General features: G+C 39.3%; 1 protein-coding gene across 1 annotated transcript; it reads left to right on the forward strand.

Annotated features, from left to right (window-relative positions):
* The first annotated feature begins 27,775 nt into the window (after window positions 1–27,775).
* Window positions 27,776–48,530, forward strand: BNC1 (basonuclin 1). The gene is made up of 5 exons (XM_005419613.2): window positions 27,776–27,920; window positions 39,762–39,864; window positions 40,026–40,261; window positions 41,478–43,399; window positions 45,441–48,530. The coding sequence occupies exons 1-5, from the start codon at window positions 27,912–27,914 to the stop codon at window positions 46,120–46,122; spliced, it is 2,952 nt and encodes a 983-aa protein (XP_005419670.1). The 5' UTR covers window positions 27,776–27,911; the 3' UTR covers window positions 46,123–48,530.
* Window positions 48,531–52,858: the final 4,328 nt, after the last annotated feature.

The raw sequence follows: 52,858 nt of genomic DNA on the forward strand, positions 1-52,858 counted from the left end.
TTTTTTGGAAGTCATTACACACTTGGGATCTTTCCCAAACATGTTTCTGATTCATAAACTCTGTTGGTGAAGGCATTGAGATGGGCTCTGGAGAGCAGAGCTAGATGTGGCCATCATCTGGATATGGGTTGGCAGAGCTCCTTAGCTGTGACTTTTCCACAGGAGCCCAAACACAAGCAGTGCCCTCAGCAGTGCTGTGGGGTGGGAGGAAAGGTTGTTGAGCTTTCCCCCAGCAAATCCATTCCAGCTGAGGAGTTAACAGCCTGGTGATGAAACAGGGCCACATTCAAAGCACTGTGGTAGGGTCCTGTGGCAGGGCAGGTAAAGAGACTCTCATTTCAACCTTTATGGTTTTCCAGAAGAGAAGAAGGACAAAGTTGGCTGACACTTGATCCTTGTCTTGGAAAGCCTCTTTCATTAAGTAGCTGCTGATAGGAAGTGTCATTCAGCAGTTATGAAGGCTGGCAGTTGCAGATAGGTCTCTGCAAAGGCTGTAGGCCAGAGGGAGCCCAGGAAGGGATGCAGGTGCAGGCGTGCTGAGGCAAAGCCTGACAGGACAGCCCTTGGCAGTCTGACCCGAGTGCCACTTGCCTCTCTTGTCCACTCTGCAGCCAGGCATGTAAAACTGTCTGATCTTCAGAAATGCTGCAGTAACTTGCATTTATGGCAGTCTGTCCATGTAGTAGTAATTGCCTTTTTGCCCCCACCAGTTATGGTGCAGGGGATTTTTTTAATGAGTCAGTATTTCTTGCCAGTCAGCTTTTAGCAGCTTACACAAGAATGTAAAGACATACAAGCACCGTGCTTCTTGCATTCATTCAACACTAATTCTGTTTGAGATAATTGTAGTAAGTCATAGAGATACACTCCATTGTGGCAGAGTTGTTCCAACCTGTAATAAAAGAAGTGGAACTCCACTTTTTTCTCTGAAAACAGATAGAGTTGTTTCAGAATTCCTGTTTCCAGTGTTCCTGACCTGGCTTTCTGGGTTTTTTTGGGTCTTACATTCAAACTTGGAATCTCCGTTATACAACAGGGCTTTCCTTCTTTCCTTGTATGCTTTAAGATGGTCAAGGTAAGGTATTTTAAATTAGGAATGTTGGGATATATACAGTTTTTCATATATATTTATGTGTGTAAATTTAGATGTCCAGTACTACATGCTATTAACAATGAATATGCTTCTTTTTCTTAGTCAGTTGCATAGGCTGAGAAATGAGTGTTTGTGAATGTGTAATTGTGAGGTAATGGAGCAAAATGTAACATTCTTGCCTTATTTCTTGGCATTTGTATTTAATTGTAACCATAACAATGAATTGATTAATTTGCTAAGTGCAAGGACTGTGCTAAAACTTACTCCCCCATGTCTCTGAGTGCCTTTGCCACTCGGAAACAGTCTTTTTCCAGTTTGTCTTCTCCTTGTCGGGTAAAAAGGTCTGACAAATAGGTGCTGGGTGTGTGTGTGCATGCATGCACATGTGCATGTGTTTATTTTACTCTCATTTAGAGCCATTAAGAACTTGATCCCATACGGTTCTGAGCATTTTTATTTCCTGCCGGCTTTTCAGGGGGAACACCTTGTAGAAGGCATTTGGCCTTGATGATAGCACTCATTGCAGAAGGAAAAAAGAAGGTGGGGAGGATAAGGGTAGGGGGGGAGATGGGAGAGAGTGAGAGAAGGACCAAAAGCACTCAATCCACCATTTTCTTTCTGCCTGCCTGGTGTGTTTGCTGCCATTAGATTCATGGCAGCCAACCAGCTTGGAGACGGGACTTCACACAGTTTCATAGGTGTGCATGGCTTCTATCTGCCACTGCCCTCTACTGAATAGAATACAAGAGATGATCTTTCATCTATCTGCTTCTGTAATAATTTCAGTCTTGAGGTGTCTGAGCCTTCATTAGAACAGATGGTAGAGGTCACGTACTTCTGGACATCTTTAATTTTTTGCAGGAAGTGATATACAGCCTTCTGTCATGTAATGCAAAGGCGTGGACCTTGGAGAAAACACTCCTACTAATGTTCAAATCACAACATCATTTAAACCCCTTATATCCTGCACAAGTAGAATTAATAGCTCTCAAGTCAATGCATGCCATGTATGCCTAGCTTTAGGAAATGTCACCAGCTCTTGTTACATAAAAAACCAAAACAAAGCGCTAGGCAGCCTGGAAGTAGAACAAAGTTTAATTTTCATGTAATATTCCAGTTTGTAAGAAATTATTTTAATAAATTAAAAAGAGAAAAAGCAGCAGTTGTAGCTTTTAATTTCTTTGCTTTAGAGAGTTCAAGACAAAAAACTGTATTTGTGTTTTTTTAGCATCTGACATGGAACAAAATAGTGACTGGAGCTAATTGTGGTCCAGGCCTCTCTCAATTACTGGGGAAAAACTCTTTTGGGCTGTCTCACTATTTTATCAGCTTTCCCCTTAACTAAAGCAAGGGACAAAGTTTCTTGGTGAAACAACAGAAAGCAGTAAGAGCTTAACAGGGCCCTCCAGGTAACATGAAAGAGTGCCTCAGTCATCCTCTGTCTTGTTACTCTAAACACCAACTGCATTGTCTCGAGTCGTTTTCCCTTGCGGGAACACTTAGCCTTACCAAACACAGCTCAGCCTTACAGGTACATTCCCACCAATTAAAGAGGAGGGGTTCCTCACAAGTGCTGCCAATGCACCCACCTAGCTTGAGTGAGGATTGCCAAGTACAACAAACAGTGCCAAAGCGTGTGGTGGTTTTGGGCTCTGCTCCAACGGGGACCAAGATGAGACACTCAGTCACAACTTAGCCTTTACAGAAAGCCAAATCTTTGTGTATTCCCCTGGATTATACTTGGAGCCATCCTCATAATGTGAGGTATAGCTGGGCGGCTTCTGGCCTCATCTGCTGGCAGAGCTCCAGCCTGGGGTAGACTGGGCAGTGGTGCATGCTTTGAGTTGAGGCTTAGTTTGGGGCTTACCAGTTAGGTTAGCAAGTCTGGTTTGTGGCTATCAAAATTGAGATTCTCTCAAGGTTTTCAGCTGTGAAGCATATGAATTTGGGGCCTTGCAAAACACCAGCCTCTCAGAAGAGAGAAAATAGGTACCTTCCAGTCTTGGATCTAACAAAGAACTGAGGGTGGGGTTTGGATGAAGGTTCAAATCTGTGTTCTCTGTTTAGTTTTCAGCATTGTGGTTTTGGACCATCAGTGGTGGTAACATACAAATGATTTTTCACTCTAAAGAGCACAGTAAAATGCTATTATACTTGTTAATCTTCTTTTTTATATCTTGCCAAGTGAGGACTGCTACACTGCAGCTGGCATAGTGGAGGTGCCTGTGTTTTTGCCACTCTTTGTTCATGGGCGAATGAGGACAGTTTTCTGTACACAGTATTCTGCCTTTCCCTTAAAACATCTGAGTCACACAGCTGTTTCCCAGTTCAATCACAGACTCAATCTCACTGTACATTAAGTTGTGTTATGCAACACAGGCTGGCAAACTTGTCCACTGATACAAACTGCACAGAGGAATCTGAAGATGGACAAAATCCCATTCCTCTCAGGGATTTACTCTTTCTTCTCTGTGTCAGTGACACTTCCCTTATAAGCCCCTACCTTGATTTGCAAGAGGTTTGGTTACAGTACGCTCTGCCAAAGACTGCCTTAAAATCTCCTTAAACCTCTGTAACAGAGCCCGGAGTAAAAGATGTTCCCACGTGCACACCATGACACCTCGGGCTGCCACAGCTGTGAACCTGCCTTGCCAGGCCTCTCCTAGTGCTGCTGCCACTGCATTTAGACCCCCAACAAAGAGGAAGGCAGTGGGTGCTTTCCACTGCTGCTGCCTCTCCCTGCTTTGCTGGCAGAGGCCACGTGTCCTGGTTTACATTGGCAGAAGCCAGCATAGCTCAGGGATGAATTTAGCCCTTGGCACTCCTTAGAGAGCTGACTCAGATGACTGCACTTGAAAACTACAAGCTGGTCTCTTATTTAATTCTCCTGAATGTCCAGATTTTATTATTTTAAATTTTACTTCTTGTAAAGCTGTTTTTGTGTTTAGTGGGACAGCTTTGCTGTTTGACTCCCTGGGCTGTCCTGGAGTTATTACAAGAATAGAGTAGTAATAGTTTTCACCTATACAGCACCTTATCTCAAAGGATATCAAGTTCTTCACAAAAAATGAATCCAACCTGATCAGTGGGCCAGATGATAGGTAATATCTATTATTTTTTATACGAGAAAAGGAAAGTATGGAAATTTTAGGTGGTGTGCTCAAAAGTGCATAGCAGATGAATTTCACAGCTAAGATAGAAGGTAAAATACCACAGTTACTTCCTCTGAAATCCATGGGCAAAAGAATGACCTCTGGATTTCTTTTCTTCTGCCAGCTGCTTCTGTGAATCACATTAAGGTGCAACTAGATCCGTTTGTGCCTTGTACTTATTTTGAAATTGAGTGATTGTCTCTGAATTTCAGCTCATACTCTGAATTGAGTGTCCTTCTGGTCTTTGCTTTGAGGGGGAAAGCTTGAAAATGCATCCTGAGTATAGATTTGGAAGGTGTGGTAGTTTCCATAGCAGCAATTCATAGGCAGTAGCTCTGGAGCATACCTGCACTGCTCAGTGTGCTGCTGGCAGTGTCCAGTGCTACTGAGGGCTTGATCCACAAAATCCAGCAGCGGGAAGAAGTGGTTGGAATTTGGCCAGCCTGAACAGATACCCTGTCTGAACAGATACCCTGTATCTGTTGTGCCTGTGTTAGTCAGGGCTCTCAGAAAGGACAAAGGAGCCCCTGCTGACAAATCTACAGCTAGAAAGGAATCCTCAGTTAAGTATCAAATACCCATAAGGACAAGCTTGGGAAGACTCTGCTGTCCCAACTAGGTGCCAGGGTCATGTTGTATGCGTGTTTTGGGAGGATTACACATTACATGTTAGGAGGTGTCTTTTCAGCAGCCAAATGTTATCTGTGCCTGGGTCTCCACAGAAACAGAGACTCCTTCCACCGTTTCTGCTCACTTGCAGTTTTGCAGCATGCAGCACATTCCTTAGATTTTGAGGCAGAAAAACTGGAGTTTCTTTCATACTGTGTGAATTCTTTGGCTTTTTAAAGAGCTCTAGACAAAGACAGGAGGAAATAGAGATTTGCTTCAGAAATAAAATTCTGCTGTCCTTGTTGCCATTTTCCTCTGAAACTGCCTTCTGCCAACTCTCTGCCTGACGCACAGTTTATATCGGACGCAGAATTGGTTGGGGCAAGTTTGTGACTGTAGCTGGCATTTCTGTCATGCCATGTGCTGAATGCACAGCCTCTCCCTGCATCCCGGGTGTCTGAACACATTAGGAGCACTGAGGGGAGGAGGGCTTTGGCAGTGAGTGCCGGAGAGGGAAAGCTGCAGGCACACAACTGCACAGCCCTAACCAGCGGAGTTCACTGGTGCTCCTCTTGGAGGACACTTGTTAGAGCTGTGGTGGACATGCCTGAGAGACACCATTGGCTAATACAATATATGAGTTAAATCTAGCTACTAATATGAGATTTCTGTGAAGCTATAAAAGTTTTTTTTATCTAAATTGGTCTTGCATGCAACATGTAAGCATACCAACTTCTTAAGAATCTTAACAGAGGAAACAGAAATCGCTGGATTCGTTTGCAGTATAGGGACTCCATTAATTGTTCTAATAACATTTGACTGAAGAATTACCCTGCTATTCAGTAGTGCTTGGCTTTGGTTCTTAATCCAATTGCCTCATGACTGCTCCCTAAGCTTTCCCTTTCCTTTTCTATTCTTAACATGCAATTAAAATGAAACTCTCCTGTATTACTGTAAACAAGATGGAAGAGAACATACTTTAAAAATGTCACTGCTTTGCTCGCTCCTGTTAGCTGAACTGTATTGCTTTGATAATTTAGTTGACTTAATTGAACTTATGACAGCACATGGTTTTTTCCCCTTACTAGTAGAATTAGTAAGTGTTCAGTAATGAATAGATCTAATTTTGATTGTCACTGACATAAAGATGCGGTTTGCTCTTGCTTTAAATAGCCATGCGGGTCTCTTTGCTACATCTACTGAAGAAAACATAAACAGGTATGGGGAAGCTGCTAAGCTACAGAAATCTTTCCTTTCTGGAAGTTTCCAGGTTTCTACCACAACTATTTCTCAGTATTAAATATAATATATAATATAAAAGTTCAAATTAACTGGGGGAAAAAAGGTGCTTTCAAAACAACATTTATATTCAAGCTAAGCGATTCATTCCAACTTGTCAGTAAGGCTGTCTGATGTCATGCTGCTAAAACATTTGGTTTAGACTAAGTTCTGCTAAAACTCTTGCAGTTTAGAAAGTTTTTGTTACTTCTGTGACCTGCTTTAGAAACTTACTGAAAAGTTTCTGTAATTCTAAATTACAGAATTCTATTGCTCATGAAGTTTGAACAAATGACAGTAGCTGGATCGTAGGCAGGCCATGCTGCCAAACTGCATAAATGTCTTCTGAGCCCAATAAGCCGTGACTTGGACCTCCATGGGCTCTGGAGCAGACTCTTTATGTGTCTTAATTCAGGGCAGCAAAGCCTTTGCAAAACTCTGAATGGGGTTCTGTAAAGATGGCTGTACACTATGACGCTGGCCAGATGCTGTGTTTTTTGTGATGAGGGTAAATATCTGGGACGAATTAAGGTGGATTAGTGAAACTACCTTTATACAGTTGCCAAGCTTACAAAAGTGAAAGGCTGCCATTAAGCCACAAGACCCTTACCACAGGCAGCACCATGCTACAGTAACTGTTTTTTAAATGATTGCGGTGGGATGTGTCTCTTAATAACCATAGTAGTACGGAGTTGCTTAATGACTTCACATGCAAATAGATAATTAAACCATTAAACGCTATAGAACTGAGAACCATGTCCCCAGCGAACTTGAAAGTTGTCTGTCTTCTTAATGGACTGTAAAAGCCAAGCCTGGGTCTGAATCACAATGTGAAGTGGAAGGAACCATTGGAAAATATGGATTTAGATTTTAACTTGAGCATTCTCCTGATTAGTCAGGTTTTTGAGTTATCTGCTCTGTAAACATATACCTTTAGATGTTTAGACAAGAACAACTATTTCCATCAAGTATTGCACTATGAGGGGGCTTCTGTGTATATAGCGGTTTTTATCTTTGCTTCCATGGGAGAATAATATAGAGTTTAATGGGAAGAAACTGTGAGAGAGAATTCTAGTGAAGTCCTACTTCTGGACTTAAGGGCCCAAGATTTCTAATACTGTAGAGCTTTTGTAGTTTTTGTTAGCTGCATTTGTATTCTGAGATTAGAGAAAAACTGTGTTCTGAAACTGGCCCACTGAAAGGAGAGGTAGGGGTGTCTCTGTGTGTGACATTGAGAATGGGATGAGGGGGACACTTTAGTAAGTACTTCCTGGAACTTCAGACATATGTAATACTTCATCTTGTAAACATAACACAAATAGCAACTAGAATGGCAAATGGCATAAATCTCAGATTACAAGATTTTCAGTAGTAGGGATTTTGTAAGAAAACAAGAAGCCACACATTTGGTCATGTCATTGGAACACATTTAACGGACGCTTCTGTTCTAGTATATGCATGCATCTTTTTTTGCAGGCTAAAATTGAGCATTTTGATACAGAGCTTTAGCAGACCACAGTGTTTGTAAGATTAAAGACAAGGTCATCAGGCCACAGGGCATCTTCAGTTTGATCCTCTGAAAATAGGCGAACATAGAAGAAGTTGTAGGAGAGTTTTTATAAGTCAGTAAATTTTACTTGTGTAACAAGACTTTCATTTCTTGTCACTTGCTTTTATTAGATATTTCAGTTTTCAAATAACATTAAAAAAAAAATAACCTGTGAAAAGGACCCTTGCCTGTAGCAGGAAGCATAATCTCCCCGTTTCTCTCCTTCTCTCTCTTTCTCTCATTATATGCTGGCATGAACACTCTGACATTGCTAATTGCCTCCACATTACACTGGCTGAATTCCAACAGTAGTGGCATAAAAATTAATGAACAAGACCGAGCTCACACATAAGGAACATATGGTGCAATAGCGGTCAATTGCATTCGAGTTTAAAATAATGTCTTGAGAGAATCATGATCAAAGCAGTTTCACAAAATGAAAAGGGCCAGATTCCACTTGTGCTATGTATCTATGCTACCTCACTGTCCTCACTGAGAGTGTGAATGTGAACAAGGAGATTACCCAAACTGTAAATAGAGAATGCCAAAAAGTCGTTTCATTTGAAAGTGTAGTAGGAATTTCCCCCACTACTCTTACTGTGAAAAATAGCGTGAGTTAATTTTCTGCTGGGGAGCAAAGGTAGGGAAAAAATGTTCTTTGAAATGGAGAGAATTCTTCAAAGATGTTATCACTGTCTCTGCTAACAGTGCCTTCACAGTGCAAGCTATGCAGTTTATAGAAAGGTGACACAGTTATTTCCCATTATCCTAAAATGTGCAATTTAAAGTTAACACAAGTCAGTTTTATCTGTGTATATGCTTCTCGCAAAATCCAGATTTCAAGGCAATTAAGATAGTGTTAATACAAGGTACTCTCAAGATTCTTTCAAGTTGAAAGCTTCCTTAAGATTAATGTTAAAATTCAGGTTTTATTCTCTTGCCAAAGTACATGCTAGGTAACCTCTTGTTAACATTAATGGGAGTTAAATATTTGCACTCAGAGGAAAATAGACCCCAGATATGATACAAACTGCTTATATTACATAATGTAAATAAGCACTGCTTGTTTAATAGCTTTTACTGCCTTATTGTGGAAAAAACTGTTACAGTAGTATTGCAAGGTCCTACAATATAAATTATTGATTTTTATTACGCCAGTGATTTCCTACCATGTTCTTTGTCTCATGAGATTTGAGCACTAACTTTAACTTATATGGGACAAGTCCTACAAGAGTTTAATGAATGACCCAAATAAATCACTCTATCAGTGCAGAGTTCATATACATGGAAAGGAGCTGTGTATCCTTTCAGTGCTGGTTTCCTCAGCCAGATGAGGTACTTCAGCCCATTCCCCAGGTTAGAGCAGCCTGGGTGTTGCCCAAACTGAAATGTGGCTGCAGATGGCCCCGCTGGGTCATTACAGCCACTGGAGAGAGCTGGAATGCAGAAATGCTCAAGCCAGTCCCCAGTATGCCTCCTGCTACTCTGCAGGAATTTCCTTGGGGCTAACTCACACTGGCTCATAGCCATTTCTACTTTAACTCCTAGCAGGATAAAGAAGAGTTAGAACAGCTTATTGGGGCACTGGGAATGACTGGTAGACAGCTCTTTACCTGTCTGGATATAGAGTCTTACCTGTACTTGAATTTTTCTCTGCTACTTAAAGAAAGTGTTTTTCAAAGAATTACTTAACTATCCTTGTGGTAGTCTAATACTGAAGCAGCAATTTCTTCTCATCTGGATTCTCAGAAGATGATATAATGTTGATTTCATTTACTTATTTTACAGTTAAATAAAACAGTTGATTTTAAATTTTGAGCATAGTTTTGGGTTTTGCTTAAGACACCTTACAAACGATATTTTAAAGGACAAATCATGCAATAGTTGAGAGCTGAGTTCAGTGCAGTATAGTGGCTTCAGCATAACTATTTGCATTTACAATGCAATTAGGTGCTATATTCTCCCACAATTAATGGGCCAAATGACACTCCCACTTACTATAATAAACTTCCCGATATGAATCGGAGATAACTGAGATTGATACTGAGACTTGTGGAAATGCCCTGTTCTGCAGAGATGCAGCAGGGAGAGAGCAGCATCTGCTGAGTTGCTGTTTCTGCTGCTCTTACCACAAGCTGGTTTTGGCCCACTGTGTCTTGGTCTATACATGAGGAAGCAGCCTTTCTCTCTTCTCTCCCTTTTCATAAAAAGAAGGCAAAGGGTACCAGATGGCATGTGTTACAGAGCTTTTCCTTCTAGCACAGAATTTATTTCCAAGATGTAGAATTGTGAGGATTCCTTTAGTCATCCCCCCAGAGTCACAGGTTTGGTATCTCGCCAATGGCATGTAATACACTTCCTGGCATGCTGTAGGAGAAGTAAAATTAGTTCAGAACTTCACTTTACTGTTGCGGCTTTTTTTTTTTTTCTGTGCTATTTGAACATGCCTGGAGAAGGATCAGTGTTTAAGATTTATTAACCATTTCGTTTCTGAGTGGGCCATAGCCTCTCAGCCTGGTTGTAAACTTGGACAGTTGTCAAAATCTGTGAACACTGAGTCTTGTTGCTTAATGCCACGTGCAAATATCTCTCCTGCTCTGTTCTGTTTCCTTGGTATGGACTAAAACATTGAGAGATAACTGAGAGTGACCTTAAAAAGATCCTTCTTTTATGCAGTTTTTCTTACAAAAATATTACTGGTAAAATTTATTTTACAGGAGTTGGGACTTCCAGATGTGGTTTCAGGGTTGCTTTTGTAGACAAAAGAAAAAGAGAACAAACCAGAAAGTTCAAGTCATTATTGTAGGTCCTTTCCCTTAACAAAGTGAAGTGTAGTTAAAGCTACATGAAAAAAATCCTTGTGAAATAGTTATTGCAAGTCATTGATTATTATATACTAATAGATATTTCTCTGGTTTGCTAATTTAGTTGCAACTTAACAAGTTGAGTGTCGAAAAGTTTATTTCAAGGGACTTAAGCAAAAAATTTCATTTAGGTATTGGGACATCACAAATAAATTCTTTAGCAATTTGCTTGTTTTCTTTTCTTTAGACAAAATTTTTTAATTATTTAATCGGTATGCGTATTTGTTTAATATTATGAGGAAAACGATTTATGAATTTTTTTTTTTTTTGCTATCCCTCTTACCCATTCTGTTGTCATTTTATGGTGTGCTGCACTGTTATCTCAAGAACAGCACACATCACGTTGTATGCATGTAGTTGAGGGCATGTTTATATGAAAAAGGAGATTGTTTCTGTCTTGCTATAATCCATGTTTGTACAATTCTTTCAATGTCTTTTAATTGTTTTGAACTCTAAAATGAAATGACTTCTAGATAAAATGAGCTTTCAGCTCTCTCCTTTTGTGACAGATTCCAGAGCATCTCTACCTCAAGGCACGTTTGGTCACCATTTTGCCTTTGTGACCCTTTCTAACCTGTACCACTCAGCAGGCTAGCACTAATGTCAGTACTGTTTACTTGGGCAAGACTGATAGCATCCAGGTGGAGTTTCCAGTCCTCTTTTTTTTTCCTTTCCATTTTTTCCCCTTTTCTTTATACAGCCGTGAAATACATACCCTAACCAAAGAGTCAAGCAGCAGAGCATTTTGCAGATCTGCCAGGTTTTTACTTTACAAATTAGTTGACATTGTCATTTTCTTTTGCACAAATGCAGGACAAAACCCCCACTCAGTGGGAAACAGCATGATTTAGTTAACTTCAGTGGTGTTACACCACTCCGAGGTGTACTAAGGATCTGGCTTTTAAATCTGAATTTTTCCCTTTATTTGACCTTTTCTAAATACATTTTCTTTACACTTTGTGGTCAGCTTGTAATCCTCACTTCTCACTGAAATACTGACACCAGCACACTTCATTGAGTTAATCACTTGTATGCTGGTTTAGTGACACCAGTTACTCAAATGCCTTTTCCCTGCTTTTGTTTCATTATTTCATCTAGATGTTGTTCAAATTAGTATAAATCAGTCCACTTACAGCTTTTGACACTTACAATTTAGGTACTGAATTACTGTCCTTGACAGCTGAAAGTTGCACATTCTCTGAATTTAAGACTGGAATGTAATTCTTGGCAATTAATAATAGATCATTAGAAATACTCTGAAAGTATCCACAACTGAACTGTAAAAGCAGTGTGACTGATCAGAATCCTACTGAGTGCTGCAGCAGCGCCTGTCGGGGAGAGAATATTTAACAGCGAGAGCTTGCCTTCCTCTGCAGCAGCAGCTCCTCCAGCCAGCATAAAAGCAGGGTGGGAAAAGTCCCCGGTCACGTCTTCAGGGACCAACCTCTGCAAAGAGCTGAAATACCATTAGTGTGGCAAACTGTGCCCGGTACTTCTCATAGTCAAGTACAGGAAGTCCAGTCTAACCCCAGTGCTCAGCTGAGGTTACATTTCTTTAATGCACAGAGATCAGGAGCCACTGGAATGCAGCAGGAGGCTCCATCCTTTGGCTCCAGCTGCAGAGCTCGTGATCTTACCTCATTTCCAGATAACAGCTAATGTGGTGGTTGCTTTTCCAATGCTGATACCTGTGTAGGTTCCTGGAGGAGATGAGCAGATGCAGCCCCCACTGAATTTTAGAGAGAAGTTCCTGAATGATTTGCCCATTCAAAAAAACACAGATTTGTCAACAAGTGCAAATCTCTAAAGATGAAGCTTTGTAAACATATTTTACTTCCACCCCTTTGGTCTTGAAAGTGATTTCCTGATTGCAGGAGTGGTGTGCGGCACTCCTCTTGCCTGTGCTCACCTAGTAGCGCTGCAGCATCTTTGTAACTCTGCCACTGAGTGTTTGTGCACTGATGACCTAGGGCTGATATGTTAAACCTAAACAAAGAACCCCAAAAATAATAATTTGCTGTTCTCTAGTTTTAAAGCAAAATGTCTGAATTTACTTGCGATTAGTATTGCAGAGCTGTTTTACACTTAGGTGAGTCTTTCATTGTCTGTTCTACATTAGCGTGGTGGTTGGTTTGTTTAGAAGCTGGAGGTCTTTGCAATAGGAGAAAAAACCTGTTTATTGTGCGTATTTTCTTGTGAAAGTGAGTCACATGTGCTTTTGTTACATTTATGTTACAGTTGATTGAAATGCAGAGCAAGAACTCATTTCTAAGGTTTGTAGCGTTTGTGGACTTGTTATAAAATACCTATCCAAGAATATAGTCAAGATTTAAGTCTCAACCTAAAATTTATTTACCACAAAATAACACTGTCTTATTATTACTGACTGTGTCTTTGTGCAGGTGCACAGTTGCTCTTGCTGCTTTTATTGCTGATAACATACTAGGAGGTAATTTTAAATAATTTTGAAAGGGAATTTAAACTAAGAAAGCTGAAGTGTTATGCTATTGTCTTGATCTGCTAGTGTTTTCTTCAGTATGTCTAGAGGCAAGAGAGAAGGAAGGGAGAAAAGATGATGCTTACTGAAGCTAATCTTCCTAGGCCCCATGTATCAACATTTCTGTAGAGTCCTGTGCAGAACTAGGCAGAATATCTGCTTTAGGCTCCTGCTTTGAAACACCCACAGAAGAAGCCTCTCCCTCTGCCCTGAAGATAGAGGAAGCCTGGACAGAATAAACTTTCAGAATATCCTCTGCTGATGCTTACTAATTGTTAAAGAAGTCGGGAAACTGTTGTTCTAAAAAAAGATTACTCAAGTTGCATTCATTTGAACGTATGCTTTTCAAAACTTAACAAGCAGTTAAGCAATGGCACAACAGCATGAGGCTGGCTGGCTCTGAAACAGCCCTTAGTGCAGCCCAAGGTATTTCTTGCTGCTGCAATAGGGCAGATCCCTGCACAGGCAGTAGGGTGGAGAGAGAGGTATCCCTGCCTATAGTCGCGCAGTTGCCTGGCAGAAGGTTGGGAATATGGTCTAAAGTCAGCATTCAGCCCATTAGGCCAAATTCTTTGGAAAGCTGTCTAATAAATAGATACAAGTCCAAAGGTATTTAAGCTTAAACTTGCATTTAAAATTCTTCCTTTGTTATGTAGAGAAACATTCCAAAATTTTGTAGTTGACTGCTGCTGAGGTGAGTTACATTTTCACATGTAAGATGGATTCAGACAATGTTTCTGCAAGTTAGGTGGTTACTTGCTATGCTAAAATGGACATTTGCTCAAAAGAGGAGACATTGTCTAGTCTCCTTGCTACTTCAGAAACTAAAAAAAAGAAAAAATATAAATTGCACCAATAAAAGGTCTTGCATCATGCCTAAGGTCATTAGCATCTGGCTTTGGGAAGCTGCCAAAGGGAATGAATTTCAAAGACTGAGACTATTAGCTGAGAGCCTGCCAGTCCCAGGAGGTCTTACCTCAGTCTTAGAGCAAGAGCTTCCTGGCAGATCTTAATAGCTGTGACAGTACTTTGAGTGCGGGGATATCACTTAGGAGCGAGCCTAGGACAATGTGGGACTTGGAAGGAACTTTTGTAACACAGTGAGTGGCTCCAGGAAGCCACCCGAGCCCAGCAACCGGGCCATGTGCAGGTGTTGCCTGCTCAGAGGTTCTCTCTGCTCCGGGGGAAAACAGATGCTTTTCTGCACCTGCTCTGCTTTCAGCCCAGCTCAGAGGAATGCACTGCATTAATCTTGTACAGAGGTGACCAAGGCAAGGTGAATCGGCAGGGTCTCTTCCCAGCCATGAACAGGCAGCTCTCTGGATGAGCACTGCTGTATATAAACCCTCAAGCCAAGAAAAGGCAGTGCATATGTAGAGCAGGCACTGCTACTGCTCAGTCCTCCAAATACTTTTCCAGCCAAAAACCCCAATCTCTTCTAGCTAACCTGAAACGAGTCACAGTCAGGCTGTTTCATCAAGTCCCCAGTCTTTGTCAGGCACTGGAAATGGATCTGTGGTTGCACATTATCTGCCTGTTAATGTGACACTGCAGATCAAAATAGGTGCCCATCCCTTCCAGCAGCCTTTAACAGACACAGTAAGGGAGGTCAGAGGAATGCAGGCTCTTCTGGGGCATAAACAGCTGCCCAGGAGTGTGCTTTGGAGCACATGCATCCATTTTAAAAGGGGAGAGAGTGTGTGTGTGTCTGTGTGTGTTTTAGCACATCCATAAAACCAACAAGAGCTTGGGCTGAGCCATCCAGAGAGTGAACTACCAAAAAACCCCCAAGAAATAAACCTCCCAAATAAATGAGGCAAACCTGCAAGCCCAATTCATAATTGGTGTAATTCCTTTCCTTCAGTGCTTTGTGTCCCTTTTCCAGTATGCTTCTCTACTCAGTGTCAGTTATTGTCCCCAGACATTAAAAAGCTGATTTTCTCACCATGCTACTGATGGAAGTGATGGAAGTATTTCACTGATAGTAAAATGAGTGAGCAGAAGCACAAATGTTCATCAAAACCTGCCTTGCTTCACTTTTGAGTTCACCCTCCTGTTGTTCTCACCTATTCTTGATAGATCACTGGCAATCCAGGTGTAATAGAAAGAAGTGCCTAAAATCACTTGAATGGCTATATTAGTGTACAAACATGAGGCAGTTGTTCCAATAGCATATTGGTGTTGCAATACATAAAGATGAAATGCATCTTCTTCAAATAAGAACCATTGTTGTTCCACAGAGAACCTGTGGCTCATCACTCTTCTTCTACATGAGATCATTGCACAGCAGAATGAATTTTGCAAAACATAGTGCAGGTAACTCTAAAATGGGATGGATTACTGCCTTGTTTTAACCTCAGTAATGATGGCTGGTCTCAGTTTAGTTCCCATATGGATTCAGTTTAGTTCTCACATTGCTAAAACTGGCATCTTTTTTCTTGGATTTTTTTTCCCTGATAAATGGAATCATATTCAACAGGATCAGGGAAAGCAAGAATTTGAGTGAGCTGTGAAAAGAAAACATGCTTTTCTACAGTTGATCTCTCCAGGGCTAGATTTGGGTGGTAGATGGGACAGGGTGGGAAAGCACACGCTGATTGCAGGCCCCTCAAGTGTCTGTGTGATGCCTTTCCTCAGTAGCTAAAATAAGACATAATTTTAAATATCTGCTTGTGCTGTCGTAGGCCTGGTGGATTTTGTTGTATGAGTAGCCAGAGAACTTTTTGCAGGAAAATAGAGGAAAACTTTTTCATATGGTTCAGGTTTGTTCAGTTGGGTTTTAATTGCAGGTTCAGTGGCATCCTTCATGCAGTTTTATCTGTAAAGTGAAAAAAGTTCAAAAGTGACACACAAGTCACTTAAGTATTTTAGAAATGTTAGCAATCTGTTTATGCTTAATTTTAACTTCAAAGAAACCATCTGAATCTAAAATAAAATATTTTGACAAAAACTAAGCAGTTTGATCCAAAATAAATTTGTGAAGAGCTGCTCAAATACTTTTTCCAAACTATCCTTGAACAATAACTTGTCCATGTTTTTGCTGTAAATATTAAGTGAAAGTCTAGTTCATTGTTCTTAAAAACACAATTTCTTTTTTTAAATTCTGAAATACTGATAGGCTATCAGTAGGAGAGATCAGGGCTCATGCCACTCCTGCCACAGCTGCTTGGGGCCAGGTACTGGCATTGCTAATTGGGTGTGTTTTTGCCTAAGGCAGCACAGCAGGATGCTGGACCTGGTGTCCCCTCCATGTTCCCTACATGTGGGCTTGAGTGATGCTTGTGCTTCCTGGTACAGAAGTGTTTGATTTCAGAGAGGAGGAGCAAATGCTCTTTAGTGTGGATGTCTTTCTTTGCCCAAGATCACAGTTCCTTTATTGGCTCATTTATTTGTCAATTGTGATTCAAAGTCCAGCTGAGTGTTCAGAGCTTGGTAATTTCCAGTCCTGGTTATGATTGTTAGACACCTGAGATTGCAAACTGCAGCTCTTTGGTAAACACTTGTTTCAAGCTGCATTTATTTAGTAGAGAGATAATAAAAGCAGGTATCTGCTGTACTCCTGGTCACAAATGTTGTTTACATAGGCTCCTTGGGCCAGTTTTTCTGATTATAACTGGCTAGATGTGATGCAACACTTTAATTGGTACATAAAATAAGCAGTGTGTTCCACTGCTAATGGCTGGACTGTATAGAGCAGTTTCTAATTAGGCTAAAGAAGCTCCAAATACTGGCATTGTCACAAACTGGCTTTCCAGCTGCTTATTTACATCACAAAATCTCTGTAATGAAAGTAGCTTGCAAACATGTGTTTCTTATTCTGTGAGGCAGATGCCTCAAAATGAATGTCATCCAGGTAATGTAGTTTGGAGAAAGCATCTTGATAAACAAAATATGAGATTTCGATGGCTAGAAATGAGTTTTTAGAGCTTTCTAAAGAAGCCTATTTTTTTAAATAGACCTGTTGCAAAGGCTCTTCTATTTTTCTTTACTGGCCAGTATAATATGATGTTTCAGCACAAACCCAGCTTTTTCTAAGTGTATTGAGCAAGAGTTTGTAAAGGCAATGGGAGCTATACCTGTACTCTGCTGGCTTAATAAGCAGCAGTTGCCACTCACTTCCTAAAATGGAGCTCAGGAGAAAGTGCTGTTCTTGGGAAGAGGATGAAGCCACAAAACTGACTGAATGACAGGTTGTCTCTGTCCCAGGTTTATTGCATAATTTTTGGGCAAATCGCAAATTTACCAGATTGATCAAGGGAGATAATGCTTTCAGTGAAGGTTGTGATGTTTTATTGGTGGGGTTTTTAATAAAATGTGTTGAAATTACTTGAAAAGAATGGTGTCAGAGGTATATGGAGTTTATTACAGATCTGGTATAAATTGTATTTCTGGGAACTAAACATTTATAGCAATGAGGATTTGAATGTATTCAGAGGATGCCCTTTTAGTAGTCCTTCCTTACTATAGGGAAAAATTAAAGATCACACCAAGTATTTAATTTCTATTTGAAATTGTAACAGTGTTTTAATAGAGGTTGTGCTGACAATACCACAGCTTCATTTTACCATGAGGGATTTCAGAAGAAGATAGCACTAAATGCTCAGGCTGAATTTAGTGTTTCTTCCCTCTTCAGGTTTTTGTCTGTGGAGTTTTAGTGCTCCTTTAATCAGAAGTCACAGAGGCTGGATGCCAGCTGCATCTCCTGTTTGTGGAAGAGACAGTTCAAAAAGAATATTCTCTAAATAATCTGTTGGACAAGGAGCTTGTGTTAGAGCCATATCTGGGTGAAGAGTTTAACACAGAAAAATTTATGACAAGCTGAGGGCTTTGGAGCAAAGCATGTGGCTGGACTAATAAAAACGTCTCACTCCAGTTACTGCTGGAGGGCTTGATCCTGCTTCCCTTCAAGCAAGCGACACAAGTCACGATGGCTGTGCAAAGGCAGGATAAAGTCTTTCAGCTTGTGGACACCCTCAGCAGGAGGGGACACCTGTCCCAGCCATTGAGAAAAGCATCAAAAGTAATCCTGGGCTGCCATTAACCCCCTGCTGCTCCAGTATGGGCTGTTCCAGGGTAGTGGCCTTTACATCTTATAGGGCAGTGACCATTCAGCTTCTCTCTCCAGGAGCCCCAGGCTCCTTCTTACCACCACTGTATGGTTTATTTAAATATTAGGACAACATAAAAGAGAAAAGGAGGTTTGTGAAAAGTCACACAAACAGTGTGTGTGTTTAGTATACCTGAAGGCTCGTTACTTCCTTGTGCTAATCCTGCCAGGCCTCCTCCTTCAATCACTTCAGTGTCGGTCTGGCAGTCAGCTTCCTGCAGATATTTTACCCCAAACCACTGCTCCATAAGAGACTTCTGTTTTACACCTGCCACCCTTCTTATGATTGTATGATTTCGCACCTTGTTCTAGCCCTGGCACTCCTCCAAGCAGTTCCCAAACGTGCACTAAAAAGTGGTTGGTCTTGAAGCACTTTTCTTCTTTTTCACTTTTTATGCTATGCATACTTCCCTATTATTTTAAACCACGGTATTAATGGAGGGAAAGCCCAGGTAACCAGTCCAGGGCTTCAAAGCTATTAACAGGGCAGCTCTGGTTTCACCCTAAAATAGGTTTGTGCTTGCTCAAGTGCATTTCAAGAAGCATCAGTGATAAAATTTAAGGGACTCGGTAGCCAACACAATACTTAATTCCCATCAGCTTTGTGTTTCTTGAATTGCTTCTCTCTGTTGCAACGCTCAAACGTTCCCACAAGTTATTTACTTCCCAAAGTTGCTAGCTGTCTGTGGCATCCCAGCCACTTTAACCAAGTGTCCAGATCACCCAGATAGATACAGCTTGAGCTGACAGTTTAGCTCCAGTCTGAACACATTTAAGCTGATAATTTCTAGTATGCAAGTCTGTTTCTAATGCTGCCTAAATACCAGGTAGGAGAGGTTCTGTTTTTTCTATACAGTCTCCTGTCAGAAAGTTGAGACAAGGATTGGCAAAAGGAAGGGAAGGGGCTGGAAAGCCTGTAAGCAGAGAAGGGCTCTGTGCTGGAAGTCTGCTCTGGGTTCAGAGGAAGGCAAAGTGGTGAGGAGATGAGAGGAGGGGAACTGCGGAGGCTGCCTGGGCAATGGGGCAAGGCAGCGTCGGAAAATAAATGAGAGCTCACGGCAGATGCCAATTCCGCAGCCAGCTATTCTTGGCATTGAATATAAAGCTTAAAGCAAGGAAAAGTTATATTTATTTATATATGTGTGTGCATGTATATGTATATATGTATTTTATTTTTAAAAGGTTTCTCTTATTTCCAGGTTTTAAATTATTTCAGATGCTGCCTCTATTGGAGGTGCCACAATAATTCAAAGCTTCACAGAGACAAATCTATTATAGCTTATATCACAGGAATGTCCAGAGGCCTCTGGTAGGGACAAAGCCCCATTGTGTCAGATGTTATGGAAACATCGTGTATATCTTTGATTTATAGTGGATTTTGAATCATCCTTAATAGTTTAATATTTTTTACCATAGTAAGTTTCAGTTTTCATGCTTTGAAAGGGGCTTTGAAAGGACTTTCCTAGGTTCAGGCAAAAATTTCTGTAGATCACTACAGCCACGTCTGCATACAATTTCTATATACCACCATTTCAAATACCAACAGTAGGCAAAACATTAGATATAAGTGATTCTGAAGATGTATCACAGTGGTAGATTTTAACAGTAACTGTAAAAAGAGTAGGAAAATGAGAATTTTACCTTTTTTGTAAAGTAACCTTAGAATTGAAATGTCACTTTGCTACAGAGTATTTAGACATTCTCTGACCAAAAATGGAGGCAGAAATGTGATGAAAACACTGAAGGATCTTTTGGAAAAACTTGGTGTGATATTTTCAGTTAAGTATTGTCAGTTTTGTTTTTCCCCCAGTAACAGCAGGATTTATCCTAGCTGTTTGTTGGTAAGCTGTTTCTTTGGATATGATAATCTTACAGAATCTAAGTTGGCTGTATGTATGGTATAAAGTTGTTCTATTGAGCATACCAATAGTGGGATAGTTGCTTGCACAATTTAGCAGCAAACTCTGCAAATAATATTTGGAGGCTATTAAGACTGTTAATTTATTTTAACAAGTGCTTCTGTAAAGTTATAGCTTTGACCAGGAATGGTAATTTTATTCAATATGTGAACACAGTAATTTTGAATTTGTTTGGCCTAATTAAGTAGCATCTGCTATGCATGAGTGTTGGAAGACATTTGGACTGTGACTGCATAAAGTGATGGTTTGTTGTAGCCAAAGTTCCAACATTTTTGCTAATGCCACTCACATCATGAAGGTATATCCAAAGCTACCACCAAATAGCCAGGCAGCTTTCACTGCAAGTTTCTCACATATTATCCTCCTGCACTCCACTTCTAAAGTCTTATCTCCCTTGTCCATAGCCAAAAGCTACTAACTTGGAACAAAGTTCAATCAAGACCCAAACATAATGAAGAAGGAGAAATCACAAAAGATGGAGTTAATGGCTGCAGCTACCACTGTGGATCCTTTTGCCACAGGCTCTGAAAGTCTGGAAAATTAATCAAAGTTCAATCAAGGATGTATGATATTGCGGCTGCTGCTGCAGCAGTGTCTGCTGTCACCTGGGAGCTGTCCATTAAAAACAGCTCACTGCAAACCGTCCTGGTATCGACGTCTATCCCGGTCGGAGGGGGTAGTCAGATGCTACTCCAGGACATTGCTATGCCTTCTGCTTTCACTCCTGGGTAAACTTCAGAAGTTTAACACATATTCTAGACATAAAAAGAACAGGCACATGTCTGGAGTAAGTAGAAGAGGCAGCTTTGAAGAAATCTACTAATGGAGGATGGGTAATGCTTTCAGGGAAGTTTTTTGGAATGTCACTGTAAAATAGGAACTGAAATTTTCTCCCAGTCAATTAGAAGAGTATGTAGATGGGAAGAGAACTGATAATTAAGGTTTTGGTTAAAGCATAAAGCTGTAAGAAAAGTCTTCAGCAGAGTGGGAGACCTGGTAAATAAGCCTCTATGACAAGCCTTGATCGTCATAGAAGTGACAGTACTTTAAGTATGGTTGTGAAACTCAACCATTTGGTCAGATATTTGTAGCTGATGAGCTTGCAAAAGAATCTTCAGTAGATAAATTAATAAATTTTTTTGCAATAATTCTTCATCCAAAATTTATTTTTAAAAATACAGACTGTTTGCTTTTTATTTCATTGCCTGGGAAAAGCGTGTCCTGTAACTTGTTTGATGTTTATGATTAAAACTTGGCAAGAGTTGTAGGCAGGGAAAATTCATCTTTCATTTTATCAGTCTGCCACTGAGACATGTCCTAGTCATCTCTCTAATACTCTAACACTCCCATGAAACAAAGCAAAATTGCCACCACTGGTATTACTGCTGTGTTACTCATCAGTTATTATATGCCATGGTTTAAACGGTCAAAAACCACTACCTGGGATTACAGAACAAGAAGGGCAGAAAAAAGAGGAGAAAATAAAAAACAAAGCCATAACCAAAAGGAAGGAAGAGGCTGGAGGCTGTGAAAATAAATACAAAGCTCCACAGAGTAGGTGAAGGATCTCCTGTATTGGTAGGATTCATCGTCTTTGGGGAAAAAAGGAACAAAGAACGTTACTGTTTCAGGTGTTATATTGCCAACTCTCTTTAACCATGTGAATATGAGTGGCTACCAGTTTTATGGCAGGCATTTTATTCTGTCTGTGACACACCTCTGGCCCAATGTCACACCCTTTGGCCCCAGGGCACAGTCGTGGTTCCTGACTGTTCCTCTTATGACAACACCAAGGCTCTGGAATTCTGTCTCAGCCCTTTCAATCAGATAGCATAAACATGTCTGTCTCCCCATTGTATTTCTGCCTGGTTCATCAGAATGGCTTGACTGAAATTACTGGTATTCTTTTGATAAACCATTAGTGTTAGAATGGGGTTTGAATTTTTTTGTCAATTACTAAATCTTGGTGAAAGGCAGAAACTGCCTGTTAAAACTTGCATCGTAATTTGAGGATTAAATGCTGCTCCTCTGAGAAACATCAGTATCAAAACTGATTTGCTTTAAGAGACTTAACGTTGTTAGGAGCTGCATTCTGACAGGGTAGATTCCTTAATAACAGAGTTAGCAATTAAATGTTTTAAACTCCTCACAGGACTTGCAAGATTAGAGGGTAGTTGGTAGACTTGTGCAGAAAGGGACAAGTGTAGCCAATAGAGCATCCACCTTAATCCCTGGCAGTGAAAGACTTCAACTCCCATTATTGTTTGGTTATTAGATAGAATTGGAGAACTGCATTTTGCTTGCTAACACCTTTCTCGTCTTTGGGAAGTTCTCAAAGAACTCAACTTTGCAAATTCTCATTTTTTGCTAGCACTTTCATGCAAACCCACCCCAAACTAGACTGATCATGCAAAGAAAGATGGACAAAGCTGCCAGAAATCTTTGGGGGTGTTCTTGCTGCAGCATTCCCATCTCACTCTTTATAGCCCTATCTCTAGCAGGGTGGGTGTCTCATATATGTATATAACATGTATATGGAAAAATGATGCAGTCTTTTGCCATCCATTTAGACAGAAGCTGCGTGTCATTGTAGGTAAAAATGTTTAGAAAGGTAGAGAACAGAGCCAGTAGTTAGCTAGGTTTCTATCTCAGCCCAGAGTGGGGAGCAGTGGGAAGAAGGAGCAAAGTAGTCTTTTAGTGCATACTCTCCAAAACTATTTAATAAACCTAATTTGGAGATTTTATAAATGCTCTCAGGTTCTAGAATGAAATTGTAAGCATTCAAGAGCAAGCCCCAGTTATGACAGAATTGGGTGAACTCACCACTGTGGCATATGTGAATATGCTTTCATTAGGAGTGATAAAATGCTTTACTTGTTTCTCATCAAGTGTATGCTAAATGTCTTTTATTCAATGCAAAGCAGCTTTGAAATGAAGAAACTAAAAGACTAGAAAATGGAAGAGTGGAGTAGAGTAATACTTCAAGGTTAATGCTATCAACAGGTCAAGTGGGGCAGTTTATAATTCTGGTGATCCTAAGAAACCTCCAAACATATTTACACAAATAATGAAGAATCCAAATTGGAGAATCAAAGTACACAACTACAGAAATCATTTGGAGTGGGGGAAGGCTTTGGCAGGAGGATCATCAGCAGGGATATCTCAAGTAGTGAATAATAATTAGCTATGACATGAACAAATGTACTGATTAGCTCAGAGGAGTCAAACCAAGTCCTTTGGTTTATTATGTTTCATGGTTTAAAGCTATATGCTTTAACACCTGTATACTAAAAAGCTTTTGCTGTGCAATGCGTAATTAAGCCACATTGTATAAATATGCTACTATTAGTGCTGAGAGATTTACCTTTAAAACAGCTGTAACTTAAAAACACCAAACCTTATTAGATGTAAATGTATTACATAATCAAATTTTTGGCAGCAAATACACTGTGACATAAAGCAACCATTAATAAGAGTTAAAAAGAAAATTACTGTTCAGGCCAGTCCTAATTGTTAATTGCAGTTTCTTGATCTTAGTGGCAGTCAGTGGAGAGGCCCCATTTCACAGGGATGGGTCAGTGGTGCTGGTATTGGTGATATGTCTCTGGGTTTGCCATATACGCTATTTTAATCGTTAGCATTTTGTAATGACTTCGCTACTGGTTTGGGCTACAGAAAAGTAATGCAATGAACAGTTAGGTGAAAATTACTGCTGAAGCAGGGGTGCAAATGCAGAGAGTATTCAATAAACTTAGCTTGCTGGGTTGAATTTGTCTAATTACCCTAAAGGGCATGTAAACAGCAAGACAGGGTAAACATTTAAACTCTGCTGAAACTGTTAGCAGCAAACAGTTTTTGACACTATAGTTTGGGCTACCTTACAAAATCAGCCTATGTGGAAATACTGAATGGGAAATTTGAGTTTCTCTGTTTCTCAGTGAGAACTGGAGAGATCTAACTGGCCTTCCACACATCTTAGGAAACCTTATCTAATACTTTATGCCTTTAGCAGGCCTGTTTGTAGTTTGACTAGTGCTCAAAATCTGTGCTAGACTATGCACAGACAGCACACTAAGTTTAAATCTCTTTTCCTCTTCATGTGCTAGATTTTACAAAACATTGAACTTGCAAGTTGTTTGAAACCCACAACTGTCTTTGTCTTGCTGACACATTATCAGTTCTCCTCATTTTCAAAGTCTGTTTCTTCTTTCCCCTCCTACTTCCCCAAAATCTTGTGTCCCTGTAGTTCTGGACAGCAATTCTTACTCTGTTGGCTTTTCTCCCTGAAAGGTGACCTGGGGCCCAGTGGTACAATCACGGGGCTGACCACTGCCTCACATTTCTTCTGAGAAATGTTTAATCTACACATCTCTCCAAGGCAAGTGAGCAAAGCATTAAATTAGTAGGAAGATCTTTGCCAGCACCAATTTAAGTAAGAGGGACATAGTGTATTATGTGATTGGAATTTAGGCCAAGCAGGCAGGACATGGACGTTAATGTCATTGTGCAGCCAACTCTGGGAGGAATGGCATGAGGCAGCAGCATGGGTTTGGGGAATTTACATGCCCATTTGCGTAGAGAACATGGTGGCAGAACAAACCTACTCCCAGTGTTTAGTCAGTGCTTGGTTATTTTCCTGATACTCTTTAGAATGATTTTTTTGAATCAAATACCAAAATTCAGGTCATGATTGAAATTTAAGACTCAGGAAAAATCTTTTATTAGGGATTGTATTGCACTTCGTGCTGTATGACTCAGTTTTTGTTTGTAGTGATTCCCTACAGTTAATACCCATTTTTAACATACCCTAGAGAATAAAATCAGTTAAGAGCAGCAGCTTTTTGTTTATAGTCAGTTCCATGTGTTGGAACTCTTCTCAAAACCATGAATACTCTTGCATTTGCTTAAGAAGTTTTAGCACTTCATAATCTGCCCTACATCCCCCTACATTCATGCTGCTCTGAGCACACAGGCTGGGACATGGAGGAGAAGGAACAGGCTGGGACAGGTGGGAGGAGAAAGCTGCTTTCATTGGGCTGCATTGTTACACTGTGATTTTAGGTATTTGTTATGACATACGTGGAGTTCAGACCTGGGGACCCTTCTCCTTTGCCCTCAGCACTGTCCCTGTCCCTAATGAGGCGCTATAACTTCTTCAAAGAGCTTAAAATTTACATACATTTAAAACCAAAAAAAGTAACTCAGAAGCAAGGAAATATAAATCAATTTAAATCACTTGCCTGAGGTCAAATAGCAATTCAGTGGCAGAGCCCCAAGTGAAGTCCAGGACCTCTCTCTCAAGGCTGGTGCTCTGTCCCAGTGTCTGTTTCTTTTCACAAGAAGTTGGTTTTCCAGGAAGCTGGAAAGAAGCTTTAGGGAAGTCACCCTCTGCTTCCCATTTTTTCTTAAGATACATCTCAGTAACTGCTCTGTACAAGTAAGCTTGACCATGAATCAGCTGAAATTACTAAAAATGCTGTTAATGTACCAATATTCCTTTAGAAGTTGACCTGCGGATACAAATTGTGCCTTGCACATGTCACGTTATGCTAGGGATCATTGGATTCTGTTAAAAGACACACAGGTAGTAAAACACTGAAAAATTGCTAATCAGAAATTGTGAACAATTTTAAAAGAGCATGAATATGCTTCCATTAAATATTCATTGAAAAAGCTTGAATAATGAAAACAATGCTTAAAATAAAAGACTGTTAGTAGATAATTAATTAAGAAAACAGTAAATTGGTCCTAAATTGTTTGCAATGGATAGTTAGCCCATTTAATAAGAATTATCATCTACCAGGCAAATTGCAGATAGCTGGTAAATAGGTTTTTCCTGGGAACTTGCTAGAGGGAAGTGCAGCTCTCCACACATCTAAGTTTTAGTCACTTATCATTTTGAAGTCAATTCAGAGCTTCTGGCAGTTTATGTAATCTTAAGCCACTCTTCTCACCTTTGTTGCAGAATTTTCAATCATGGTGAGTCCTTTTTAACATCACTGCTTGTTTCATTAAGAAGGAAATATAATTTTAGTAACAAGGTGTGCCTTTGGCTTTGAGTTAACATCTTGAGAGAGAAGCTAGGTTTTGTGCCCATCACAGAGTAGATGCTTTTAAAACACTGCTGTTAAGAATCAGTTCAAATAACACCTTTTTGGCCATGACTTCTTGGGCACTTTTTCCCACAGTTTACCAGACCAGTGATAATTCACGTGTCCTGCCTTGTGTCCCCAAGAGAGAAGTGCCTGGGGCATCTTGCAGGGCCCAGAGGTGGCACTGGAGCCTCCATGTGGTGCTCTCTTGGGAATGGACCAAGTCACCACTGGTGGTTGACTCTTGGCACACTTGAGTGCTTTTTGCCAGGAGGATCTGGCAGACCATTCTAGGAAACTCCATCCCCCTCTCTGTTTTCCCATCTGGTTCAAGAGCTTAGCAGGAGAAATAAGGTATAGATGGAGAAACCTAAGGATTTAGGAAAGCGTGTGCTTCTTGTCATGCTCTGTAGGACCAGATTCTGGGATCATGTTGGCCTTATCCTGGTCTGATTCCAATTACTGCCATGCACTTAACATTAACTCTATGCCAGTATTTAGCTAAAAGTAAATTAGGTTCTCCTTAAGCCTTGTGCGTTTATCTAGTGAATAGTAAACAGGATTAGCAGAAGACAACTAATAAACTAACAATAATAATATGTTAGCTGTCTTCTCCCTACAGCCATCTTATTTCCTACTGCCTTTCCTATGGGATTACAGGTACTCATCTGGTCAGATGTTGTCCTGGTATGTTCCTACAGGGATTCCCTCTGAGTTCACTGCAACTTGCTCATGTCTCTGGTCTACTACAGCGTATTCCTGAGTTAGCAGAGTGCAAAGAAATTATCTACAGGAGTTAAAAGGCGAGGAGAGGAGAAGTGTTTTGTCCTGGGGGTTTGTTTTGGTTTTTTTTAAATAGGTGAGAAAGGACTATGACAAAAATCCTGCTCTAGCTCATGAATGCAACCCAACACCTGAATAACTAAAACCAGATTTTGACCCAATTACTAGAAAGTAATTCTTCTCCTGTCTTTATGACCTGTACTGCTGTTAATAGGAAGCTTCAACTTAATAAAAAGGAATAAAATTCAGCCCTAGCTCAAAAGTCAGTTGATAAGGGGAAATGTTTTAACTTTAAAAAATACACACCCCACTCACAGAACCTTTGACCTGCAAATGTTTAAAAAGAAAAAATAAAACCTGCAGCAGCTGCAATTTGAAAAACAACACTGACGCTAAAAATAAGTAATTTTACTCGTAAGTACCTCATAGCTTATTTGCAGATAGTTGTGCACTCTGAGAAGAAGAAAAAAAAATTGTAATAGGCCCTAGGTCAGCTGCATTGATTTAATGCATTACTTAGGCTGCCAGAGCAGAGGTAGAATCTCCTCGCACTGCATTAGGAGCGCCTCAAGCCTCCGTGACTCCTTTTGATCAAATCTCTGTGAAAGATGAGTGTCATGCCCTCTCCAAGCCAGCTGTGAGGGGACTGCCCTGCGACTGAGGAGCGCGCTGGAGCACAGCACTCCGGGGCAGCGAGGTGAGAGCTGGCTGCAGAGGTGAGAGGCAGACACAACTTCGTACTGTAGGTCTGGAGAACACCAAGGGGGAGGATCTTATTTCACTCCCCTGTGCACAGCCTGAGCATACATCAGACCTTGAGGTGCTCAGAGTCAGACAAGAGTAAAGAGGCGTGTGATGGTTCTGCCTTAGTACTTGTACAGGCAGGAGTGTTTCCAGTACTTCTTTGTACAACTCACTGAGGGAATGGGAAACTGTTTTATAGCTCTGGAAACATAAGCACAGTAAGAATGTCTGAGGTAAGGAAAGTTCTTTGCAGTTCTCTATGAATGTATGTTTTTACTGTGCAACTTTTACTTGTGGCTATGCACTGTGGAGATATAAAAAATGTTGCAATGGTGTTGTTTTGGGTAATGAACAATGGGGATGAGAGCTGTAGGGAGCTGTGCTCTCTATTTCTTAATTATGAAAAGATACTGTAAAAGTAGCAAACTAGTTTCTGTAAAAAAATAATCTGTCTTTTCTTTCTGCTGTTCACTGTAAACAACTGTGTGACTTTCCTGTTCTACAGTAAGTAATGCAGAATTGCAGGCTGATTATAAGCAGCAGAGCCATCACTTGTGTAATTGTTTTCCAACTGAAGTAGTAGCATGTAAATCATAAATACTTGACAATGTTTAATTGTACAAGTCCTCAATATGCATTAATAGCAGTAAAATCTGTGATTTGTGACTCAGATGTGTTTTGAGTCAAGTGCTTTAACCAGATACATTATCATTATCATGACGTATAAATGCACTAGAGAGCAGACAACAATGTAATTTCACTACGAAGTTCTTTAGAAATTACCACTAAAGTGGAGTGTAATGTATGCCCTTTATGTACAGTTTATTTTTGACTATTTAGCATCCAGAGAGTAAGGCAAGCAATTATTTTCTTAGGATCAGGCTCTTGTGATGCATTTCATTTATTTATTTGGATTTTTTTCATCACATAGAAAAATAAACATGGTTTAATTGTTAGCTCATACATAATGAGGTTTTGTTAGATGTGTTTAAGATGCAGCATTTTACTTTCTGGTTTATTAATTGGTCAAATATTTCCAGTTGTCTGTGTAACGAATTCTTGGTTTAAAAATGACGAGAGGGCAGATCACGAACCCAGGGGAGGACTACTGATATACACAGGCTGTGGTTTATCCCTCTGTAAAATCCTATGGATAAAAAGCGACACTTTTTTCCTCTTTCCTTTTCTTTTCTTTTTTTTTCCCCCTTTTCATTTTTAGATATTTTTCAGTTTGAATAACCTGGGAGCCAGGCAACATTCTGGTGTTTTGGGGATGTGGGAGAGAGAAAATAAAATAAACTAGTTTTGTTTTAATTTAAAACAAATCATTGTTTGAAAGGCATTTAACAGTTTTCACATCTGATCTGAAGTTGGATTTTATTGTGCTCGTTTAGTTTAGATTGTTGTTCAAGCAATTCCATATAAATTTTTGTAATTCATGTAACTACTTGGCTTCTTGAACCTCAGGAGCTGATTGTTTGTCTTATCTTTTGGTGAGCTAACTCTGCGTTATGTTGCAAAACCTTGGGGCATGTTGTGTTTCTTCGTGTTCCTGCAGTCTGCAAGTGAAGTCAGCTTCATTAGTTTCATGATGGCACATCAGTACATGGCTGGTGTTGCCGCTTCCTTCAAGCTACTCCCGGAGCATGATCTGGGCTGCCTTGGTTTGGATAAGCTTGTAAGGATTTGTCAGCCAGATGTGACAAGATTGTCAAGAGGCAAGTAAAGAAGGAGATCTGATATTAATCAGTGCATAGCTTGGAGCCAAACTTTCTCAAATGCAGTGTAGTAACATGTTCTTCTCATTTACTGCTTCTCTTTGTGGCTATAGAACTGCCACTGTCTGAGTTTGACGGTTAAAAGGGATGCCAGCTAATAGTCTTTAATTGTCAGGATACAATTCTAGGTGGGAAAAGATCATATGCTTCTATTTTTAACATCTTTTTGGAAAATAAGTGCAGTTTGTTGTAAGATATGCAAGCTTTATGTTAGACAAGAGTTTCTGTTTCTGTCCTTTGGTTTTAAAACAGTGAAATTGTGGCTCACCTCTCAGTGCTAGAGGAGTGGGAGGTGGGGGAGTCTCACTCCACTCCAGGTCATGGGGCAAAGTGGGTCCATCATTATTTTAACTGCTAACAACAGTGCGTGTTGGTTTGCTTTGTTCTAGTGATTAGAACAATATACACTGAAGAATACCTTTCTAATTGCTCCTTTTACAGAAAAGGGAAAAATATGGACTTATGAAGAACGTATTAGATATTGAACTAGATTATTTACCATTATATGCTGATAGGGTTTTTTTTAATTATCAGTGTAATTGTGCAATTCTGTTTGAATTAAGCGTTAGAATTTTGAGCCGTTTGCAGCTTTATCAGACTTTTAACAATAAGTGAACACGTAAAAAAAAAACTAATCTTATGGAAAATACATTTTTGTTATACTTAATATATTATATAGACTTTTGCTTGATTGATTTCTTAAAAGTAGTTATCTGTTTATTCTTTGAACTACTGAACCATCTGCCACCTATTCAGAACCCTAAGAATAATGGTATCTGCAAACATATACAAACATTTGGGAGAGCTGAATCTTCACAGAAATAGGAGAAATTATTACAAATATCGGGTCACTTCACGGGTTTTTCTTTGAACTTCTGCCTCCTAAGTCTGAGGTGAGCTTTGGCCTTTTGATACCAAATGTCTTGACTTCCAGCTTCCGTGTCTGTTTGTGATACTGTTAAAAGATCTGTTCCTACATATTGAGCGTGTCATTCCATTTCCAATCCAACAAGCCAGTGAATTATTTGGTTTGCAGTAATAAAGACTTCCTTACAATGATGCTAAATACACCTCTGATAAAAGTAGAAATGTTCTTGTTTTGGTTTAGATTGCAGCTTTTGTTCCAGGTACGTGCTCTAAAAGCATTTTGGGATGATTTGGCATTTAGCAAACATTTTTAATGCAGATTTGAGCTGAAGTTTAGGTATGGATCTAGAATTCATTATTCCATGAAATATCCACCAAAAGTAAGGGATAAAAATTGATTTTGCCCTCTGGGTCATCTCCTGTCCTTTCTGGCTTCAGTGGTGCAGTAACTCTCACAGTTCCTATGTGCTGGAAACGAGCAGGTTTTGTCCTAGCAGATGCTACAGTTGAAGTTTTACAGCAAATGTCATTGCCTGTCTTCTTTTTAGTTTTTATTTCTTATTATTTTTTTCCTGTCATTTAAAAAAATCCTAGAGATTGAAATTTCAGTATTGAGACTCAAAAAAATATTATTGAGGGAATGAGCAAAAGTGGCAGTTTTTAACCGACTTCAGTAATTTTAGTAAAAAGAACAATATTTCATTCCACACTTTAAAATCATTAGAGAATTTAAACAAAGGAGGAAAAAAATGCTATTTTTTAACTTCAAATTTCAAATATAAAAGATGATCAATGAAAAATAGGTATTTTTTCATGTGAGAGAAACTGATGTCTGAAAGCCAGGTGAAAATTTCCTCACCTGTGTTCAATAAAAAGGAATACTGAATTTTAAATTGTGAAATTACCAATGGAGCTACACTGTTGCGTAAAATATTGCATAACTGTAGCACCATAGATAATATCGTGTATGTGTACAAATAGTGTTTGGGTTTAAAATTTATGAAATTGCATTAAATGGAATTGTGTAACACTAAATATTTCAGAGAGCTGTTATTTCACTTTTATTCTTTAATCCCTGTATTCAGTCCGTAACAGGAAAAAGGAAGAGATTTTAAGCATGTATATTTTATGGCTTTGAGACTTAAGCAGCGGTGCGAGGAGCTGAAAAATTTAGGATTGTCTTTAGAACATTAACTCATCCACATTGCACACATGCACCATTTTATAAAACACATGAAGAGTTAAAGACATATTTTAAAGGCCTTGAAATTGATATATTCTAATATTCCTCATTTCTCTGATACTTGTGCATTTGTGTTAATAACACTTCTTGCTAGCACAGGGCTTGGAGTTAAATATTTAATTCATCTGCAGTTCGTGGCTAGATCTGTAGCTTCAGCATTTAGTGTGGCATGCTTAGCATGTCAGTATGGATAAGCAGTATGTACACAACTTACTTGTTAGATTAAGTAGCTTTATTGCATAAAATTTCACACCCTTTCTGTCCAGTGACTCACCTTTACCCCTAAAGTCTGACCAGTTTTTCACATCAATATGCAGCAATCTGTTACTTATCTTTGAAATGCACTAATAAGAACGATTTTTCCCTTAAATTTATTAAAAGGGGACATTACTTTAGTATCTTGTGATAGATACACTGCTTAATACCAGCAAAATGTTTCTGACCTATGCAGGCTAGGGCAGGTATGCTGTGGGAACTGTAGCGTCGCAGTCTGTTTCAGAATCAAAAGTAAATAACTCTAAGATAACGACAGCATGATGGTTTTTCCTTCCTCAATTTGTATTTCTTGTTTTCATTTCCAAACTAAACTGTAAAAGAGGCTCTGCCTATGTCCCTGAGGTGGACCAAGCTGTCTGTCAGCACTTACCTGTTGTTAACAAGTGAGATTAATTGCAGCATAAGCCAGTCTATCTACAGCCATGCTGCTGAATGGCAAAATGAAGTTCTACTGTCCGGTGCTTTTTGTTTAGAGTAGCACTCGAGTGTGTGTGCTCACGCTCACATACACACACACACGAATTCTTCTCTCTTTATAATTATTTTGACAGTGCCATTAACAAGAGTTGCCCTAAGGGGCCCTGTAGGGTAAGTGACATGCATGAGGAGTGATTTTCATCCCACAAGTTATGCTGTGATTAAAGCCTGGCCTTGCAGCGTGGCTGCCTCTCTCAGAAGCAGCTCCTTGTGCTTCCTCGCCTGCCGCAGTGCCCGGGCTGCCCCGAGCTCCTCTCCCTCTGCCATGAGAGCTGCCACGGGGCCCCAGCCGGCCCTGGGTTGTGAGGAGTGTCAGCTCAGTCTCTTGTCTCAGCTCCTCACTCCTAGGACTCTTCTCACATATCAAAAATTTTTAATGAAGTGGTGACATGTGGACTGTCTTTTAAATCCGCAAGAAAGGTTGCTTTGACAGAGTGGTGCCATCCTGTGAAGGTATTGTCTAATTTCACTTCTATCTTACTGAGCTCATTCACTGTCCTCACATTTTTGTCTGTTTTTTGAGGACATTTTAGTCAATTATTAAAAGGACAATTAAACATTCTCAATTTAAAGTGCTCAGTTGCCCCCACAAGAGAGATTTGGTCAAATTCTAGGCCAAAAATTGTTTTGTTCAGTCCCACTGAGGGGGAGGGTAATGGAGTAATGCAATTTGCTGCAGGCTCAGGGTTGTAAATATCCTGATTATGTGTCGTCTTAGGCTGTGGATGTTTAAAAGGAGGTCAGGTTTTGGTATCTGACCCCAAATAAACAGTATGGATATATACATAAGGATCCAGATAATTAATGGGTTGTATTCCATTGTCTTATCTAGAAAATGTATTCAGCTTGTGGCCTTTGTGTACTTCCAGAATAAAAATCATAACATAATTCTTCCACAGAACGGGGTAGTGGGAGTTGAGTGGTAGCTACACCAGCCAAAATTTTCAGTAGAATAGGGTAAGATCAACTTCTAAATCAATGGTTGGCCTCTGAAACAAAAGCTTTTTGTCTGGACATTTCAAATGTTCTTGCACCTCCTAAGCTTGGTAGGAATAAATGGTTGGTGTGAATGAAAACCAGCCAGATTACCAAGGAGCCATTGTCAGATTAGGAACTGAGCTGTGAGTGTAACTTTGTGTTTAGTGGCACTATAAAAAGCAAATTATGGCCCACCTCCACCTTTCCCATCTGTCTCCTAATCGGTCTCTTAAGCAGGAGACAATTTTCCTAAATTATTTTACTTATAAGAAGTTTGTCATATGAATCATCTCAGGCCAGAATTTTTAATGTGTCTGAATGGAGGAGGTTAGAGCTATTTGGGCAGCTCTTTACTCTGTCACATCTATGTAAAACTTTTCTCTACTTAATTAAAAGCTCAAAATACAGAAGATATCTGATATGTTTTCTGGATACAACAGGCTGCAGAGCTGGTTTGCTTTTTAGGAAAGTTATTTTTTGTTACTTATGTTTATTAAATAAGTATTAACAGCAGCTGTTACATTGTAAGAAACAGGTTTTTGATATAAGACTGTGAAAGTAATGTGTGCATTCAGTCCAATATAATTAGAAATCTTATAAGGACATTTTTCTTATTTTAATAATTTTTGTGTAATTATTTATTTTAAATATTTCTAAGCTTTAGTATAGAAATAATAGAGCTTGCATTAAGCAAGTGTAGTGGATTAGGTGGAAATGTACTTGAATGGAAATCCCTTTGTTTTGGGGGCTCAGACTGTGAAAGGCAGGCAGTGTTTCTGTGCTGTGGTGTTGAGGAACTTTCCAGGACTTTAAAGACATGACAGAAGGAGCCACCACAATCCTGAGCTGAACACGTGCAAGTTGTAGCATGGGCCAAGTCTTTGTGCAGAGTAACTCTCAGGTGGGCCTTGCTGTCAGACCTGTGCATATCAGTGTGCTGCAGTGCACTGTTCTTGCCTTTCCCCATTCCCAGTGTGTCATCCCAGCTCCCCTTACAGGCAGCACAGGGCTTCCATATTCTGTCCATCCTCCAGGCATCTTGTTACCTCTTTGAAGTGAGCATGTCAGGAAGAAGAAAATGGCCCAGAGCCTTTCCTTGAAGATGCTGCAGGGGCCCTGCTAATGGTCTCCACAGGCAGATGGGATTCACAGCCTTTCTAAGCTGGCAGTACATTGAAACTTTAAAGGAACAATTAGAGGTACAAGGTGCTTAATCTAACAGATTTAATATCAACATGCATTTCATGCCTAATTGTTGGGCTATGTCTTCAACAAGTGCTTCCACCATCTAGAGCAGCCCAGCACATTTTTTAATTGTATGTGAAACACACTGGCATATATTTTAGTTCCAGTAAACTACGGAGAGCTCAACAGTGTGTTGAAAACTGAAGTCTGTCTGCAGGAAGAACAGACACAAGGACTAAATATGCACTGTAGAGTGGATGGGGGGATACAAATACATGTGGGATGGATAAAACCCCAGATATTAGTCCGATATGGGTAAGCTGGATTGTGATATAGTGAAAGTAAGGTGAACAAAATGTAAATTGAGAACTTGTTTTAAATCATGACAAAACTGACAGACTGTGTTATTTATCAGCAGAATATATCCCAAGGGAAAGTGGCAGAAGTTGCCTGACAAACAATGGACAAAGCAAAGCTTTGCTCATTGTATTGTGTGAAAAAGGATGGCACTGAGAGAGCTGCTTATGATAAGGGATTTTTGATTTGTCTCTGCTTTCAGTGATTGTGCAAAAGATTCAAGCACAAAAGTAATCAAGTGTAACTCAGTGAGGAAAAAGGAACTTATTTAAACTCTGCAAACACAAGAAAGCTGGTGGGTTATAATAAAAACTGGGAAGAAAAAAATATGGACCAGAAGGGCAACTTTGCACTCATTTATAGTTACTGTTCTCTGTGAAAGGTGCACGCTGATTTGGATTTAGCCTTTGAGGTAGCTCTGGCTGTACTTTCAATTTAAGAGATGGAAAGGTCTCTGTCCCTTTACTTCCTTTGCAAATATTTTACAAGGAGCAAGCAAGAAAATACTTCCAAATAACCAGACATATGTCCCATGTTTAATTTTATTTCTTCCCCCACTGTAAATCATGCCTTTCTCCACAAATGTTGTTACTGTGGAGCCACTATGGGTCTATTCTGCATATATGGCATTTGTCCCACTTCTTTCCTATAGGATTAGTGCCCACCAGAGCACATACCATGGTGGCTTACACATATTCAGTGGGATTACCACTGATGATGATGAGATGGCCGTAGGAGATGCAGCTTGTTGCTAGAAACCCTCGAGAGAGGGCAAGGAAAGCAGTATCTGCTATAGCTCATCTAATGAAAGTTTCTCTCGTGTATTTGTTTCATTTAGCTCCTCTTCCTTCTTCAAACTTGCATTTTAAACTGATAAAAATTTCTAAGCCCTGCCTGCAAAATGTATTCCTGTACTCTGGCATCAATGACACCATTTTGTCGGTAATCCTTGTAGCAGAGCAGGGAAGCTCTCAAGCTCTTGATGTGATGGCAGTGGCTTGAAAAAAAGCAGCAGTTTTTAAAGTGGGGAGAAACTTAGTGCAAAAAGACAAGGGTTTTTCTTAAATGCCAGAAAGTGCCAGAAGTGAAGGTGCTATCCTGTGCATTTCTGTGGTTAAATAGCACCAGGGTAATGTGGGACTTGCTCTTCCATGTTACTGGTGTCTGCACTTGCAGCCCTTGCTGCATGCAGACACCCAGAGCAGCTTAGCAGCATGAGCACAGATCTCCAACTCGGTCCTGACAAGGTCTTCAATATTTCCTTGCTTCTTAATTTATTTCCCAAGCCAAAGTGCTGTCAAACCAGAACCCTCTTAACACTGAATGAGATTGGATACACTTATCGTGCCCTTCTTGTCTTGCTGCTTTTTTTTAAACCTGTTGTATGTTGCAAGTAAGCATAGATCCCGGGAGACTTCCTCAAACTTGCTTTGTGAAATGAAGCCTGATTATATACCCAGAATCAGCATGAGTATGTCCCATTAGCCTGGGCTTTTCCTTAGCTCTGAGGGCTGTGAGTGGGTTGCAAAGAAACATTCAGTAACTTTTGAAGCATAATTGAAGCCACATCAATATCTGGCAAAAAAAGGATGTGAGCAGGCGTGACTTTCAGGCAGCACACGTTAAGATGCAGTGATTAGTAGTCAGATGCTTTTCAGTGACCAGTTCAATGGTTAATGTCTGTCTTGTAATGAGGGATCATTTTTATTTAAAGTTCAGCATTCAGATTCCCACGGTCATGCTGGTAAAACCACAGAACATTTTGATCAGTCTTTTCAACTCTATTTTTTAAATGAATTAAGAAAGTAGGTCTGCTAATGGATTAGGAAAGATCCATTTGTGAAGGAGAGAGTGACTGGAAAGCAATACCAAGATCCTTGATGATAGCATAAGATTTAGTTTTTTAGACCATCTGCCTTCTGTTTCTAGAAAATGAAATGAAATAAATAATGATTGGAATGAAAGGGTTGCACTTTAAAAAATTTCCACTGTAATTTCCTTCTACATTTCCAATCCTTTAATTATAATTTTCAAGTTTTGCATCTATGCAATAGACAAAGTTATTTCTTTGTTCTGCAGAATGAAATTGTGTGTACATTCCACTTGTTGGGAAAATAAAGCTTATTAAAAGCCTTGATATAATTACAGTACCTTAGAAGAGGCTATTAAGGACAACAGGATTAACGGGCAAAAGACAAGGGTATTGTTTTCATGAAGTATTGCTAAATTTATTTTCAATAAAATCTGATATGTGTTAATTTGGAAGATAATCAAGGTGCATATTTTACAAATACCTTTTGAAGTTGAACAGTGACAATTAATTGTTATTCACTGATTATTTCAGAAGTTGATTTTGCTTTGTTATATATTCTGTGTCTATATATATGATTATAAATGTTGCTAGAAAAGCTTTAGGAGACATGGACTGTGACAAGCACAAATGGAGTGCAATGCTAAAAACCTGAAAAATCAGTTGTTTCTTTTCAGGGATTCTTTCAAGTAATTTAAGTCAGCACAGATCCCCCATTCAAGGGTGCACCTTTGATATGCACCAGGATGCAAGCTAACTCCTTCTAGTTTCCAGAAGCAATAATGTGACTTGAGAGAGCTTCAGTTCAATATTTGGAATAGAGGGGGAACTCTACTCCCTTTGTAACAGCTGCTTTCATATATGTGAAACAAAATGCCCTCTTTTTACTTGTTCCTGTTTTGGCATGTGCAGTCTTCTACATATACACAGGAAAGCAAAATAAATACGTGTACCATATAGAAGAAGACTCTTACAGAAAGCTATGAAATGCAAAATTTGATGTGGTGTATCTTTCTTGTCCAAGTACACAAATTAAATAGAAAAAGTAGTTTTAAAGGTCAGTGATTTGTGGAACATGTCCAAAGGAAAAGGAATGAAAAAAATTTTGAAAACCTCAATTAACTTATCATCATGACAGCTTTTTTCATTGTGCAGATTTCTGCTACTTCTTGCAGAAAAAGGAAGTACTCTTTTGTAATTTTGTCTGAAGGGAATGTAAAAGATGCGTTTATGGAATGCGCTGCACCTTACTGAACCTAGCAGGGTTGCCTGTGGAAAGGCGTCAGTCCAGGCAAGTCACAGAATATTATGTATGGAGAGAGGCAGAAGACTCAATCTGCATTATTGTTTGATATCTTGTGGTAGAAATGAATCCACAGTCAACTACACCTTTTCTCCCCCCAACCTTTCCATAAGAAATTTATGGCGTTTTATTGTTATATGGAAGTGTTTTAGGATCTAAGAGAAAATACATCCTCCATTAAAATGAAGCAATACTGCATAGGGTATTGATGTGTATTTTATGACTTTATGAGGAGCAAGAGCTTTTCTCAAGAACACAGGATTTTGCAACAGCTCCTTTAAAAGATTAAAGGCAAAGTGATTCAGAGATTTGAAGAGCCCTGTTGCCACTTGTTCCAATTCTTCAAATAGAGGCAAACCTCAGCATCAAGTCACTGCAGTTTGGAGATGTGCATGTAAGGCAACTCCTGGATAAGCCGGATACTGAGATTTTTAAAATCTCACTCCAAGTCCATTACTGTGAAGTACCAGACATCCAAATGTCATGAACATGCTTGTTTATATGTTTTATATGCAGTGTCCTCTTCTGCCCTGAGTCAGCCAGAGGCTGTAAGTATAAAGAAATGCCCATTGCAAATCTCAGTGAAATTAACTTTCTGCCATGTACTTTTGAGTTCAAATGTTTCTTGCATCCATCTTTCATAGCAAGTTTTCAGACAATCAGGCTTCCTTCTCTGTTTCCTGAAGTGCCAGTGCGGGAATGCAACATTTCAGTTTTTCTTCAAATCTTATCTTACTTTCCTATGGGTATTTTGAGGAGTGAAGTCCCCATTTTGCATAAAACCTTAGGAGAGGAAACATTAATTTAAAAGAAGAAAAATGCCAACATTTTACAATTGCATGAACTCTTTTTCTTTATTATTTCAGTGAAGATATTCTGCACATCAATTTCTTTGCTTTCCTTCCCTCAATAAATATTCTGTTTATGCAGGAACTATTCTCAGTGCCAGATTCAAGCAGTGCAGAATTCTGCAAAAGCTTTGCTCTGTAGCAAATCCCTCTGGAGCTTTAACTAGGACCTTCAAGTTGTCTGTTTGCCTTCTCCAGCAGATGGGCACATACAGAAGAAATCATATATTCCAGGAAGCAAGTTTGTATCACCCCATTGATTAGGGACATCTGAATACTAATTTGATTTGCATTATAGATGACCTTGGTGAGACTAAAGTGATGTACAAATTGAACAGTGCAACTGGTGTTCTGTGTGCTCTCTTTTGCTTTCAAAATGTGATTGTTTAGACTTTGAAGAGTTTGGAGACTTTGGAGTACTTTTTGGTGAACTTTGTCACTGAGGAGCATTGATGAACTCCTTTGTCTTTGACAGAATACAAATATTCCATGTGAATTCTGAGTGTGTAGGGCATGGCATCTGTGCAGAGCTCATTAGAATTTGCTATATTGCAGTATGGAGTGCCAGCAAAACTGCGAGAGGGGATCTTTCCTCTGTACAGCTTTGTTTTCAAACCTTCCTGAGAAAGTGATCATACATGAGGATCATAGCTTAGATGAGTACATAATTTATAACAATAATTGTTATGAAGGTGCTTCAGCCTAAGTAAATCCACAGAAGTGTTGCTATGTATACTGTTCAATATTCTGCTTCCATTTTACTGTAGTGTTTCTGCTGGTGACTTGTATAACTCAGGCTTTGCCTGGATTATTTACATTGCACATTGATAGGTCTGTGTTGGTATGTTAATTCTGTCTTCATGTGGATTTTATGGGGGTACTGTGGATGTATAATCTGCACACTCTGAACAGTGCTCATATATTACCTATCATGCTTTCCATTGATCTCTAGGCTATCCGGTGCACTCTCGTGAACTGTAGTTGTCAGTGTTTCAAACCTGGGAAAATAAATCAGCGACAATGTGACCAATGCCGGCATGGATGGGTAGCACATGGTAATATTTGTTTTTACAATCTATAGAAAACCATTTACGATCCTCATAACTGTTACATGCTTTTTGTGTCACTCCTCACCCCCCACCCCAATATTAGTTGCATTTCATTTTCTCTTTCTCGGGACTCAAGCTTATTTACGTTTTGTGATTTTTATTTACAGCCCTGAGCAAACTAAGGATTCCAAACCTCTACCCATCAAGCCAAGTAGAAATAGTTCAATCCAATGTTGTCTTTGATATCAGTAGCCTCATGTTGTACGGAACCCAAGCCATTCCTGTGCGCCTTAAAATTCTGCTCGATCGGCTTTTCAGTGTTCTGAAGCAGGAAGAGGTGATACAGATTCTCCATGCTCTGGATTGGACACTGCAAGATTATATACGTGGATATGTGCTACAGGTATTTAGTGGTGCTTTTAAAATAGAAATATGACAGTTAAGTAGTTTTCTATCTTAGTTTTCTCAGTGGTTCACAGTGTTAACAGCGTGGCACATCTGAAAGGCAGTAATAGACATGTACGAGCTTAATGCCTGAAAAGAAAGGGTGGATTTCTGGTGATTGGTCTCTTTTTTTAGTTGGACTTAATTGAAATCTTTCTACTTGCTCAAATCTAACAACAAAGGTAAGCAAAAATAAAAATCAAAAGTTACTGGTAGTGTATCAAAGTAAAGGCTTTAGAAGTTGTTCCAGTATTATTTAAACAGTGAGTTTGCTTTTATACAGCAGAATAATACATCAAGAAATAAACTTACCATTATTTAAAACACCAGGGACAATATTAATCTCTGGTAGTGCTATCGACCTTACTGGAGCAGCAGCCAGAGTGTATTTGGCCCTATGTGCTTACACTGATGTTAGTCCTTGCTGCTGTGGAAGTTACCTTTTATGTAAAGTAACATTATGATCTTACATTATGACATGAATCAATATTTAATGGTCTTGATAATCTTGCTTTTTAGTGTTAGGATTAAAAATATGGAATCAATTACCTTGAACCTCTATCACATGAAAAATTTATAATGTTACGTTCTTCATCGTCTTAGAAACTCTTACATGCACTGTGAAAAATCTCAGTAGGCCATCAAATACATGTTCTGTGATAAAATATTTATTGTAGTTATTGGGAAAAGTTAGGCATAGCTAGAGTTTGAAAGAACTCCAACACTAGTGTAATTACAGCTGTGCTCTGTGAAAACTGGCAATAGATCAATATAGGTTCATTTGTTCTCTGATCTTAGTTGCTTGGAAGATTATTAAACTTGCAATGAAAGAATACTTGACTTAAATGAGGAGCTAAATTTTGGTCTGATTGCTCCATCTCTCCTGTCTGTACTTACAGGATACTATCTGTTGTTCAAATAACGTGTCTTAATTTTTGTGAAAAAAATAGTATATTGGAAAGTATTACTGTCAGTTCAGGAAGAAGTAATATGACCAATGTGATAAAATTTGCAAGGAATTATCACAGAATTCACATTAATCTCATTAAATTGAATGTTTTTAATTTTTGCTAGAGAATGAATTTTAGTCCCTGAAAAACATTAGAGATTTGAGGGGAAGTATTTTTTGTTTGCCTTAACTAATGTCTAACTCATTTTAATATTTTTGGCTTTAGGATGCTTCAGGAAAGGTGCTGGATCACTGGAGCATAATGACCACTGAAGAAGAACTGGCTACTTTGCAGCAGTTCCTTCGCTTTGGAGAAACGAAGTCCATTGTAGAGTTAATGGCAATTCAAGAGAAAGAAGGGCAGTCGATCATAATACCACCACCAACTGCCAATTTGGATATTAGGGCATTCATTGAGAGCTGCAACCCACACAGTCCTAATTTTTCTGCTTCCTTGGACAAAATGAGTCCCACCAACATTCATCCTTTTGAGAATCTTGTAAATAACATGGCTTTCATGCTGCCGTTTCAGTTTTTCAGCCCAGTGCCTCCACCTTTGATAGGTTCACCACCAGAAAGACATTTGATTGAGCAAGGTCAAGAGCATAGCAACGAAACCAAACAAGATCTTCAGATACCATTTTCTGAAAGCAGTTTCTTAACTTCTAGTTCTGCACCATTTCAAGTGGAAAATGAGAGGAGCATAAATGGTCCAGATATCACTAAAACAGAAGATGATGCCCTTTTAAGTGATTCCAGTTCACACAATACAGCAGCCAAGCTTGAAATGACAGCACTATCTCCAGAAAACAAAATGAAATCTGTTGAAAAAAATGCTGGGCCTAGGAAAGGGCGTGTCTTCTGCACTGCATGTGAAAAAACATTTTATGATAAAGGTACTTTGAAAATACATTACAATGCTGTTCATCTGAAGATAAAGCACAAATGCACCATTGAGGGCTGCAATATGGTGTTCAGCTCTTTGCGTAGTCGAAATCGTCATAGTGCGAATCCTAACCCCAGACTCCATATGCCAATGAACAGAAATAACAGGGATAAGGATCTAAGAAATGGTTTGACCATTGCTGGACCTGGAGATAGTAAAAGGACAGAATTCACAATTTTAACTCCAGATAGCAGAACTATTTCCAGCTATGCCAGCTCTTGTACAGATTCCAAAGGCCAGGCTGGATTTTCCAGTATTGGACATAATGGTGTCCTCTTTCCAAACCTGAAGACAGTACAGCCTGTTCTTCCTTTCTACCGTAGTCCAGTCACACCAGCTGAGCTTGCCAATACTCCAGGTACTCTTCCTTCTCTGCCTCTTGTTTCTTCGTCCATACCAGAGCAGCTTGTTTCCAATGAATTGCCATTTGACATGCTCCCCAAGAAGAAGTCTCGTAAGTCCAGTATGCCCATTAAGATAGAGAAAGAAGCTGTTGAGACACCCAATGAAAGTAGCGATGTTGCCAGCTCTGAAGATGAGTCACGCCTGCAGGGGGTAAGCGATGGAGAGCTTGAGACCTGTGAGCATAAGATAGAGAAGCGGGTGACCGACAGGGTGGAAAAGCACCCCCATTCAGGTAATTCATGGAAATCTCTCTCTGGGGTAGAGGGCCCAAAGTATTTTGAATCTGTCTTTGCACCAAATAACAAATACATCGAGGATATCTCTGAGAATGAATTGCAACACTGTGAGAAAGAGGTTAAACCAGAAGAAAACCAACCATTAAAAATAGTTTCCCATGAGATAATGTATGAAGATCCAAAACACCACCACAGTGATGTTATAAAACCAATGACTGAACCCCCCATGTATATTAAAGAGCAGTCAAAGCACGGGATTCCTAAAAATGACTGCCCTGAATTGCAACACCACTTGCTGACCGGGGGCTTTTTCAGCACTTTGTCAAACAGGGGTGCTGCCATTCCTTGTTTTGAAGACTCTAAAGATATGGATCATGTCAGTCAACATGCACTAGGGATTCAGAAGGAAGAAAGCCGCTTTCATTGTGACATCTGTAAGAAGACTTTTAAAAACCCTTACAGTGTAAAAATGCATTTCAAAAATGTACATCTCAAAGAAATGCATATTTGCACAGTTGAGGGCTGTAATGCTGCTTTCCCTTCTCGTAGAAGTCGAGACAGGTAAGAAAATTATAAACAAAATTGTATTTATTTTACCATCACAATGGAGCCTAATTTGAAATTAAAATGAGTGTTTGAGGAATGGAGCCTACAAATATTTTCTGTGTATCCTCGTATAACAGGTATGATAACTTATCAGAACGTTCTTGAAATGAAAATCCATTGAAAGAAACATTTCCTTTCCACAAGACTACAAGGTATTAAATAAAGCCATGAAAATTTCATAACTGATGAAGACTGCAGTAGCTGAAAGAATACTTTAGTACATAAAGGGAAAGCCATAAGGGTATGAATTCAGCAATTTTCCAGTAGATGCATGTGTGGACTTACATGTTTAATATGTACTTTCACGTATATTTTAATGTATACAATGTTTTTAAAGAAAAAGCAATGAGATCAATTTAGGAATCTTCACATGCCCTTGTCCTTTCTTTACTCAAGGATTTGGAACAGACTGGTGAGAAAAAGCCCATAAGAAAAGCAAGATTAGTCTTTGTCAGTCCAAAATTAACCTTATGCGATGGTAGTCAAACTAACAGAATCTGGTGTTTATCCACATTAGTAGTGCTTTTCTGTGAGATTAAATACTAATTTCTAAACTAAAGCATGAGCTTGATTCAGTTTAATGCTCATTTCAGTACTGTATTGTTGTAATTATTTTATTTCAGCCTATTATGCACATAAACTGAGCAACAAGTGACGAAGCTTTGTTGTTGACCATCAGTAATGTATCTGAAGCAGTCAGTGATAGGTAACTAACCTATTGAAGTGTTACAAGTTTTCCAAGTGTGCAGCGGTGTTAGAGCAGCTTTTGGCTGCAGGAAGCATGCCTGGATAGTAGTTGAGAGTGACACGAGGTTTAGATTGTCTGTAATCTGCTAGGAGTGCTGGAGCCAGCTGATGCAATCCAGAGAGAGGATGAGCTGGTCTCTGAGGACTGGCCTCTGCATCTGAGATGCGCAGATTCATCTGCTGCTGGCAGGGCTTCATACCCTGCTGCCTGCATCTTTCCAGATGTGAATTCCTCTCCACTGGAATTGCGATATGGGCCACAGGAAAGAAGGCCAGCAGTAAGATTTGCATTCACATGCCACAAATTCCTTCCCACACCAATATGTTGAGATAAGTTTTCACATAGGTGCTTTTGGAAGATGGGTTAAAAAAAAAAAGGCAAGCAAGTTCAGAAGTCATTTCACAAGCTTTGTACAAAACAATAGTTATTTGTAACAACTTCACAGAAGTTTCTAGACATTAACATAGAGTAGCATGACTACAAGTGCTAAATATTTCTGTGCCTTTTTGAACAATTCATGGCTCTGTTTAAACCATGATGGCAAGAAGAAAGACAGATGTTTTACCAGTATGACAATAATACCTTCAGCCTTCTAGACAGAGCCTATAAGTTCCCAGTGAGCTGATTAAAAATATTCAGTGAGGAACAGTGATTCTGTATGTTTTAGTGGTTTTAAACTGAACCCAGAGGTGCCCATTTGAAAACTGCAAGTTGCATATATTTCAATTTTCCTTTTTCAAGGAAACTCCTGTCAAGAAAAGGCTCTGTACTGATGTGTACAGCTGCATCCTGGACATGGTTAGAGTACATGGGATCATCAACATTTTTTGCAAACTCAAGTGTCAATGCTTTCCTGCTTTGTCCATTGGGAAAGAATCTTGTTTCTTACCCACCTTGGTCCATTCTCTGATCTCAGTTCAGTTTACAGGTTTTTAGTCTGCCTCCACCTCTTTTAGGCTTAGCACTGGATCTAGCAGAGCAGACAGCTACCCCCAAAGCAAGTGAGAATCTGAAACATTGATTGTTGTAGAGTTCTTACATAGAATCTGATATATGCCAGTGCAAGCAAGTTCAGAAACCCAGTCACATGTGTAAATTGTCCGTGTGTGGTAGTTGGTCAAATCTGAAGTATACAAGTCATGCATGCTACTAAATATTGATTTTCCATGTTTTTGTTTAAAGTCATTGTGAAACAGCTGCTAAGTGAGGTGAAACACTTTCTTGCTAAGCTTGTCTTTGTTCTTCTAGACATAGTTCAAACCTAAATCTTCATCATAAACTTCTGACTAAAGATACACTGGAATTCAACAACCATTTCAATGCAACATACCTCTTGAAAGACATGGCTAAGGAGTTTTGCCAAGATGTCTCTTTAAAACAACACGTTGGACGTACTTCTGTAATCTTCAAAGGAGTGAACAGAACAGGCAGCTACATTTTTCCAATGAGCAAAATTGCAGAACCCTGTTCTGAGAGTTATGGATACGATCCATTAAATGATGGAGCTGTTCTGGATCTAAGCACTACTTCCAGCGTTAAATCTGAGAGCAGTGCTCATTCTTCTTGGGATTCTGACGGAGGAAGTGAGATATGCACCATGCCCTTGGATGATAGTGATGAAAGCTGTGAAGGACCCAGCCTAATGCCCAATGATGAACTCTACCAAGACTGTTCTCTAATTGAGAAAGCTAATCAAAACTTTATAAACTTGCCTTCCAGTTTGCCAATAACTTGTCACATATGTCAGAAAACATACAGTAATAAAGGAACTTTCAGGGCTCATTACAAAACTGTGCATCTCCGCCAGCTCCACAAATGCAAAATCCCAGGTTGCAACACAATGTTTTCATCTGTTCGCAGTCGGAACAGGCACAGTCAAAACCCCAATCTGCACAAAAGTCTGGCTGGGTCACCAACTAGCTTACAGTAAGATCAGACTGATCTAATTTATTTCTGCTAAGAATTAATCATTTCAATTAAGGAATGTGTTAACATTAGTTTTATTTAAGCTCATTTGACTTCTAGCTCACTCAACAACCACAGTCAAATTCTTTTCTCCTGTGTGCTCTCCAGCAGTTTCAGTTAGCAAAGCTTGGTGCTGTAGTTTTTGTGCAATTGTTTGATGTTGAACAGCTAAAACTTCTGTGAGGAAAAGAAGACATCTTAGAAAGGGGGGTAGTAGGGAGACATTAATTTAAGTGTTTCTGATACCTGTGAAGTATTACTTGCCACAATAGGAGCTTCAAATGAGAACCATCATTGCTTGTGTTTACATGTTAAATGGATTGTTGTGTTGTGTAAGAAATGAGTAATGATTGGGATGAGTTTCCTCTGGTTGGATTGAGAATTTTGAGGCTACCATTTAATTCCTGAGACCTTAGTCTGAAGCTGACTTGCAGTGTTAGTGGGACAGAGTATATGTACCTAACTATATCCCAAAATCCAAAGGAGAAAATACAAATTTGGGAAAACTGCATAAAGTCCAAATCTTCTGAAAATCCTGCAGTCCTTACTCTTTAAGTTTGCATTTCACTTCAGTAAATATTACAGTATTTTGGATTTCTTAGAATTTAATACCATTTGCTTTGCAGGAAAAGGGGCTATTTAACTTGTTGGCAGAATAGCCTGAATAAATCTGAGACATTCTGATAAATTGTAGTGGTAGAAAGAATTAATAGGTTAAGCTAAAATTTCTAAACTGTTGCAAATGCATCCATAAAATAAGGGGGAAAGTAAGCCCTTTAATTTAAAATGCACTTTTTGAGTTCTACTTTCAGAAAGAGAAGTTTTGTTAAAAATAGGAGGGGAAAAAAAAAAGGAAAAAATCCCCAACCAAATATCCAAACTTCTTAGGAGTTTGAGGGTGCAGTTCTAAGCCTCTGAGAGAAAGTGATTAAATGGATGCAGTAGATAGATACATCTTTGATGCAGCAGTTATTTTCTCTTACCAGTGGGGGATAACATGTGTTGATCTTTGTAACAATGGAAGAATGCTTATTCTCATTCACACCTCTTTTAATAAGAACTTTGTTCAATATCTGTTAAAATGTTTCATATCTTTGAGGTTGCCCCAGTAATTAACAGTATTCTGCATTACATTCTATGCACTTAAGAAGACTGGCCTTGCATTGTATTTAAAAACACTTTAATATTTAATTTGTAGTCACATCATACAAATGCTGTGTGTGTACTTGTGGTGTGTCCTTTTTCAATCATTTGCAAAGAGGAAAAGAAATAAGAAAGCAAGTCTTTTACAGTCCCTTTTTTACTTTATTCCACCAGTGGAATTCTGTTGATCAATTCTAGTATGCAAGCATGACATTGACAGCACAATCTGTACATATTATACCAAAGTGCTTACAGTATTTGTGGTTTCTAGAACTAGCCTAGTTTTCCAGTATAACTGGATCTTAGTCTTTATTCATTTTTGTGACTGAATAAAAATAGACTGAAATTCAGGATTTGATATGTATGTAGAAAGAATAGTACAATGCTATTGCCATATGTCTTGATGTTTAACTTATTCTAAAAAATACTATGGTATTGTAACCATTTCATATTGTATAAAAGAAACAAATGTGGACTGATTATTTCACCAATTCTTTTGAAAACTGGTTTGTGTGTGAGTATGGGTTATGCAAGGAAAAAAACATGACACAGTTGTAAATGTTTGTGCTCACTAGAAATGGTTTCCATGCGTTCTGTAAAGTAATCTTCTATTTTTTTAATTTACTGTAGGTTTATGTGATATTTAAAATAATCCATTTGTGCTTGAAGCCGTCAGGAAAAAAATATTAGCCTGCGGAACATTGTGCCATTTCTTTGAGGTTTTGTGTTCTGGGGGAATCGGTGTTTTGGTTTTTTTGGGGCGAGTAGAGTGGTGTTTGTTTTGTTGAGGTTTTTCATTGTTGTTTTCTTTGGATTTTTAGTAGAAACTCATATCAGTGGGGGTCATAGTTTGAAAGCTAAGGGCACAATCACAGGAGACACAATTGCTCCCAGCCTTTTGATAGTATAAATCAATTATTTGTTATCCAGCTATTTCAAGCTCTTTTTTTTATACATATATATATACATATATATATAAACCTCTTTGTTTAATCATTAACTGGTTTTTTGAAACAAAATGTGATGTAAACAAATGTAATGCCCATTTATTTAGTTTTCACTGTGTCAAAAAAAAGAAACACATTTGTATACCCTAATAATTTTGTATGTGTTAATAAAATCCAATAATAATGCCTCTGGTTGATTCAGAAAAGTAGGCTTTTTTTGCTTTAAAATACTGCTATTCTTAATTTTTATTAAAAAAAAAAACAATTTCTGAGAACACATTCTGTCTGTAGAGAGCACTGGTTTGACAATGATACTAACTTATTCCATAATAAGGAAGTGTCATTATATTAATGAGCCATTAGATGTAATGCAATAAATGTTGTCAGATATTTTATTGATTTTTTTTTTCTTTGTGCAGTAGGCAAGGGTAGAGGTTCGTTTAAAAGCTGTCAGCTAAACGGAAGGTAAATATCTCATCACTGAGAACTACACTGAAAGATATTTTGTGCTCTCTTTATTCTATATACTTTGGAAGGATTTGGTGGGGGTTTTTTGTTATTTGTCCAAAATCTGGACAGGATGGGAGATTTCTCAGAACAGGCTAACCCTTAGTACTCCTAGAGCAGCATATGTATCTCATGAAGCGTTTGTGTAGCTCCCTCTTCCTAATGACCACAATGTGGCTGGACCAAGCCTTGACATCTCCTGTTAGTTTTAAATACGTGTGATGCTTATAGCAGCCCGTATCACATATTCACCACAGATGTTGAAGGAAGTAACCTCACTTCAGAATAGTAGTACCATTATTTTTGGAGCTTTTCAGAGTCGCTCTGGAGAGCTGAAGCAGCTTCCCCTGGCTGGGGCTCAGTTCCAGAGATGTTCACATCTGCAATCTGTGAGTATGTGCAGTTGGGGGATCAAATCTTTGCCTGAGACTTGAACTGGGCCTGGGCATGCCCACCCTTGCTACTTGAGTATGTTGCTCCTTTTTTATTGTTCTCTTTTTTCTTCTCCCTTAGAAAACAAGAACCTCAAAAACTAGATCCTGTCGTCTTTCTGTGGCTCCAGAGGAGAAGGTACGGGTGCACACTGTGGGGTAGCCACTCCGAGCATCCAGTTTCAGAACACAGGTATTCTGAATAGTTTGTGGTAGCAAATCTATGTCCCTCTGGAACAATGAATGTCCTGGTACTTACAGGAGTATTTGCAGAAATCTATTTTGAATGGAGTGTAAGGAATCTGTTTTTACAGCCCCAGTTTTCTAAGTACTTTAAAAAGAACTGTGGCAAAACCAGAGGCTGTTGTTTCTAGTGAATCTTTACTGAATTTATACACTGCAAAACCCAGCAAAGTGGAGAAACAAGTTCTGAAAATACCTGTCTGATGCCTTGCATTGAATAGGGAAGCCTAAAAAACAGCTAAACTACTTGGACTTAATCCAGGGATTTTTAAGTAGAGTGCCAGGTCCTTCTTGAAAAAGGCTCGAGCAATTTCTGATTAATCAGCAAGCATAGATTTAAGAAAAGCGACTAAACTGAAAACACCTTTAGAGTTTGAGATACAGCCCATAAGGATTCCATTCAGCCTGCAAGTAAGCATTCATTTCCAAGCTGAAATGAGAGTTTGAACTGGGAAGGAGACAACAGTGCAATAAGAGGAGGAAGGTTGGATCAAAGGTTTTGTTCAGAGCAGCATTTACTGGCAGTCCCCCTGATTTGAGGGAAGGGCAAGACACGGTTTGAAGTAGAATTAAGTATGCATAGCATGACCGAGTCAGCTTTGAATGACTTGGAAAACTCTCGAACAGATTGCTGGCTAGAGAAATTTCCACATAACCTCAGCAAGCATGTTTCAGAAGGTAGACTGGCTTGTAATTTCCCCTTGCCTTCACCCCTCACCCCCTGGCTCCCCTTGCCTTTTGGCACTCCTTGGATGAGGCGAGGTTGCTAACTTGGAAATGTACTGTTGAAACGTCACCCTGTTAAACTGGAGTCCTGTCAGCTCAGTTCCCTGTGAGCACCCTCCAGCTTTTATGTGTGGTCTGTAAAGAGGCAAAGGAAAGGTAACACCGTGAGGTGACAGTCCCTCTCTGGTGAGCACTTCATCTAATTCTACACTGGTTTAAAGCTTCATGGCAGCATTTGTAGCCTTTTATATTGTGTCTCTGTAGCTCCTACCCTAAACTGGTAAAACTTACTGTGAATTACTATCCATTATTGCCTGCAGATGCTTGTGTTTAATAAGCAGAGAAATTGCTTTGACTGCTGAGTGCGGCACTGAAAGGGTTTGTCAAACTTGTGCTTGCCAAAGTCTCTAGCAAAACTCTTTGTAATTTGGACTGTGAGGAGCACCATATATCAGCATCATTCTACAATTTTTTAATTTTTTTTTTCTTTTCAATAACTTAAGGCCAATTCAAACATGTCTTAAGTGTGAGCTGATTCTTTGCTTCAGTCTTTTAAATCTTTGGTCATTATTCTTCTTGTTCTGTAGTTTCTGCTCATTCAGTGTAGCGATTTACAAAATGTGTTATTTTTACAATATTGCTGCTATTGTTAACTGTCCTGCATCTGTCACTCTTTAGAAGTTTGCAAATTTAGGTAGAGGCAGTCATTGATGACTGTATGCTCTGCCAGTGTTTTCAAGTCTGAGAAACTGTCAGGACTGTGAAATTAGTTACCACTTTTTGGAAAGGCATGTTGATGGCTGCTTGAAAAAAAGTCCTAGATGGACATACCATGTACTAGCAAAAGCTCAAGCTTCCCTGTCATGTGATGATATGAGAGAAAGAACTCTGTACTTTTGAAGCTTCTTTGCCCTTTTTCAGTCTTTGAGTCAGACTGTGACACATTTCCTATTCACTCCCTGTCTGTACATCTCCTACCCCAGACCAGTGTCTCTCAAGAGCAGAAGCCCAGTCTGCCCTTCTCACTGAAGCCTAAAGCCAGTGAGGGGACTGTCAAGGATGAACTGAATTATCCTGGATTGTTCTCACCTCCTTTTTGTATCCCTTCAAATTTAGAAACAGATAGTCCTAACATTTGTTCAGCAACAACAATAAATTGCAGTGGCTTTCTGATTTTTTAAAAAAGAGGATCCCATAGTTGTAAGTAATATATTACTGTTAAGGTATGTACTGAGCAACTTGCACTGCAGTAAAACTGAGCAGATGAAAAGATTTCAACTTGAGTTCTCATTTTAATTCCAAATTTATTATTTTTAACTATAGTCATTATACAAGCTGTTTTCTAGGAAAATATCTTATTTGAATCTGCTGATTTATAAGAATGACAATATGTATATGCACTTCATGCATAGGTGATTTATGCACACATATATATCAATACATAGTAAAATTGCATATGCATAGGGCTGCATATTCATGTTAAACCTCATTCTGTTCTCATTTATGGTAATGTAAGTTGGGAACAGTTTCAATGAATTTAGTAGAACAGGGCTTATAATACTGGAATCATGTCTCAACAAGGATCATTAGCTACATGTGTGAGTAAATAGGCCCATGTTGGCTGCTTACAGTGCTTTATAACTGCTAACTTACTAAAGCAGGTCAAAATATTACACTATGAAAGAAAAAACAAGTTTTTACTCATTTCTACGCCCCCATCTCCACAATAAATTATTAGTTTGCGGGCAATATTTCGACATGACCAACATAACAACTGTACTAGTGTTATCTTTGCTGGTAAGAGAGCATGAAACAGATCCTGCCTAGATATAAAACACTGACTCTGAGTGAGCTTGGCCAGTTTAGTCAAGTTCAAAATATGGACAGATATGCCTTATGACATTCCGACAGTCTCCAGCCAAAAATTCTCAAAGAGAACAAAATGTGTGAGTGTATGGAGTGTAGAGATGTGGAGGAACCAGGAGCAGCCAGAGTGACTTCAGAGGAGACGCTAGGAAAACAACATAACTTACTGGAGAGGAGACGTTATTGCTGCTCTGGGAAGCCAACATCTGCACCTCTGTGTGGGATGATATAAACCTTACGTTGGATTCCTGAGCACAGAGAGGCCATGTGCAAGTGAGAGGTACACACAGGCTTCTCAGGCTGTGAGCAGCTCCAAGGGAGTGTGCCCCAAGCCAGCACTTGCCTAAAGCTATCCTGTGCAAAGTTATGCAAGGCTTGGGAATGATAGCTACAAAAATGGGGGCTTCTCTCTCTACAGAAAGGGCTGAGCTTCCCCTTTTTGCAATGGCCTGTAGATTGTGAGCCCCTTTGCCTTCCTGAGCATATCCAGGAAAACCTCCTTTGAGTGAAACCATCTACTTGGCTTTCCCAGCACTCTGCCTCCTGCTTTAGCACAAAACACCTTCACCCTCTGACTACAAAGGGCAGTGTAGCTGGAGCTTCTGCTGTACCCACTTATCCTTCAGCTGTTTCATCTCCTTCCTCTCCAGGGGAGGTGAGGGGCCCTGGTGCACCTAGGTTTTTCTCACTTCTGTGGAGTTTGATGAAAAACTCCAGTCTCTGTGTTTCTTTTTCTCTGTTTTACCTTGCACAAACAAGAATGAAGAAGAGCAGTAGCTGAGCATGAAACTGAGGCACTGTAATTTTGAGAGCAGCCACAGGATGGCTCCCAAGGGGG

This window comes from Geospiza fortis, unplaced genomic scaffold (genome assembly GCF_000277835.1).
Source record: "Geospiza fortis unplaced genomic scaffold, GeoFor_1.0 scaffold171, whole genome shotgun sequence".
Lineage (NCBI taxonomy): Eukaryota > Metazoa > Chordata > Aves > Passeriformes > Thraupidae > Geospiza > Geospiza fortis.

Excerpts from the sequence above, each read along its gene's own strand:
- BNC1 (XM_005419613.2), top strand. Across the intron at positions 39,865-40,025 it reads GCATGGATGGGTAGCACATG|CCCTGAGCAAACTAAGGATT; the intron begins GTAATATTTGTT and ends TTTTATTTACAG. Across the intron at positions 40,262-41,477 it reads TACGTGGATATGTGCTACAG|GATGCTTCAGGAAAGGTGCT; the intron begins GTATTTAGTGGT and ends TTTTGGCTTTAG.